Source organism: Nicotiana tabacum, chromosome 2 (assembly GCF_000715075.1).
Source record: "Nicotiana tabacum cultivar K326 chromosome 2, ASM71507v2, whole genome shotgun sequence".
Taxonomy (NCBI): Eukaryota; Viridiplantae; Streptophyta; class Magnoliopsida; order Solanales; family Solanaceae; genus Nicotiana; species Nicotiana tabacum.
In genome coordinates this window covers 47,474,097-47,543,819 of record NC_134081.1, presented here as the reverse complement: position 1 = coordinate 47,543,819, position 69,723 = coordinate 47,474,097, and the positions used below count along the sequence as shown (strand labels likewise).

Here is a 69,723-nt window from a genome sequence, read left to right as displayed (position 1 = left end):
TTGCAACCTGCCTGCATCAGCTGTTTGTAGATAAACTTCAATAGAGTACTAAATAGATAATCTTGTTTAGGAAGATTATCTATAGCGGAGTAATAAATGGACATCCACAATATAATTATTTTTATAACACTCCCCCTTAAATGTTCATTAAAAGGTATTGTGCCTCGTTAAAACCTTACTAGGAAAAACCTAGTGAGAAAAATCCTAGTGAAGGAAAATGAGTATACATATTTAGTAATACGCATTTCTAGCTGCATCATTAAAAACCTTATAAGGAAAATCCTGTGGGGAAAAACTTTAGTAAGGAAAAAAGAGTGGATCGCGTATTTTACTCCCCCTGATGAAAACCTTGTTTCAAATATTTGAGTCTCCGCATTCCAATCTTGTATACCATCTTCTCAAAAGTTGAAGTTGGCAAAAATTTAGTGAATAAATCTGTCGGATTGTCACTTGAACAAATATGTTGCACATCAATGTCACCATTTTTTCGAAGATCATGTGTGTAGAATAATTTGGTAAAATGTGCTTCGTTCTATCTCCTTTTATAAACCCTCCCTTCAATCGGGCTATGCATGCAGCATTGTCTTCGTATAAAATTGTGGGTCTTTTCTCACATTCCAAACAATATTTTTCTCGAATAAAATGAATTATTGATCTCAACCATACGCATTCCCTACTTGCTTCATGAATAGCTATTATTTCAGCATGATTTGAAGAAGTAGCAATAATAGATTGCTTTGTGGAGCGCCATGATATGATAGTGCCTCCACATGTAAACACGTACCCGGTTTGAGATCTAACTTTATGGGGATTAAATAAATAACATGCATCTGCATAACCAACAAGATCTGCACTATCTTTGTTAGCATAAAACAAACTCATATCAAGAGTTCCCTTTAAATATCGCAATATATGCTTAATCCCGTTCCAATATCTCTGTGTAGGAGAAGAACTATATCTTGCTAGTAAATTAACAGAAAATGTTATGTCAGGCCTTGTAGCATTAGCAAGATACATTAGTGCACCAATTGAACTAAGATAGGGTACTTCGGGACCAAGGAGTTCCTCATCCTCTTTTGGAGGTCGGAACAAATCTTTATTCACTTCAAGTGATTGGACAACCATCGGTGTACTCAATGAGTGCGCTTTGTCCATGTAAAAGCGTTTTAAGACCCTTTCTGTATAGGCAGATTGATGGATAAAGATCACGTCTGCTAAATGTTCAATTTGCAGACCAAGACAAAGTTTTGTCTTTCCAAGATCTTTCATTTCAAATTCTTTCTTAAGATATTCAATTGCCTTTTGGAGCTCTTCTAGAGTTCCAACAAGATTTATGTCATCAACATAAACAGCAAGTATAACAAATTCTGAAGCCATTTTCTTTATAAAAATACATGGACAAATAACATCATTTATGTAACCCTCTTTCAGCAAATATTCACTGAGACAATTATACCACATGCGCCCAGATTGCTTTAAACCGTACAAAGATCTTTGTAATCTGATTGAATACATTCCCCGAGATTTTGAATATGCTTCAGGTATTTTAAATCCTTTAGGGATTTTCATGTAAATTTCATTATCAAGTGACCTGTATAGATAAGCTGTAACCACATCCATTAGATGTATTTCAGGCCTTTCACGTAAGGCTAAACTAATGAGATATCGAAATATTATGGCATCTATAACGGATGAATATGTTTCATCATAATCGACTCCACGTCGTTGTGAGAATCCTTGTGCAACAAGGCGAGCCTTGTATCTTTCAACTTCATTTTTATCGCACAAAAACCCATTTATGACCAACTGGCTTTATACCAGCAGGTGTTTGGACTACTGGTCCAAAGACCTCTCTTTTAGCAAGTGATTTCAATTCCGATTGAATTGACTCTTGCCCTTTTGGCCAATCAGATCTTTGTCGATATTCTTCGACAGATCGGGGTTCAAGATTCTCACTATCTTGTATAATGTTAAGTGCAACATCATATGCAAAAATATTATCCACCACTATTTCAGATCGATTTAAATTAATCCTATTACCAGTAGAACTTATTAAAAGTTCCCTACTCACTTGAGTCTCGGGTACATTAATTTCTTCATGAATCTCAGAACTAATCAGATCTTGGGTCTCTTCTGGAGATCCCTTCATAATATCATTTTGATCATTTGTCGGTTTTCTTTTTCTAGAATTTCGATCCTTAGAACCCAAAGGCCTACCACGCTTCAGGCGTGCTTTAGGTTCACCAGCTCTCATGCTAATAGATGGTCCTGCTGGGACATCAATTCGGATAGGTACATTCTCTGCAGGGATATGTGACTTAGTTATCCTTTTCAAATCAGTAAATACGTCTGGCATTTGATTTGCTATATTCTGTAAATGGATGATCTTGTGGACCTCCTGATTACATATAGGGGTACGTGGATCAAAGTGAGATAATGATGAAACTTTCCACACAATTTCTCTTTTGATTTCCTTTTTCTCTCCCCCTAATTATGGGAAATTTGTTTCATCAAATCGACAATATGCAAATCGAGCAGTAAATAAATCTTCTGTCAATGGTTCAAGATAGCGAATAATAGAGGGTAATTCAAACCCAACATATATTCCTAACCTTCTCTGCGGGCCTATCTTACTGCGCTGTGGTGGTGTTACTGGCACATATACAACACATCCAAAAATTCGTAGATGGGCAATATTTGGTTCATGACCAAAAACTAATTGTGACGGAGAATATTTATTATAATATGTCGGTTTGAGACGGATAAGTGATGTTGCGTGCAAGATAGCATGGCCCCAAACAGTAGTGGGCAATTTTGTTTTCATAAGTAGTGGTCTTGCTATCAACTGCAGGTATTTAATAAATTACTCTACAAGGCCATTTTGAGTATGAACATAAGCTACAGGATGTTCAACTTTTATCCCAACTGATAGACAGTAATCATCAAAAGCTTGAGATGATAATTCTCCAGCATTATCAAGGCGAATAGCTTTTATAGGATAATCTGGGAATTGTGCCCTTAATCGAATTATTTGGGCTAATAACTTTGCAAATCCCAGGTTGCGAGATGATAGTAGGCACACATAAGACCATCTTGAAGATGCATCTATTAGGACCATAAAATATCTGAACAACCCACTTGGTGGGTAAATAGGTCCACATATATCCCCATGTATATGCTCTAAAAAGGCAGGGGACTCAATGCCAACCTTCATTGGTGATGGTCTAGTGATTATTTTGCCTTGATAATAAGCATCACAAGAAAATTCATCATTTGTAAGAATCTTCAGGTTCTTTAATGGATGTCCACTCGAATTTTTAGTAATTCCTCTCATCATTATTAATCCAGGATGGCCCAAACGGCCATGCCAAAGTACAAAAGTATTTGAATCAGTAAACTTCCGGTTTACGATAGAGTGTGCTTCAACTGTACTAATCTTTGAATAGTATAAGCCAGAAGATAAAGTTGATAACTTTTCTACAATGCACTTCTGGCCAGAAATATTATTTGTAATACAAAGATATTTTATATTCATTTCATCTATCGTCTCAACATGATACCCATTTCAGCGGATATCCATAAAACTCAACAAGTTTCTTCGGGATTTAGAGGAGAATAATGCATTGTCTATAATAAGTTTTGTTCTCTTAGACAGAAATACAATAGCTCTTCCAGAGCTTTCAATCAAACTTATATTACCAGAAATTGTAGAAACATTTGCTTTTTCCTTATGCAAATAAGAAAAGTATTTCTGATCTTTGAATATGGAATGAGTTATTCCACTATCAATTATACAAATATCTTCATGATTGGTCTTTGATCCAAACATAATTTTAGGATTATCCATATTCTTCAAAATGACATAAACAAAATAAATATGATAGTAAACATTATTATCAAAGCATAACTTTTATTTATGTACAACTATTACATAACCATACTATCTACTACAAACAATAAAAATTAAAATATTTACATATCTACAGATTCATCACCAATCACATGACTTGTTTCTCCTTCCGGGAGTGCAAAGTAATTAGCTACATCCAAATGCATGAAGTCTAAATTATCTTCAGAAATAAAATGTGCTTCAGCATTTTTCTCAGTCTTCTTCAAGGAGGCTTGATACAGCTCAACCAGGTGCTTTGGCGTACGACATATACGTGACTAGTGCCCTTTTCCTCCACATCTATAGCATGTATTTTCTGCGTTTGCTGCTTGCACCGCTTCATGCTTTTGTTCCTTCCTTTTCCACTGCTGGTGGTGAGGATAGTTCTTTGGTGCATTATTATTACCATGATTAGTGTTTCTTCCCCGACCACGGCCATGACCACGACTGGGGCCACGTCCTCTTCCACGCTTAGCTTGGTGGAAGTTCGTCTCATTCACTTTAGGGAATAGACAAGAATCAGTAGGTAGGCTTTCATGATTTTTCATTAATAGCCCATTATGTTGCTCGGCTATAAAAAGATGTGAGATAAATTCAGAATACTTTTTGAATCCTATCTCTCGATATTGTTGCTGCAGGAGCATGTTCGAGGCGTGAAAAATGGTGAAAGTTTTTTCCAACATATTATGATCAGTAATATTATCACCACATAATTTTAATTGGAAAATAATTCTGAACATAGCAGAATTATACTCACTGATAGATTTAGAATCTTGTAGCCTTAAATGAGTCCAATCATATCGTGCATGTGGAAGAAGGGCCATCTTCAGGTGGTCATATCTATCTTTCAAATTATCCCACAGTATGACTGGATATTTAACAGTAAGATATTCCATTTTCAGGCCCTCATCAAAGTGATGGCGTAGGAATATCATTGTTTTGGCACGGTCTTGGTTTGATACCTGATTTTTGTCCTTGATGGTGTCTGCCAAACCTATCGCATCAAGATGAATTTCGGCATCAAGCACCCAAGACATGTAGTTTTTGCCCGATATATACAGGGCTACAAATTCAAATTTAGAAAGATTTGACATTATTTTTTAAAAAAAAGTTTGTACCTGTGATACTTTCAAAGTATTTGCTCGAGATGGCAGAGTCTTGTGCTGATAACGTATTATAAAATAAAAACTGTAAAGTAAATAAACCTAAGACAAGTATAGAGAGAGATTGATATATTATTCAAACTTCAAACTTATGTACATAATGAACTGAAAACTCATCTATTTATAGAATAAAGGAAGCAGCTGCGAGGCTTTTCAGGAAGCAGCTGCAAGCCTTTTCTTTAGCTGCTTGTACAGCTGTCTGCATGAGCTGCTTGCAACTTGTCTGTTTAATAAGAAGCTGCTGCAAATCATTTCATTGAGCTGCTTGCAACCTGCCTGCATCAGCTGCTTGTAGATAAACTTCAACAGAGTACTAAATGGATAATCTTCTTCAGGAAGATTATCTATAGCGGAGTAATAAATGGACATCCACAATATAATTATTTTCATAACATTCGCTAATTTGTAGTCTCTGAGCTTAAATTATATAGTATATTGTATATAAATATTATTAGATCTCTCAAAGGACGTATACATGTAAATATTGGATTTATAATCTTAATAATAAAATAAAACATTAATTGAGATGATATAAAATTCCTTACACTTAAATTCTAATATGTTATGTTGAATTCTCTTTTTTTGTTTGGGGATTTTTTATTTTCTTTTTGGCAATGCTTGGGGTATTTGAGGACTGAGGTAAGGGTGTAATGTATGAGTAAATTTGTTACCTTCTCTACTCCCTCGTAAAAATAATTGATTACTAGCATATCATAAATTTTACTACTTATATTACTCTTTTAAATCCTAATTGGAAAACAGATCCCTGTCTCACCTACTCTCTCTCCATGGCTTTTATAGTAACATAAAAAAAAAATGAAGGTAAGTGAACACTTTTTTCTTTTTGTTTTATTTCCCTTATTTGGAAGGTAAAAACTTAATGATGAATGTTTCATATGGTCTCAGAGGTCAACAATGTAGAAAATGGTCCCATTGGCGTGTTTGTACTTTGTAAGAAGTTATTTTCTGATTTCTGCCTTTGACTATAATTTGAGGAAAGGCTTTGCTATAGGCGATTGGATCTTTCATCATTTTGGTATATGGGCCAGGCCCAACAGTAAAAACTCGAGTACCAGGAGAGAGCCACATAGCCCCAACAGGATCAAATATCCAATCTACTAGGCCCAACGTGTTTGAAGAATAATTCACCAGAAATTAGCATGGCGCGACCCCTAAAGAGGATGGTCTTGGCAAAAAAATGTCCTCTTTTTTTACTTGAACACCACAGTTCTTTAAATTTTAAAGCTTGAAATTCTTGTTTCATTGTTAAACCATTTGAATGTTGATAATTTGTGCTTAAACTTTTAGTTCATACATAAATAGGGGTGTCAAATGGGCGGGTTGGGCTAAATTTGGGCGGAACAAAACAGGCTGAGTCAATAAATGGATGGGTCAATAACTCATCCAAAAATCACTTGGGTAATTGGGTTGAGATGAGCTGGGTCAAAATTGGCTAAAATTTGGGTCATAGCCCAACCCGTCAACTTTTATCAAGCTTTAATTAATGTGTGTTATTTTTTATCAATTATTTAATTATCAAATAAGACTTTTTTTTATAGTTATATATAACATATCAAACAAAAAAGAATTATTTTAAAGATATTTTAACAAAGTTACTCATGGAACAATTTGTGCTAAAAATCAGCCCAACTGGTCAGAGATGGGCTAGGTCAAGATAAGCTGAGTTCAACAAATAGGCGGATCAATGAGCGGTCTAATCTTGGGCGAGTTGGGCGGGTTAAATGAATTTGAGCTCAAATTGCCATCTCTAGACTCGGATTTTGGTGATCTACTGTAAAAGTCTCAAAACTCCATTGTTGGACCTTAGAAAGTATTGAAGAAGACAAAGTGTGTCCTTTTGATTTGGTGTTATTCGACTAAATTGGTGATTTGGGATTGTTTATGTTGGTATTTGGAAGTTTTGTTTCAAATTTGAGATCATTTGGAGCAGATTTGGAGTGATTTGATCGAAATTAAAGTTGCAAATTCGAAGAACGCTTTGTTAAAACAACCCAAAAAAAGTATGTCAATCATATAGACTTCGATGAACAACTTAACATATAGGTAGAGAAAATATAGTATCAACTCTACCGACCCGGTAGAGAAATACCTGAAGAGCAAAAGTATGATAATCCGGATGACTTCAATGAACATCATAAATGACAAGTAGAGTAATAATAGCATCAACTCTACCGGATTGGTAGAAAAATTTTGAAGAGCAAAAGTATGACAATCCTGTAGACTTCGATGAACAACTTAGTTCAGTAGAGAAACAACTGAAGAGCTTATGTGGTCCAGATTCATTTTTTAAATACCACAAATTTTGGGGATATTCCGCTAAGACCACCCCCAAAATTCCTTTTTATGTCAATCACCCAAATTCACGAGCCACCCTTTCATGTTAGAGAAAACTACAGAGATAAGCCACAAAAAATACTACTTAATACTTACCAACGATTAACCCATTAAGTTATGTTACAAAAAATTGCCAAAAATGTTACTAATGGTATACAATATAAAAAAGAAAAATTAAGCAAAAAAAAAATGTGTATAATTGAAGTTCGTTGAAAACACTCGATGAGGCAACATATAAAATTTGAGAAAGATTGGAGGTGATTTAGACTTGTTTAAAGTCAAAATTTATGGCCAATGATATATAGCATTGAAAAAACCTAAACAAAAAAGGTATTTTCCTAATAGATATGGTTGGAATTCGTTGAAAATATATAAATGAGGTAATATACAAAATTTGAGGAAGATTAGAGGTGGTTTGAACTGATTTGGAGTCAAAATATTTAGTTAAAATCGAGTTTAAAGTTTTAAGTGTTACATGTATTTCAAGACATATGTGTGTATATATATATATATATATATATATGAAAACACATTTGATATATATGGGAGAGACAAATAATACACGGTGGATACACAATGGATACAAATATTCATCTTCTATTTTTAATTTGGCTCAAATTTTTATTGAGATTCAAAGTATTAAATTATTGTGAGAAAAACCGCTGCATGTTAGTTGCATGGCAAGTATGCCAGTACCATTGTTTTATCAACCATTATCGAATAATTCATCAAACATGGCAAGTAATATTAACATAAAAAAATAATGGGATAATACATAATTATCCCCCTGAGGTTGTCCTGTTTTATCATTTGCGCCCTTATACTTTGTGGTGGTCCTATGACCTCCTTGTGCTTGTTAGAAATGTAACATATACAACCTTTTACGCTTACGTGGCATTTGTTGTGTTTTGCACTGCATAACATCGCGTGAAATGTTTCAGAATACCTTTTTCATATTTTTTTCTATTTTCTCTTTCTTTTCTTTCTCGTTCTTACTTTTTCTTTTCTTTTTTCTCTTTCTTGTTTTCTTCTTCCTTATCTCTACTTCATCAACCATATTTACTATTTCTACCAAAGGCGGATCTAAGATTTTAGTTTTATGGGTTCAACGTTTAAACATATAGGTTCATATCTACTATTTATTGTAATTTTAGTGAGTTTTTATACATAAAATTATGCTCTGCATCGAAAGTACTGGGTTCAGTTGAACCTGATAATTGTATGGTGCATCCGCCCCTGATTCCCACCACATCTCATCTTCAGCATCATGACAATTCTTGTCTCTGATCTATCTCCCTCCCTTTCACACTCTCATTTTGCCTTCGGTCTTCTCTCTCAAGATTTGAAATACCTTTAAATTCTAAATCTGTTGAAGAGCCATCTCGCTATTTTTGTTGTTTTGTATATTTGGTTTGGTTATTATCTATGCTCTTTTGATTTTTTCGAGTTTTGGGTGTAGTACAAAAATCAAAAGTTATTGTATTTTTATTCACTCCGACAGTCCGATTGTAATTCGAAAATAGCGATTTCCTGGTTTTCCACCAACACTATTGTTTGACCCAAAAATTTAGAACTAGGCTCAACCAATTAGGTTTAAGTAAAATAGTGTCAATCTTAGCTAATAATAATATCCAAAAGACAAGATTATCGATTTTATGGTAGATGATATGTATATTTGGTCGAGTGACAATAAATATGAGCAATAATAACAGTATTCAATTGCCACGCCCCGAACCTGGGCCTGGATGTAACACGGCACTCAGTGCCTGACTACATGTGACCGAGCGAATAACAGTATTCAATTGCCATGCCCCGAACCTGGGCCTGGACGTAACACGGCACTCGGTGCCTGACTACATGTGACCGAGCGAACCAACTGGCTGGCTGAATCAACATGTGATATAATAACATACTGAATGTGGTAGATAAACTAACACATGCTGATATACTGAAAGTCTGAATGATATAAATCAAAGTGTGGAAACACTAATATAAGTCTGAAACATATCTGTAGTCAACATTGCTTAACATGAAAAGCATGTGACTCTTTCTAGCTATTACTTTAGTCTATGAAGCCTCTAATGAAATATTGAAAATACTGACTGTCTGAAAATACTGAAAACTGTAAGGTAATGATAATGTCCCGAAAGAACTGGGGCTCACCAAATACCTGGTACAAGAATCCTAGCGCTTTGAATAGTCAACCTGTAAATCATTACCTGCATCGTGAGATGCAAGCCCCAGAAAAAAGGGACGTCAGTACATTTGAATTGCACTGGTATGTAAAGCAACTGAAAGAAAGAACTGCAAATGCTGAAACTAAATCTGATAACTGAAATGATAACCGATAACTGCACAAAGGAAGTAAGGATATGAATACTCCCTCTTCTGAATAATGAACCACCTGTTTATCTAAATAAATAAACTGCGGCCTCATGCCCAATATGTATGTGCACAAACTGCGGCCTCGGGCCCAAGTATACGTATACATAACTGCGGCCTCAGGCCCAAAAATGCATAAAGCATAAACTGCGGCCTCAGGCCCAAAGATGCATAAAGCATTAACTGCGGCCTCAGACCCAAATACAAGTGTTCAACATTCAGGGATTTAAAATTAGGAACTGAAAATCATACTGAAATACATGATACTGAAATACTGAATCATATTGAGTTACATGATACTGAAATGATGAATAGAACTAGACTGAGACATGTATTCACGAACTGATTATGAAAACTGAAACTTTAACTGTTTATGACATGCTGAGTAATCTAGAATGAGACTCATGGGCATCAAACCAAGTCAATATTAATTACGCACTGAGCTCACAACGTTAAGAATGAAAGTCATGAATGAGTTACGAAGCTAGAGAATAGAAGTTCTGAAACTATTCGAGGAACTAGGCTTAACTATATATTTCTGAGGCAATTAATAATGTTGTAAAAGAAACATAGTGTAGGGAAAATCATTAACATTACCAAACATAGAGAGTTAGCTTCACATACCTTGACTCTGGCCTTTTTAAGCGTATCACAATGTCCATCGCCTCTTTCAATGATAATCTATGAAAATATATATCAAGAGTAGAGGTGGGAAACGAATTCCAAATCGGACCAAATTAATTCGGTATTTTGATTTTGGTTAATTTGGTATTTTGGTACTACTTCGGTATAAATATTGTAGTTATTCAGTATTTCGGTACGGTCCTCAGTATTGAGGTTTCGATATTTTGGTATACCGAAATATCAAAATATTAGGCTTAATAGTTTATCCCAATTTCCAAATAGTCCAGGGCAGCCCAACACAAAGATGATACTGCTGAGCCCAAACCCTTAGTCCCAAGTCCAACCCCATTTCGACTAACAATAGAAAATTAGGAATTAGTATACCTAGGGCTGGATAAGATTTTCAATTTCTCACCTTTCTCTCAATTCTCAAAAGCTCTGCCGCTGACCAGCTGTGACTTGTGAGTTCGAGTTCGAGCCTTCGACCACCGATTGTGCAACAGAGACCTCGGCGACGATGACTTCTCAGCTCTCTTATCGGCGACTGACCTTCATTGTTCAATCTTCAACAGGTTTACAGCTTCTCGCCTTCTTCATTCTTCAACTTCTTTATTTTTTCTTGAAATTTTAATAGTGATTTTACCGCCTTTGTAAGTTGTAAGCAGCAGTTGAGGTGTTGAATTTTTGATAGTGATTTCTTTAGTAAGCAGTAATATCAGGCTACTTTTTGTCTTTCTCTCTAATGGACCAGACATCTTGAATATTTTCAATTAAGTTTGTTGTTTGGCAGGTGTTTCATGTTTGGTTGATCTGCTGTAGTTTACTATTTTATGTGTTTGGTAATGTGGTATTAAGTTTGTTCAAGCTTTTCTAATGTAGTAACAACATTGTTCAAGCTTCTTAAGAGCTGCTTTTCTAATGTAGTAACATCACTGTTTCAGTGTACCGAACCAACAATTTGGTTGGACCATTAGTTGCTCTTAATGGTTTAACAGAATCAACACACTGAAACTGCTTTTCTTGAGAGGATACAGAAAATCAGAAATTGAAAAAATGAGGGTCTCAAAGCAGCTCTTGAGCGTACAATGAGGTCTCAAAGAAAAAGTGGTCTATGAAATGAGGTCTCAAAGCAAAAGAGCTGTACAAATAGCCAAATACTACAAAACTTCACAGTGTTGTTAATTTGTTATTGTACAACTTCCCAGTTTCTTATCTTTTTCGAAGACTTCCCTTCATGTTCGAAGACTAGTAACTACATTGATGTAGTTAATTAATTATAGTTACATATTTGTCACGCCCTGAACCTACGGGCGAGACCGGCACCCGGTGCCTCACTTAATCTAGCGTACCAACTTGCGACTGAGGGACTCTGAACATACAATGTCATACTTTGGCCATGGTGCCACATTGCAAGATAATTTGCGAAACAAAATATAAAACTGAACGGAAACTAGCTCTGACTAAACATCAATATAAAGCTGGGCCGACAAGGCCTTCATAACTACTACAGTTGACAAACCAACAAAATATACATACAAGGCCTACAAGCCCAACATACTGCACTAACTGACAGGATACGTCTACAAGCCTCTACTGATGGATAAACTGTGATCGGAACAGGGCCCCGACCTACCCATAATATATATATATATATATATATATATATATATATATATATATATATATATATATATATATACACAAAAAAAAATATGTACTCAAAACCCTAGACTCGGCAACTCCGAAGGACGTGGAGCTTATCGATCAAGCTGATCACGGATAGTACCTACGGAGAAGGTCTACCAGGCTGTCTATCCGAATCTGTATGCATGAAATGCAGCGTCCCCATAAATGGGACGTCAATACAAAATAATGTACCGAGTATGTAAGGCAATAGAATAACTGAAAGCTGAAACTAAACTGGTAATATAATAACTGAAAGTAACTAGGAGTCAAAGATGATCTGGAGATATACTTACCTGCTGATACTGACTCAACTCTCTCAATATAGTAACTAAAATAGTTGTCCGGCCCTATAAGGCTCGGAACGCGTAACTGCTCTGCCGTAGTAGGCTCGCTCATAGGCGCTCGACCATATTAAGATCTGTATCTCGGCCATTTTGGGCTCGCTCATAGGCGCTCAGCCACAGTAGGCTCGGTATATAACTTACCATCTGATCAGAGGTTGCCTAATAGGGTCCTGCCCATCGATTATAGCTCGATGGTGGTGAAAGTATTGTAATACTGTATATATATACACCCTCTGCTCTCTTTACTGGAAGAAAATAATACTTAACTGAATATAAAGTCTCGATAAGGGAGAATACTGTAACTTACGAGACTAGGATAATGTACATAAGTTCAGGAATACGAACTTCTCTTTATGTCTCGTTATCAAACTCATGTAGTTACGGGATCATGTCAAAATGAAAGAAAGGTTTAGACTTAACATACCATATCACAATCTTTCCAATCACCAAGTTGAACTCGCCTCTTCGCACCTTAATATACAACAATGATAATAATACTATTATTAAGTTACGAAAGGTACAACTATTGCACAATGAACGACAAGCTTATTTTGTATTAAAATGGGCAACATCTCCCCTATAATGCTTACTCCCTCCAAATTCAAGATAACACCAACAATACAAGAATACAACAATAACAACATATATACACCACAAAATACTACAAAACAGCCCAAAACACCCCAATCTCTTCATACACAAAACGACCACCGTAGTAGTGTCAAACATCTCAAAAATGTTACGACGAACGACCAGCCCACCACCCTGAATTTATGTGGTGTTATTCCACACAATTTCTCCTCCAAAACTCCATAAACAGCAACAAAACACGCAGTCCTACAGCAACACGAAACAATCCATAAAACAGTCCGCTACAAGTGAATAACTCGAACTCACGGCTTTCGATCACCGTCCCGTGAGTTCTTATAATTATAGAACGACTTTCCATACATCTCCAGCAGAAAAAATGGATGAAAGAGAGCATTAAACTTACCTTATTTGTTGAATAACTCAGCTCCTATCTTGGTTCTTCAAACTCTAGGTTTTACCTCTAAATAGGACTTGAAAAGAAGAGAAAATCAATTTGGGTTTGTGTGCAATTTTTGGGAGGATTTTTGCAGGGTTTTATGTCTGGTTATTATGCCCTATTATCAGTGTAATATATGAAGGAAATAGGCCTTTAAAAGTTCTCTTTGAACGACCCGAACTGGCCCATTTTTGGACATATAAAATCCTCTCATTTAAGCAAGTAGGTGGCACACCTACTTGCCACATAGCTGCTTGTGCAGTTTTGCAAAAATGTATATATCTCTCTACTTCGATGTCATATTGACAAATGGTTTAATGTATTAGAAAATAGACTCATAGATATTCAATTTCATGGGTGGAACACCCCGTAACTCTAAGTAAATTGGGAGAAAATAGCAGTTACATTTGACCCAAAGTTCAGTAAAACTTATGAATGTAACTTGTGATGACTTTCATCGACTTTTGTTCCTCAACTCGCCTGACTTCAAAACATAACACACGACTATCATACGACTAACATAACTCATAATATAACCTTCTTATTATATTAAGAACCCTAGTCTCACTCCAAAGGTACGGGTTATAACATTCCTAATTTGTCGACTTTCGACGAAACATTATTTTCTTCAATTCCTTAGCTTATGAACCAACCAACACTCTTTGTACTTGTTGTTCATGGTCTTCAATATTTGTAACCTCTGAGGTAACATGATAACTTACTTTATATACTTCCAAAGATGATCTTATTTTTTGGTATTACATTAGTTTGCTTACGACGCACTTTTACGTACGAAAATATGGGGTGTAACATCATTCCCCCTTAGGAACATTCGTCCTCCAATGTCTACTCTTGGAGACTTGAACACTTGGCCTCACATCGCTGCCAATTATAAATACTGAAAATCAAAAATAATAACTTACCTAATGACCTACTAGCCTGAATAGAGCTGTGCTGAAGTATCCCATCTCAAGCCATATCTTCAGTTTGAAATAGGTGGGGATATTTAGACTTTATTTCATCCTCCGCTTCCCACGTCATCTCTTTCATGTTCTTGCTTCTCCATAAAATTTTCACGGAGGCAACCTCCTTATACGATGGCAACCGGAACTTTCTCGTACGATAAGTCCTTCGTGATCTGTACATCATCAATGGGCACCACTCGGGTAGGATCCCCAATGCACTTCCGTAACATAGATACTTGAAAAATCGGATGGACAAACTCCAATTCTGAGGGCAAATCTAACTCATAAGCTACTCGGCCCGCTCTTCGAATAATCCTATAAGGTCCAATATACTGTGGGCTAAGCTTGCCTTTCTTGCCAAACCTTATCATGCCCTTCATAGGCGACACCTTTAAGAATACCCAGTCATCAACTCCGAACTCTAAGTCTCGTCGCCGCACATCAGAATATGACTTCTAACAAATCTGAGCTGTCAACAGTCACTCCTGGATAAGCTTTACTTTCTCTACGGCCTGCTGAACCAGGTCTGGCCCATGTAACCTATATTCTCTAACATCAAACCACCCTATAGGAGATCTGCGCTTACGTCCATACAAAACCTCGTACGGAGCCATCTGGATACTGGAGTGATAACTGTTATTATATGCAAACTTGATAAGGGGTAGATGTTCATCCCAACTTCTTTTAAAATCCAACACACATGCTCGTAACATATCCTCGAGCATCTGAATTGTGCGCTCGGCTTGTCCATCATTCTGTGGATGAAAAGCTGTGCTGAGATTCATGTGAGTCCCTAGACCTCTCTGAAATGACCTCCAGAAATGTGTTGTAAACTGGGCCCTACTGTCAGATATAATAGATACTGGTACTCCGTGTAGCCGTACTATCTCCTTAGTATAACTTCGCATAATCTTCGGTTGTATATGTAGATCTGACCGGTAGGAAATGGGCTGATTTCGTGAGCCTATCGACTATCACCCATATAGAATTGAATTTATGATGAGAACGAGGCAAACCCGTAACGAAGTCCATGTTTATCTCCTCCAATTTCCACGTCAGGATCTCTATAGTCTGCATTAGCCCTCCGAGCTTTTGGTGCTCTACCTTCACCTGCTGGCAACTAGGACAGTGGGCGACAAACTCAGCAATGTTCTTCTTCATATCGTTCCACCAATACACATCCTTAATGTCATGATACATCTTTGTCGACCCAGGATGAATGGAGTACCACGAATAATGTGCCTCTGACATAATCCTGTCTCGTAGCCCTGCTACATCTGCAAGACACAAATGACCCCTATATCTGATAACTCCATCTCCCTTGAGCTCTAACAACGACTTCTTCTGCTGCGGAACTCGCTCTCTTAACTCGACCAACTCTGGGTCCTCGTACTGCCTTTCCTTGACTTCAGCTCTGAGAGAAAAATTTTGCAGTGTTTTGGAGTACTACTCCACCACCATCAGAATCTACTAACCGAACCCCCAAACAAGCCAATTAATGAATCTCTCTAGCTAATTCTCTTTTCTCAGCCTCTACATGTGCTAAGCTACCCATAGATCGGCGACTTAAGGCATCTGCTACAACATTAGCTTTCCCTGGATGGTAGAGAATGTTAACATCATAATATTTCAATAACTCAAGCCATCGCCTCTGTCGCAAATTCAACTCTTTCTGCTTGAAGATATATTGTAGGCTTTTATGATCAGTAAATACATCAACATGAACACCATATAAATAATGCCGCCATATCTTAAGTGCATGGACAACCGCAGCTAACTCGAGGTCGTGGGTCGGATAATTCCTCTCGTGCTTCCTCAACTGCCTTGAAGCATACGCAATTACCTTCCCATGTTGCATCAGGACATATCCTAACCCGACACCTGATGCATCACAATACACGGCATAACCCTCTAGACCCTCTGGAAGTGTTAGAACTGGAGCTGAGGTCAACCTGTTCTTAAGCTCTTGGAAACTCCGCTCGCAAGCCTCTGTCCATTGAAACTTAGTTTCTTTCTATGTCAACTTCGTCAATGGTGCCGAAAGGGAAGAAAAACCCTCTACGAACCTCCGATAGTATCCTGCTAAGCCTAGAAAGCTACGAACCTCTGTCGGAGTGGTAGGTCTAGGCCAAGATTTAACGACCTCAATCTTCTTAATGTCTACTTTTATACCTTCATCGGATACAATATGCCCCAAGAATGCTACAGACTTCAACCAGAACTCATATTTAGAAAACTTAGCATACAACTTACGATCACGGAGGGTTTAGAGTACCGCTCGCTGGTGGTCCGCATGCTCCTCCTCTGAACGTGAATAAACCAGAATATCATCAATAAATACTATTACGAACAGATCTAAAAATGGACGGAATAGGCTATTCATCAAGTCCATAAATACGGCGGGTGCATTTGTCAACCCGAAGGACATGACAAGGAACTCGAAGTGGCCATATCGGGTCCTAAAGGCTGTCTTCGGAATATCTTTCTCCCGAACTCTGACCTGGTGGTACCCCGACCTCAAATCTATCTTTGAAAAGCATCTAGCCCCTGCAACTGATCAAACAAGTCATCGATCCTTGGAAGTGGATACTTATTCTTAATAGTTACCTTGTTCAGCTGCCTATAATCGATACACATCCTCAGCGAGCCATCTTTCTTCCGCACAAATAGTACTGGTGCACCCCAAGGTGAGGTATTGGGCCTAATGAAACCTTTCTCTAGCAAATATTTTAACTGCTCCTTCAACTCCTTCAATTCGGCAGGTGCCATTCTATACGGAGGGATGGATATTGGCTGAGTTCCCAGAAGCAAATCAATGCTAAAATCAATCTCTCGCTCTGGAGGAATACCTGGAAGCTCATCTGGAAACATATCTGCGTACTCTCTGACTACCGGAATAGACTGAAGTGTAGGTATCTCAGCATCTGCATCTCTAACTCTCACAATATGATAAATGCACCCTTTTACGATCATTTTCCTCGCCTTCAGATAGGAAATAAACGTACCTCTGGGTATCGCTGTATTACCTACCCATTCAAGGACTAGCTCACCTGAAAAATGAAATCTGGCTGCCTTTGCTCGGCAATCAACTATGGCATAGCAAGCTGCCAACTAGTCCATGCCCATGATAGCATCAAATTCCATCATCTCTAGCTAACTAGGTCGACTGAGGTCTGACGACTACAAACTGTCACCATACAACCTCGGTAAACTCGTCTAGCAATAATCGATTCTCCGGACGGTGTAGATACTGCAAAAGGATCACTTAGTATTTCAACACTATACCAAACTTCCCCGCGACAAATGGGGTAATATACGATAAGTAGATCCTGAATCTATCAAGGCATAAGCATCGTGAGAGCAAATGGTCAATATACCTGTCACAACGTCTGGTGAAGACTCCTGGTCCTGTCGACCCGCTAAAGCATAGATACGGTTTTGATTACCACCTGAACTAGAACCTCTACCTCTGCCTTGATCTCTACTAGCCGAAGACTGAGACTTGCAACCTAAAGGATGCACGGACATAGGTGATCCTGCTGTTGAACTTGTTGGTTGTGCCATACCCCCAAAATATTTATTTTGGCAATCTCGCATCATATGCCCCGGACGCCCACATATATAACAAGCATCAGAACCTGCTCGTCATTGGCCCAAGTGTCCTCTACCACAGATGTCACACTGTGGCGAAAATGACCATGTCTACCCTGCACCTCGCTGTTGCTGCAAACCCGATGCCCGTAAGCTCTCACTTGGTCCTGACTGAGTATAGTGGTCATACCTATAACCCTGTAACTGAGGTAGTGGAGGCCTAGGTGGCCGTTCGAAGTACTGGGGCTTATAACTACCCCGAGACTGCTCTTGAGACCTGGCAAATCTCATCCTCTTACGCTGCCCTTGCTCAGTCCTCTCTGTACCCTACTGCTGACGCCTACCCCTTTCTATATTCTAGGTGAATGCTTGAATCCGGGAGATATCCATACTATCCTGCAATGTAGCAGTGGCATATGCCTCGATCAACTCTGGGGCCAACCCTGCTCTAAACCTGTGGATCCTGTCCCGCATAGTAGCAACTATAGATGGAGCATATCTAGCCAATGAGTCAAAATAGAGACTATACTCTCGAACACTCAAATTGCCGTGCTTGAGTGCTAGAAACTGATCGACTCGATCCTGTTGGATCTCCCACGGTAAGTACTGCTTAAGGAAGGCATCTGAAAAATTCTCCCAAATAGCTGGAGGTGCATCACGTCCCCTTGACCTCTCCCATCCCTCGTACCAAAGGAAGGCTATATCTCGGAGTTGAAAAGCTGCAAGCTCAACTGCTTCTTTCTCCGTGGCATGCATAACCCAAAAGCTCCTGTGAAGCTGATCTATGAAATCCTATGGGTCCTCCCTCTGATCTGTCCTCGTGAACTCTATGGGACTCAAAGCAATAAACTCTCGGACCCTTGAACTCCCAGACCCCTCAGATGATCCTGCACTAGCTGATGCCCTAGCCTGTTGCTGGGTAGCTACTAACTGTGTCAACAAATGCACCACACTCCTCAAGTCCTGATAGATGGAAGTGGAGGGGGAACTGGAGGTGCGGTATCCCTAGGAATCTCCTCAGGTGGTGGAGGAGCCGGTAATGGCTGAGTAGGGGTCTCACCCTGGGCCTCAGACTGGGACCCATCTACCGGGGGTACCCTATTGGTCCCCTCACCTGGTGCTATATCTCTCATCTGGCTAGCCGTAGTCTTCCTAGTCACCGTCATCTATGTATGCAAACAACATGTAAGTTTAACTCAAATTTCCTATAACTTAGTTCTATAGCACGATTTAGATTTGAAAGAAGGAAAACTAACTCCTAAATTCCCTGTAGTTCCCTGCTTATATAATGCGGTGCACAACACATCTATAAACAAGACCCTACTAGACACGTCATGTAGACTCCCTAGGACAGAACTGCTCTGATACCAACTTTGTCACGCCCCGAACCTGGGGGCGAGACTGGCACCCGGTGCCTCACTTAACCTAGCGTACCAACTTGCGACTGAGGGACTCTGAACATACAATGTCATACTTTGTACATGGTGCCACACTACAAGCGAAACAAAATATAAAACTGAACGGAAACTAGCTCTGACTAAACATCAATATAAAGCTGGGCTGACAAGGCCGCCATAACTACTACAGATGACAAACCAACAAAATATACATACAAGGCCTACAAGCCCAACATACTGCACTAACTGACAGGATACGTCTACAAGCCTCTTCTGATGGATGTACTGTGGTCGGAACAGGGCCTGACCTACCCATATATATATATATATATATATATATATATATATATATACACACACACAATATGTACTCAAAACCCTAGACCCAGCAACTCCGAAGGACGTGGAGCTTATCGATCAAGCTGATCACTGACAGCACATACAGAGGAGGTCTACCAGGCTATCTATCCGAACCTGCATGCATGAAATGCAGCGTCCCTAGGAATGGGACGTCAGTACGAAATAATGTACCAAGTATGTATGGCAATAGAATAACTGAAAGCTGAAACTAAACTGATAATATAATAACTGAAAGTAACTGGGAGTCAAAGATGATCTGGAGATATACTTACCTGCTGATACTAACTCAACTCTCTTAATATAGTAAGTAAAATAATTATCCGACCCTATAAGGCTCGGAACGCGTAATTGCTCTGTCGTAGTAGGCTCGCTTATAGGCACTCAGCCATACTAGGCTTTGTATCTCGACCATTTTGGGCTCGCTCATAGGCGCTCGGCCATAGTAGGCTCGGTATATAACTTACCATCTGATCAGAGGATGCCCAATAGGGGCCTGTCCATCGATTATAATTCGATGGTAATGAAAATACTTTTAATACTGTATATATGTAAATTCTCTGCTCACTTGACTGGAAGAAGAAAATACATAAATAAATATATATATGGTATTACAGTACATATATACACCCTCTGCTCTATTGACTGGAAGAAAACAATACTTAACTGAATATAAAGTCCCAATAAGGGAGAATACTGTAACTTACGAGACTAGGATAATGTATATAAGTTCAGGAATACGAACTTCTCTTTATGTCTCGTTATCAAACTCATGTAGTTACGGGATCATGCCAAAATGAAGGAAAGGTTTAGACTTAACATACCTTATCACAATCTTTCCAATCACCAAGTTGAACTCGCCTCTTCGCACCTTAATCTACAACAACGATAATAATACTATCATTAAGTTACGAAAGGTACAACTATTCGCATAATGCACGACTAGCTTATTTTGTATTAAAACGGGCAACATCTTCCCTATAATCCTTACTCCCTACAAATTCAAGATAACACCAACAACACAAGAACACAACAATAACAACATATATACATTATTTTCCAACCTTATATACACCACAAAATACTACAAAACAGCCCAAAATACCCCAATCTCTTCATACACAAAACGACCACCGTAGTAGTGTCAAACATTCCGAAAATGTTACGACGAACTACCAGCCCACCACCCTGAATTTATGTGGTGTTTATCCACACCCTTTATCCTCCAAAACTCTATAAAATTGTAGCAAAACACGCAGTCCTACAGCAATACAAAATAGTCCACAAAATAGTCCGCTACAAGTGAATAACACGAACTCACGGCTTCCGATCACCGTCCCATGAGTTCTTACAATTATAGAACGACTTTCCATGTAGCTCCAGCAGAAAAAATGGATGAAAGAGAGCAGTAAACTTACCTTATTTGTTGAATAACTCAGCTCCTATCTTGGTTCTTGAAACTCTAGGTTTTACCTCCAACTAGAACTTGAAAAGGAGAGAAAATCAATTACGGTTTGTGTGCAATTTTTGGGAGGCGTTTTGCAGGGGTTTATGTGTGGTTATTATGACCTATTATCAGTGTAATATATGAAGGAAATAGTCCTTTATAAGGTCTCTTTTGACGACCCGAACTGGCCTATTTTCGGATATATAAAGTCCTCTCATTTAAGCAAGTAGGTGACATACCTACTTGTCACGTAGCAGTCTATGCAGTCTCGTAAAAACATATATATATCTCTACTCCGATGTCATATTGACAAACAGTTTAATGCATTAGAAACTAGATCATAGATATTCACTTTTATGGGTGGAACACCCTGTAACTCTAAGTATATTGGGATAAAATCGCAGTTACATTTGACCCAAATTTCAGTAAAACTTATGAACGTAACTTGTGATGACTTTCATCGACTTTTGTTCCTCAACTCGCCTGACTTCAAAACATAACACACGACTATCATACGACTAACATAACCTTCTTATCATGTTAAGAACCCTAGTCTCACCCCAAAGATACGGGTTATAACATTCCTAACTTGTCGACTTTCGACGAAACATTATTTTCTTTAATTCCTTAGCTTCTGAACCTTCCAAACCTCTTTGTACTTGTTGTTCATTATCTTCAATATTTGTAACCTCCGAGGTAATATAATAACTTACTTTATATACTTTCAAAGATGATCTCATTTTTTTGTCTTACATTAGTTTGCTTATGACGCACTTTTAGGGGTACGAAAATATGGGGTGTAACAATATTCCTCTTTTATTATAGCATCATATCCCAACACAGTGCTGTTACTAAATTTTAGAAGCTTGAACAGCTTGATCGAAGTAAGATTTAGCTCAAGGAAAGATGTTTCACGTTAGGCATATTCTTGATTCTTGGGAGATTTGAAAGACTTTGGTATGATACCTAATTGGTACCGAACAAAATAAAAAAATACCGAACCGTACCGAACTACTTTGGTACGATATTTGTTACACACAATTGATATACCGAATACCGAAGTACTGAACCGTAGTTATTAAATACCGAACCGAAGTACCGAACGCCCACCCGTAATCAAGAGGAACCAATATTAGCGCTAATGCTCATGTTTCCGTCCTCGAGGCATTGTATCAAACACCTTATGGCATAAAGCCTCATAGCTCTCATTAATGGTGTTTTTGTCACCCAATTCTCATTCTACTACGTCTAGGTGATTCTACAATCCCAAATAGATGTAACTAATACCATTTCTCAACACACAAATGATTATAACAATCTTAAGTCAACAACCCAAAACCCTAGCATAGTTCATTTGATTCCCTTTATCAACACCATCTACTATTCTCCCCAAAAATCATTAGCTCATAGTTATAAATGATTAGGGAGTAGAAGCATTACCTTTTTGAAGTTCAATCCTCTTGAATTCGAGTTCTAGGATTTCTTTTCTCAACAACGGTGTCAACAACAACAACAATAACAATCCAGTATAATCCCACTAGTGGGGTCTGGGGAGGGTAGTCTATACGCAGACCTTATCCCTACCCTGGGGTAGAGAGACTGTTTCCGATAGGCCCTCGGCTCCCTCCCTCCAATAACTCCCGATCGAATATCTAATGATTTGAAGGATTTACCCATGTTAATAAGGTGTTGGAGAGTTGAAATTAACTTAGAATTATCATTAGAACTTACCTTGGATAATGGAGGGACATTGGGGGAGTTAAGTTCTTGAGAGCGTCCCTTTCTAGAGCAAATTTACGTGTTTGGGGTTGTAGGGAACGAGTAGGGTTTAAATAAGTGTACGCGTCCCAAAAATTGAGGAGGAAATAAAAGTAGCTCGAATAAACATCGTCGGCACAGGGGAATCATCAGGGGCGCCAAAATAACTGTGCAAAGCGCCATCAGAGGTGCCAAAACTATGGTGCCTTACACTGTCAGGGGCGTTAAGGTGAATGCCCTGGACAGTGCCTTGCACTGTCTATGGCCGTGAGTTTTCATGGCCTTTCACTATCTAAGGCTATGAATTTTCATGTCCTTGCACTATCTAATGCTGTAAGACAGACCTCCTATAAACATAGTCGATTCTATCAAATTTTATGTACCTCACTCCCGGTCTTGATTCCAACACAACTATTTCTACCCATAATCATAATCATCCCGATAGGACTTCACATGTCTAAAAGGTCACATTAATACTCATTTAATGCATCCACAACTAATCCGGATTTACGGAGTATTATATTATCCCCCCCGGGATCATTCGTCCTCGAATGATTGTCCTTATTATAACTATAACTAACTCTGGACCTTAACGGGACGGATGTACACCTGTGAAAGTGAACCGTCATGAACACATGCACACTAAATTGAATGAATACATGATTACTGAACTGCTGAGATACTGAACTGAATAGGTACCGAACTAGATGGCTACTGATCTGATCGAATACTGAGCTGACTGAATACTGAAGGATATGGAGATTATAGTATAAGGTCTGAATGAGAAGGTTAGTTATCGTCAACATTTCTCCAAAACACCTGCCAGCTACCAAAGCATAACACAAGCCTTATAGGGCATCATAATACTCATAACATGAAACATATACGTGAATACTGGTCTGTGATAGATACGTGAATGTTGAACTAACATGGATATATGAATATTGAACTGGCACGAATATTTGAGTACTGAACTAACATGAATATTTGAGTACTGGACTGACATGAGTATCTGAGTACTGAACTGACATAAATGTTATAACATGAGATCTGAATACTGGAAACATAAATGTCGTGACATGAGATCTGAATACTGGAAACTTGAATGTTATAACATGACACGTGAAATACTAGGTGTACATCCACCAATTCTAGCTTCTCATAAGCTACTTGCCCGATCCTTCATAGGATCCTATATGGCCCGATGTATCTGGGACTTATCTTTCCTTTCTTCCCAAATCTTATAACACCTTTCGTGGGCAAAACTTTCAGAAACACCCAATCATCAACTTGAAACTCTAGGTCTCTACGTTGCATATCCGAATAGGACTTTTGGCGACTATGAGCCGTCTTCAAATGCTCTTGAATCAACTTGACTTTCTCCATAGCTTGATAGACCAAATCTGGTCCCAACAACTCTGCTTCACCAACTTTGAACTAACCAATTGGCGATCTACACCTACACCCATACAAATCATGCTTTCAAAATGAGCGAGATAATCCAATTATAAGGTCCATATTTACCATCTCCACTAAAGGATATGTGTATTCTATGGTAAAACACGAGGCTTTTTGCTGCTCGACTTTCACTTGCTGACAATTTAGACACTTGGCCACAAAGTCCGCGACGTTCCTTTTTATGTCGTTCCATAAATAAATCTCCTTGAGCATGATACATCTTTGTGGAACCTGGGTGGATAGAATACCTGGAATTATGGGCTCTAACATGATCCTCCCTCTCTAAGTCCATCTATGTTTGGAATACACAATTCCTCAAAGTACCATCATCTCCCCTTTTGTTTGAAAGCCATCGTCTTATGCTTGTGAATCCCCTCTTTTAGCTACAACAAGTAGGGATCATCAAACTGTTTCTCCTTCACTTCTGCTACTAAGGAGGAACAAGTCCAGTTCTGGACAACAACTCCACTATCTTTGGTGTCCGAAAGTCGAACTCCTACCTTGGCTAAGCAGTGAAAGTCTTTTACCAGAGTTCTCTTGTCTGCCTCAATTATGAGCTATACTTCCCATACTTGATTATCTTTTTAAGGTAATTCCTTAAAACACTTATTGTATTGATGTGAGCTAGGTCTTTGACCAGTACACCAAATATTAGAGTCTCATGGACATTCTACTAACTTCGTGTTTCTTACACACGCTAGGCACATTCCTGGTGGTAATTATATCATTTTTCGTATCCATGCTAACTTTTCGGGTTTCAAATCTCCAACTGGACTTACTGATAATTTTCACAACTCCCCCTTAGGCCAAAGGTTAAGGTCTTATACTTGCGGATCATTCTCTTTTGTTGTGATCCGAACAACATTCCTTATCTTCTGTAATTCTTTGCACTTTACGTCAATAATGACTCATTTTCCAACATATTTCTAAGCAATCTTTCTTACTAGGAAAAATTAAATTACTTACATTAACGGAAAGCTAATATATTCACAACTATCATACACTATCTTAATGATTTAACTCTGCTCACATTGTCAATCCTGGGGAGACCCTTTTTCGATAATTCTTAAAGGCTATTCTTCTGTAGTTTGATCTCTTACTGCTAGCTGATTTTTTCCCCACTGTCACTGTACTTCGGGTTTAACTTAAACTCTTTGGGTTCTAACACGTGTTCGGTGTTTCAAATTGTTACCCATTCACTAGTGTTAACCTGACTAAGTAAATCAAATGGTACCTCTACTAGCTCTGCTGAAATTGCTAATTTGTTGTATCTACTTAAAACTTACTTACTATCCTTTTACTAACCACCTGCTAGCATCGTGTTTTCTTGTTCTGCTTTGAATAACTAAAGTGAAGCATAAGGTTATTCCTAACTTCCCTCATCATCCGACCCTATTCTACAGTCACACACTATTTTTCTTTTGTACTATGTACATGGATCACACTTAGGGAAATTTCATATGTATTAAACGAAATTGGAATATCTAACTCCAAACTTTCTATACACTTCAAAATCATATCAGACTATAAACTTCCGGGTAAAAACTTAGTCACATAATCTAAGGGGGACTGTCATATCCTTCACAATAATAGTTATTGCTTATTGTAACTTACTAACGTGGTACTTTCTAGTTCTAATATAAATAGATCTGAACAACTTAAAATCATTCCCTGAAATTCAATATCGGCTGCTCTTGAATCTCATTTTGTACATCATATTTTCTTAGTCATATGCATGAATCGTATGAAAGACACATCTTTGGTAATAACAAATGTTTTTGACTCCTATTTATTTTGCCCTTAGGCTCTTTTGTGTCCAAAACTATAATGATCAATCTATGCCTACTACGATTAAATTCTTATCCTGTTACTCTGTGGGGTTTGACATCTGAACTATCATCATCCAACTTATGGCTCCATTCCCAAGAATTAAAATGAAATTGTTCTATGAGGTAAAACACATACGGATACACTACCATACACAAACATGTCCTTCAGAGTATATCATCATCTGATAAATCACTTCCTGCATCGTCTAGCGACTCTTAGGTCTTAATCCGGACCTAAAACATGGGAAGATTTTGCTATAATCACCGTTACTTATATTTTTTTAATCACCCATAGGCATCACTATATACTCAAAAGTCACCAAAATTTTGATACACTGAAAATTAGAGATCTAGTAACTGAATAACTGATAACTAGCATATTGAATAACCATAAACCTGCTAACTGAAAGACTGTACAACTAGTAACTGAGGTAAACTGATAACCATAAAATATAATAACTGTTTTCATACTTTCTAATAAGGTTATGCTCTAATATGTACTACTATCGATTGTATCCCACTTTCAATATCCTCTCAAGTCTCATTTGTTACCAACCTGTACTCCATAATTATACCTCAATAGGCGAATGTCCTCTAGGACCTTGGGTTTTTCCTGCCCGTCGCTTGGGCATTCGATATGTCTGGAATTAGATAAGAAGAGAAGGTTATCTATTACTCTAAGCCTCTGGCACGATCTAGAGTAGAAAGAAATGAGACAATCCTGAATGTCTTGGTAGTTAACCATTTATATGTGTGGCCGGCACACACACATAAAGGAAACTCCACTGGACAAAGCTTCATAGACTCCCTAGGACACTTGGACATGGTGCTATGATACCAAGCTTTGTCACGCCCCGAACCTGGGCTGGACGTAACACGACACTCGGTGCCTGACTACATATGACCGAGCGAACCAACTGGCTGGCTGAATCAACATGTGATATAATAACATACTGAATGTGGAAGATAAACTAACACATGCTGATATACTAAAAGTCTGAATGATATAAATCAAAGTGTGGAAATACTAATACAAGTCTGAAACATATCTATAGTCAACATTGCTTAACATGAAAAGCATGTGACTCTTTCTAACTGTTACTCTAGTCTATGAAGCCTCTAATGAAGTACTGAAAATACTGACTGTTTGAAAATACTGAAAACTGTAAGGTAATGATAATGCCTCAAAAAAATCGGGGCTCACTAAATAGCTGGTACGAGAATCCTAGCGCTCTGAATCGTCAACCTGTAAATCATTACCTACATCGTGAGATGCAGGCCCCGGGCAAAAGGGATGTCAGTACTTTTGAATTGCACTGGTATGTAAAGCAACTGAAAGAAAGAACTGTAAATACTGAAACTAAAACTGAACTGATAACTGATAACTGAAATGATTACCGATAACTGAACAATGGAAGTAAGGATATGAATACTCCCTCTTCTGAATGATGAACCACCTGTTTATCTAAATAAATAAACTGCGGCCTTAGGCCCAATATATATGTGTGCACAAACTGCGGCCTCGGACCCAAGTATATGTATACATAACTGCGGCCCACCCAAAGATGCATAAAGCATAAACTGCGGCCTCAGGCCCAAAGATGCATAAAGCATTAATTGCGGCCTCAGGCCCAAAGATGCATAAAGCATTAACTGCGGCCTCAGGCCCAAATACAGGTGTTCAACATTCAGGGATTTAAAATTAGGAACTGAGAATCATACAGCAATACATAATACTAAAATACTGAATCATATTGAGTTACATGATACTGAAATGATGAATAGAACTAGACTGAGACATGTATTCACGAACTGATTATGAAAACTAAAACTTCAACTGTTTATGACATGCTGAGTAATATAGACCGAGACTCATGGGCATCAAACCCAAGTCTATATTAATTACGCACTGAGCTCACAGTGTTAAGAATGAAAGTCATGAACAAGTTACGAAGCTAGAGAATAGAAGTTCTGAAACTATTCAAGGAACTAGGCTTAACTATATATTTCTGAGGCAATTAATAACGTTGTAAAAGAAACGTAGTGTAGAAAGAATTATTAACATTCCCAAACATAGAGAGTTAGCCCCACATACCTTGACTCTGGCCTTTTTAAGCATATCACAATGTTCATCACCTCTTTCAATGATAATATATGGAAATATATATCAAGAGGAACCAATATTAGCGGTAATGCTCATGTTTCCGTCACTGAGGCATTGTATTAAACACCTTATGGCATAAAGCCTCATAGCCCTCATTAATGGTATTTTCTTCACCCAATTCTCATTCTACTATATCTAGGTGATTCTACAATACCAAATAGATGTAACTAACACTAGGGGTGTTCAAAACCGAACCGAAACCGAAAACCGAACCGAAACCGAAGCTTAATGGCTTATTGGTATCGGTTTAACGGACGGGGAACAGATTGAAATTTTTGTATTAACGGCTTATCGGTTTGGGGGTGGATTATTTAATTTTCTTAACGGATAATCCGTTAACCCGTTAAATTTAACCCGTTAAGAATATATATATATATATATATTAAATAATCAAAAACCATTCTTCCACTTCCAGTACTCTATCTCTATTCTCTATTACTAATTTACTATTAGACATTTAGTTATAATTTACTATTCCATTTAGTTACTATTAGATAATTTTGATTATCATGTATTATACCCAGTGTTCTCTTCTATTTCTTATGATAGTTATAAGTTGTTAATAGGCTCATCCCCAGAGATGATTCTACTGGGAAATACATTGGAATACACATCTCTCTATTTCTTCTATTTAGCTCTCTTCTTAGGAATTTTATTTTGAGTCATAGCGGTCAACAAACAATCCGATAAACCGCCCGATAAGAGCTAAACCGATATCAATCCGCCTGATATCTTATCGGGTGGCTAGCGGATTAATACATTTAAAAGTCGATAACCGATAAGCCAAATCGTTAAGAGTATATAACCGCCCAATCCGCCCGATAAGCAGCCCTAACTAACACCATTTTTCATCACGCAAATGATTATAACAATCTTAAGTCAACAACCCAAAACCCTAGCAACTCATTTGATTCCCTTTATCAAAACCATCTACTATTCTCCCAAAAACTTATTAGTTCATATTTACAAATGATTAAGGAGTAGAAGCATTACCTTTTTGAAGTTCAATCCTCTTGAATTCGAGTTCTAGGGTTTCTTTTCTCAACAATGATGTTTCGATCGAATATCTATTGATTTGAAGGATTTACCCATGTTAATAAGGTGTTGGAGAATTGAAATTAACTTAGAATCATCATTAGAACTTACCTTGGATGATGGAGGGACATTGGGGGAGTTAGGTTCTTGAGAGCTTCCCTTTCTAGAGAAAATGTACGTGTTTGAGGTTGTAAGGAACGAGGTAGGGTTTAAATAAGTTTACGCGTCCCAAAAATCGAGGAGGAAATAAAATTAGCTCGGATAAACATCATCGGCGCGGGGCATCATCAGGGGCGCCAAAACTACAGTGCCTTGCACTCTCAGGGGCACTAAGGTTAATGCCCTGGACAATGCCTTGCACTGTCAGGGGCGCTGAGGTTAATGTCTTGGACAGTGCCTTGCACTGTCTATGGCCGTGAGTTTTCATGACCTTGCACTATCTAAGGCTGTGAATTTTTATGGCCTTGCACTGTTTAAGGATGTAAGACGGACCTCCCATAAACTTATGCACCTCACTCCGGTCTTGATTCCAACACAACTGTTTTCACCTATAATCATAATCATCCCGATGGGACTTCACGTGTCTAAAATATCACATTAATACTCATTTAATGCATCCATAACTAATCTGGATTTACGGAGTGTTACATCAATGATCCAAAAGGGTAGAAGATATCATTAACTAATAATAAATAACAATGAATAGAATTTAAGTAAATAAAAATGTGTGAGTCGTCACCCGAAAAAAGGTGGGATCTGTGAATATTCTTTCTGACAATGATGAATGATTGATGAGCCTCGGAACACTTGGGTTGTTCTTGGATCAAGTGAAAAAGTTAGACAAGAATCTTAGTAAAAAGATTATTTTTGTATGCTTGTAATATGACTAGATTCTCTCTATAAAGTCAATATATTTTTTTACAAATGAATATCTCATGTCCCCAATCATTATGTCTCCTCTTTCTATTTATAGGGAATATATTCCTAAAAACCCTAATAGTACAGGTAGAGAGAATATTCTCTTTTGTGTCCTATCCTAAAACTGACCGTTATAACTCTGTCTAAGATGCTCGACCTCGACCTTGATCTGCGACGACTTCTCGACCTTGATCCTTGCTTACTCTTCGACCGCACCCTTCATCGCTTCAGGAACCACTTTGACCTTGGATGAGTTTTTATTAAGTTGTACTGATAACACATGGCAGTTTGTGAATGTCTCCTTAATGTTAACATGGTTTGATCATATTAGAGATAATTTTTGACCCAAACAACTATCACTGGAGAAAGCTCTTTTTATTTTTTTTTATTGTTGGTGTTGGTCATGTAATATGAGGGATGGTAGTCCAATCTATTTTTACTTTGGATAAAGTTTGGATTGTACTTTTTCTCAACTGAAATTAATAATTTTTTAGGTGGCCGGTGGATAAATTTTGCTATTAAGAAGAGAACTTTATTTGTTGGCATGAAATTTTTTCAATGGAGGTCTGAGTAGTGGGGTAAAAAGAATGGGAAGGAGAGGATTCTATTGTTAATGGTATAAATGGTTTGGCAATTTACTAGGAATAAGAGTGTTAATGGTGGCAAGTTCAATGATGAAGAAGAAGAAGAAAAAAAAAAAGAAATAAAAAAAGAGAAATGAAACGAAAGAAAGGAAAATAAAAACCAAATAATGGTCAAACAACAACAACAACAACCCAGTAAAATTTCAAGAGGTCTGGGAAGGGTAGTCTGTACGCAGACCTTACCCCTACCCCTTGAAGTAGAGAGGTTGTTTCCTATAGACCCTCGGCTTAAGAAAACGACAAAGACAAAAGAGACAATATATCAGTACCATCAACAGAAACCATAGAAATAATAAAGCATTATAAGAAACCAAAAAATAGTTGAAACGCAATATAATAACCAGTAAAGAAAAACGGGAGAATAGTGAGAACATAACATAAACCACTAGAAATCTAAGACAACCCTATCAGTCTATCCTCACACCTGGAACGAAGTAGAAAAAATGCTCAACTACCTCCTAACCTACAACTCTAATGCTCGATCTCCACACCTTTCTATCAAGGGCCATGTCCTCGGAAATCTGAAGCCTCGCCATGTCCTGCCTGATCACCTCTCCCCAATACTTCTTAGGCCGCCCTCTACCTCTTCTCGTTCCCGCCAAAGCCAACCGCTCACACCTTCTTACCGGGGCATCGGGGCTCCTCTTCCGCACATACCCAAACCATCTAAGTCTCGATGCCCGCATCTTGTCATCTATAGAAGCCACGCCCACCTTCTCCTAAATATCTTTATTCCTAATCTTATCCATCTTAGTGTGCCCACACATCCACCTCAACATCCTTATCTCTGCTACTTTCATCTTCTGTATATGTGAGTTCTTAGCCGGCCAACACTCTACTCCATACAATATGGCCGGTCTAATCACTGCTCTATAAAACTTACCTTTGAGTATCAATGGCACTTTCTTATCACACAGGACTCAAGATGCTAACCTCGAGGAACGAAGTAAAATAATGGTCAAAATAGTATTAAAAAAGAAAATTACTTGGCAAAATTTGATTGGAGCGTGCATTACGCTTTCCTTTTAAGAGTGGTGCTGGTCACAAAAGATGGTATATGTTACACTTCGAACTAGTATAAGAGGATAATAGGATCCCTGCAAAAGCATAAGGGTACAACTAGTAAAGTGGAAAAATCTTATGGGATAATTATGTATTAACCAAAAATTATTACCAAAATTTATATAACGTTGAGCTACATAATAGTTGTCTGACGAGCCTCCCAATCACTATCATCATCATAAGTCTCATGATCAACTCATCGTTACCAAAGGGGTATAGCGATGAGATTAAAATAAATATTGCTAAAGAAACCTTTGCATGCCATGTCAGATCATCATGTCAAATCTCATCAACATCAACTCATCATTCCCAAATAGAATATAACTGCGAGATATATCAACTGAATCTAAGAAGAAAGCCCCGAATATTGGTATAGGTAACTAGAACAGAAAGGTTGAGCAGAGACGCAAGTTTGCAGTGGTGAAACATCATTATTGATTATCATCATTAGTTTATGGTTGATCGTTCTCCACAGGCCACAGCCAACAAAAGATGATCGCATTGCCACCAACAAGAAGATTACAAGTGCTCTAAGCACCAAACACATACACACAAAAACAGAGGGAAGTGAATGAAGGGCAGATATACCTTAGTCTATGTGGTATCACGGGACACGAATTCTTTTACTAAATATGTATGTATATATAGATAATAACCAAAATGAAAATATTGTGTATAAATATAAAAAATGACATTACTTGTCATTATAATGATTTATTCATATTTAAATGTTAATATTGGTTACGAAAAATCTTAGGCCTCATAGATAAGTATTGACATAAAGCATCGGGATTTCACTCTTGGCATTGTTGTGCGACCTTGTGAGACCAGGAGGAGCAGCAATGCGGGATCCAATTTTATTTTTTAGTTTGAAATCGAGCTCTTTAAACTTGTTATGTCCTTTTGGATAAAGTTCATCTGTTCCTCGTTACACTCATTCCATTCTACTAAAGACGACATGTATTTGTCTAGTACATCCATAAATTGCAAGTACATCACTTCCAGACTTGGCAACGCATTCAAAAAGGGAAAAAACAAAGTAAAATTGCTTTTCTGCCACCCTTTTGGTGAGTAAATGTGCATCAGAAATCTGGAAAGCAAAAGGCTTGTGGCGAAACAAATACAGCTGGGAACTCAAGCAGCACTTTCTATTTCCTCCACAGTCTAACTTCTCTATAATTTTCCCCTCACAAATGTCATGAACTCGTACATCTCATCCTTCCATCATCTAATTCAATTCAGAATCTTACTTCTCTAATAACATGTCGAACTCTATCATTCAACTTTCGCTACTACCACACTAGGGATGCTGCTCTCAGCAACAGTCTCCCTTACGAACCTGCAAAAGAAAGCAAATTTTATACCATGTCTCCATCCAACAATTGTGGATACAGAAAGACAACAGATATTAAGAGGAAGAAGAGAATACTTTTCCAACTTATCTCGAGATGATTGCAAGACGTAGACAGCAAGGATGAAGGATAGCATGACCCCTGCTTGCGTCATAGCAATAGATTAATCAAATATAATAACCAAGAAAATGTGGATGTTCTATGAACTATAATTCAACATAGAAACAGTATTTATTATGTACTGACACACTTCTATATCTCATTAAAGATTAACTACTACTATCTACAATTTTGGCTCCCAAACAAGAATAATGTCTGATGACACTACTAAGTCAGGAAACATACTAGCAACGGAACCAGCATCCATAGTGTGCTACATTTAGATGGAATTATGATGAAGCTTGCGAAAGTCAGTAGAGCACTTCAGCTAAGCATGTGTTTACCTGACCCGAAGAGAACGTAAAATCCCGAAGCCACATCTATCTCTGACTGCTCTTCCCTTAAATTAATGAAAACATATTATAAGAAAAAATAATAATAAGAATAAAATAAAAATTAAAACTGTAAGTCCTGTTTAGTGCAAATTTAAAAAGTCAATAAGATGACTTATGAGCTAGAAAAATCGCCAAAGGCATCATTAAATATATAATACAGGTAAGGACGCAATCAATTTATCAGCCTAAAAGAAGTTTATGGTTAAGCCAAAACATTTCCCTATTACAGTAGCTTATATCATCCTCATCTTTCAACGAAGAAGATAAGAGAGAAGCTTTTAGCAGCAAAAGCAGGAAAAACCCAGTATAGTGCTCAGCGATACATGTAGGAGCATTTGCAGTCTGTGTGGTTTATGCTCTTGTCGAAACAAAAATTTAAAGAACCAGCTCACCAAAAGAAAGGTAGTTGCTCTTATAAGATCAAAACCTCCAATGAAGCTGGACAATCTGTGGTTCCACCAAGCAGAACAGCTTTAACAGTAAGTTCCTTGAAGAAGATCACGGCAGACCAGTCTGTTATTTCCCATTATGCTCCCAAGATATGATACTCTCAAGTCAGTTTACTCTCAGTTTCAACACCTCTGCACTGCAACCATGCCGTTAACCACCCACACAACATCCATTAACCACCTTTTCCGTCCTCCTTTACTTCCTCCATTGTCCTGGTTGACACACTGACTTATCCAAGCTAGGACAATAATGGACTAATAAGCAATATTCAGAATGTTTCACATGGCATATGAAAAATCACATGCTTAGGATTCCCAAAAATGACAAGCTGAAAAACCAACCAACCAGCGACTCTGAAGGAAGAGTAAGTGCCTAAATTGAATCTATTTTTCATGTTGCAGGTGATTCAGAATGATCACAAAGTTGAATCTTCCAGTTCATTCATTATCAAGTGTCTGTTGACACTTATTGCGGAGAACAGGCCACATATATTATCAAAACTTTGCTAGAAAGATTAATTTAGAGGTTTAGAGGAAGTTACCATGTATATCTAGCAAGCATGTGCTTGGGCCAGTGTTGTGGATCCCAAAATTGTTTACCAATATCAGGATGAAGTTCAACATCTGTCCATAAATACATCAGAACTTTTCAGATCAGTAAAAGTATTCGTTGGAAAGCTGACAAAAGAATCTCTAGAGTTCACCATGTTTTCTGGAACATCATGATAAACCATTTATCCAATAATAGTGAATAGGAGAAATGAACAGTGAGATTCTTAAGCTTTTCTTGATGAAGGCCACTCGAGGAGTCTTCAGTACTCTTATGTATGGACAAAAGAACTCGTAATTTGTTCTTGGACCTATGTTGACTGAAGATTCTATGAAAAATGGTTAATGACTAGGTTGAAAAAAAAATTGTGAAAAGACAGCATTAAAGATAATGTGAAGGTAAAAAATTTTGCTCAGTGATGGAGCCACCAAATAGTGTGACAAACAACGTATGTCACTATGTTGGGTGTATGATTAGAACAGTAGCATTTTAATCGTCAACAAAAGATGAGTAATTTAAGTTGTACACACAATGTACCTAAGTGTTAAATGACCAACCTTTTTTTCATTTTGTGAAAAAAAAAAATTAATTAGCATATGTGGTGTTACTACTATAAACAAGAAGAGTATCATGTAAGTGTGAAGAAACCAGTGGATCAAAACAGAGTGGTATAAACTAGTAAAGCTATTAGATAAAAAAAATTCCGACAAGCTTAACTGAGTAGTCTGTCTTTTTCTTCCTTTATTATTACAATTCTTTTCCTATTGTTTAGTATGCATCGTTACACTTGGGGCCGGTGCTGGCATGGGAAGAGATTGTATCTACTAAAATTCCTGCCGATTGTAGTGCACCACCACCACCGCACCTTCCTATTGACATGCTAGAAAAGAATTTGAAAGGAAAGAACACATACAGTGATGAGGCATATTAATGACTTTAGCAGTAACGCCAAGCAAATCACCTCCAGAATACCTCTGTGATAAATGAAAAGTTCATTCATTGCATGAAACACTAAACAAAACGTGGAAATATATATTAAAGGGGAAAAGGGGTAAAAATAAAAGGAAAAATTAACAAAAAGAACATGCACCAAGATAATTGCGCGAAAAAATATATATCAGCTAAAGTAAGACCTACTTCTCTACTTAAATACAGGCCTTACCAAATGCATATCAATCATTGGAACCTCAGAACTTTTCCGATTGATCACAAAGAGCCACGGCACGTGATATTTTTCTCTTCCAACTTGGAATGATCTATAGATTGCTGACAATATTAGTAAGTATTCACGTATTTCCAGAAGTAGTTAGCAATCAGAATAACAGTCAGGATAGGCAATTGGATAGACGCTGAAACTAAACAGATGTAACATTACCAAGTTACAAAATAAATAGTCAGCGACAGCACTAGAAGAAACGTTAGCCAATACGAATTTGCAACTGATGTCGCAATCACTGAGAGAAGAAATTTAGTTTGGTTGACTATTTCAAAAGTGATAGTGAAAATACCAAATAACTAAAACGTGCTTCTGTTCGAGCTATAAAAAGCGTCATTCCTTTTTATGGTATATTGCTGACATTTGGGCGGGGGGGGGGGGGGGGGGGGGGTTAAAAGTGGGATAAGCTAGAAAAAGGAATTAACTTCCCAGCAATAAGGAAACCATGTAAAGATAGGAAAGATGTCAGATTTGTTCATTGTCAAGAGTGAATATGTGAAGAGATGGAGCCCAAATTTCATCTCACACTAAAGCCAGCACAAACTTTCGTTCTGGCAAACCAACAAAAAGGATGTCAAGGAAGTCCTTAGTGGGAAAGCTATGATGCTCAGCTTAATAAAGGATTCTTGGCTCGTATATCAATGACAAGAGCTTCAACTTGCATTCCAAATTCTAAGAGGTGCTCATATATGGGGTATAATGATCACCATTGATTCCCTCATTATGGCAGAAATACAGGGCATCATCTCATTGTTGCAATAGTATTTGTTCATACTAAGTTAAGGTTCTCAATGCCTTGATTGCCTCATTTAAATTACCATCAAAACCTTTGGCAGAAAAACTAATCATCACATCACCTAGATATCAGCAAATATTACTTCCGTCATACCAGGCGAAGTATCCAACAAACTTCTTTCCATCTTGTATAAGTTGAAACATATATTTGAAGATCTAGTTTATCATCCATGTCTCCATGATATGATAAATACCCTAAGCAATATAGTTGTTGAGTTGTCTTAGCACATATGTAGTATGCAGCTGGAGACCCTAGTATGCAGCAAATATGTAGTTTTCCCCACTAGTGGGATTTTACCGGGTGGTTGTTGTTGTTGTTTGCAGCTGGAGACCGTACAAGAAGTAACATTAACTCTTGGAATTCATATTCTTTCCTTTCAGATATTTTTCCTGCTATATAAAGGGAGCCTTTCTTGCAAAGCTTCTTCATTTTTGGGATGTCCATTTCTTCATTTCAAGAAAGTGAGATGTACAAATAAATAATTTGCAAAGTAAGTTAGTTGAGAACACTGCCCATGTGCCAGAAGTTTTAACCTTTTCATGTTATCTACATCAAGTAACCCTTCTTGAATGTCCAAATTTTAAGTAGTTAGCTTCGCATTAGCGGCAGCTAGACATGGAGCTAAATTTACATTGAAGTTAGTCAAGTTGAGCACCAATTGTAACGACCCGGTCGGTCGTTTTGAGAGTTATAGCCCCGATCCCCTATTAGTTGTTTCCCCCGTATCTTATTCTTCTATTTTTGCGTTGCCGGGAGGGTTCGTATTGGTTTTGAAGTGAATTGAGACACTTAGTCTCTTATTGGGAAGCTTAAGTTGGAAAAATCGACCGGACGTCGACTTGACTGTAACGACCTCGGATTTGAATTTTTATGACTCTGTTAGCTACGTTAGGTGATTTTGGACTTAGGGGCGTGTCCGGATAGTGTTTTGGAGGTTCGTAGTAGATTTAGGCTTGAATTGGCAAAAGTTGGAATTTTGGCGATTTTGGTCGGCAGTGGAAATTTTGATATCGGACCTGGAATGGAATTCCGGAAGTGGGAGTAGGTTCATAGTGTCATTTTTGACTTGTGGGTAAACTTTGAGGTCATTCGGACGAGATTCGATATGTTTCGACGTCGTTTGTAGATTTGGGAAATTTCAAAGTTACTTAGACTTGAATCCGTACATAATTCGTGTTTGTGACGTTGTTCGATGTGATTTGAAGGCTAGACTAAGTTCGTATGGTGTTTTAGGATGGGTTGGTATGTTTGGTTGAGGTCCCGGGAGCCTTGGGTGAGTTTCGGGTGCTTAACGGGTTGATTTGGACTTAGGTGAAACTGCTGATATTGTTGTATCTGGTGTCACCGCACCTGTGCACTTTGGGTCGCAGGTGCGGAGCCGCAGAAGCAGCTATGGAACCGCAGAAGCGGAAATGGGAAGGAGGTCTGGGATCGCAGGTGCGAGGGGTGTTTCGCATCTGCGAGTGAAGGAACCGCAGAAGCGGACAAAAGGTCCGCAGGTGCGCACACGCAGGTGCGACCTCTTGATTGCAGATGCGGACAAGGTACTTTAAGTGAAAAGCCGCACCTGCGATGGGAATTCCGCAGGTGCGGAACCGCAGATGCGATCCTTGGCCCGCAGGTGCGATAATCGCTGGGCAAAAAAAGGCAGATTCGAGGGTTGAAATTTCATAACACAAAATTTGATTGAGAGCTCGGAGGAAGGCGATTTTTCGAGAGTTTTTCAGAGGAAATCAGTGGGTAACGATTCCTAATCCTATTTTGATCATATGTCATTAATCCATAGTTGTTTTCTTCATTAAATTAAGGAATTTGAGTGAGGAAATTGGGGAATTGGGGGAAAAGTTCCCAACCAAAAATCTGAGTTTTGAGTGGGAATTAGGCGTCGGTTTTGGATGATTTTTGTACGAGTGAACTCGTGAGTGAATGAGTGTTCTTATCTGGTAACTTTTACCCGATTCCGAGACGTGGGCCCGGGGAGGCTTTTGAGCAATTTTTTTCCAATTTCCTTGCTTTAGCTTTGATTTCGTTCGTTAGATTAGCTCTTGTAGTTGTATTTATGTTATGTAATTGGTTTTGATTAGATCCGGGCCACTCAGAATTGGATACTCGTGGCAAGAGCGTGATTTCGGATTGATTAGAGCTTGGTTCGAGGTAAGTGGCTTGCCTGACCTTGCGTGGGGAACTCCCCTTAAGATTTGGTACTGTTTGATATGTGAGCGCCGTGTACATGAGGTGACGAGTACGTACACGGGCTATTTGTTGTAAAAACTCCGTTTTTCACTAAGTCATAACTTGTTTTCTCCTTATTTGAAACACACTAGCATATGGAACTATCCTGTTTAGACTAGAATAACATGCCTACTTGTTTAACTGCCTATTTGAACTATGTGCAGCATGTTTAGTGAAATTTCCTGCTTTCCTTGACTTGAACTTAGTCTAAACTGTAGGATTTCTAGCTGTAACTGTTATTTCGGTTGGTTGCGCTGCATATTTACTTTGGGACTACGGAACGGTATTTCGGGAGATCCCCTGTACTGCATATTTACTTTGGGACTACAACGGTATTCCGGGAGATCCCCCAGCACATTTACGTTTGGGACTACGAGACGGTATCTCGGGAGATCCCCTGTTGTTATCACTGTGTTCTGAGCTGTTGTCTTTCATTGATTCTATTCCTGTTAGATTTCCGTATTTATTTATTGCGATATTTCATTCAGTCTTATTTCATTATATTTATACCAGTAAGGCCCTGATCTGATCTCGTCACTACTCGACCGATGTTAGGCTTGGCACTTACTGGGTACCGTTGTGGCTTACTCACGCCCTTTCCTGCACATGTTTTTCGTGTGCAGATCCAGATTCATCTTACCAGCCTCATCACTAGTTGCAGTCGCTGCTGCTTATTGGAGATTTCAAGATACATCTGCTCGCGCCCGCAGATCCTCGGAGTCCCCCTCTATCCACCACCCCCCCTCCCCCATGTTCATTTTTGCCTTCTTTCTATAGAAATGATGTACAGAACGGTTAAGACTTCTTAGTAGTTTGTGACTTGCGGGTTTCCGGGTTTTGGGAATGTTTTCGTACATTTTTCAGAGGTGATAATTGTATATGCCGAGTGGCATTCAGTTGCTTATTAAATATTTGTTACTGTTAGTAGTTAATGTTCATGCTTTTGTTTCATTTCCGCAAAGTACGGCTTACCTAGTCGTAGAGACTAGGTGCCGTCACGACGATTCACGGAGGGAGAAATTGGGTCGTGACAAGTTGGTATCAGAGCTCTAGGTTCATAGGAGTCGTGAGTCAAAAGCCGGTTTATTAGAGTCTCGCGGATCGGTACGGAAACGTCTGTACTTATCTTCGGGAGGCTATGGAACTGTTAGGAACAAACATACTTCTTTGATTTCTTTGTCGTGCGAGTTATTGGCATCAAATTCTAAAAATTCTCTATTTTATTCTTTCTCACAGATGGTGAGGACCCGTACCGGAGGATCTGACGACCAGGCACCCGCGCCCCCTGCTAGAGCCGCCAGAGGCTGGAGCCGGGGTAGAGTACAGCCACGCGGTGCAGCCAGAGCACCCGCACGAGCTGCGACGGAGGAGCCCCCAGCAGTTCCAGCTGGAGGGGAGGCACCGGAGGTTCCTATTGCTGCACCAGCCCTCCAAGAGACTCTAGCCCAGTTTATGAGCATGTTCAGCACCTTAGCTTAGGCTGGATTGATTCCGTTCGCTCCCGCCATATCTCAGGCCGGGGAGGGGCACAGACTCCCGCAGCCCACACTCCTGAGCAGAGGGTCCAGGTTGATCAGGCCCCAGAGTTCATTCCTATGCCGCCGGTAGCCCGGTTCAGCATGAGACTAGGACGGCCGCTTCTGATGCGGAGCATCTCAGACTTGAGAGGTACCAGAAGTACCATCCACCTACCTTCAGCGGATTGGCTACAGATGATGCTCAGGGTTTTCTGGAGGAGTGTCATCGTATTCTCCGTACTATGGGCGTAGCGGAGAAGAGTGAGGTTTCTTTTACCACTTTCCAGCTTAGAGGAGCAGCCTATCAGTGGTGGTGTGCTTATGAGTTGAGTAGTCCGGATGAGGCAGCTTCACTTACATGGACTCAGTTCTCGGACATGTTTTTGAGAGAGTATGTCCCTCAGAGCTTCAGGGACTCATGGCGCGTGGAGTTTGAGCAGTTGCGCCAGGGTGCTATGACTGTGTCAGAGTATGCAGTCCGCTTCAGTGATTTGGCCCGACATGCACCGACCTTGGTTGCCACAGTTCGAGAGAGGGTTCGACGATTTATTGAGGGACTCCACCCCAGTATCAAGATTAGTATAGTGGGAGTTGGAGATGGATATTCCTTACTAGCAGGTTGTGAGTATTGCTAGGAGATTGGAGGGCATGCTTGCCCGGGACCGAGAGGAGAGAGAGGCCAAGAGATCTCGAGAGACTGGTTCTTATTCTGGAGCTCGTGCCCCAGCAGCTCGCAATGGTAGGGGTTATGTGGGTCGCCCCGTTCATTCAGCTCTTCCAGCTGCCAGTGGTGTTCCATCCCCTTCAAGGCCCCAGGAGCCTTATTATGCACCGCTAGTATCTAGTGTGCCTCCTGCTCGGGGTGCTTTTAGCGGCCAGTCCAGCAGACCTGGCCCGAGTCAGTCGCAGCAGCCACGCCCTCCGAGGGGTTGCTTTGAGTGTGGAGACACCCGCCATATGGTGAGAGATTGCCCCGGACTTAGGAGGGTTGCACCTCCACAGACTTCTCAGCCACCACGTGCGCCACCGGATTCTCAGGCTATGATTCCAGTACCAGCTACCGCCCCACCTGCTCAGCCAGCTCGAGGTGGAGGTCGGGGAGGTCGAGGTCGCCCTAAAGGGGGAGGCCAGGCCAGGTATTATGCTCTTCCGGCTCGTACAGAGGCAGTTGCTTCCGACTCTGTCATTACAGGTATTGTTCCAATCTGTCATAGAGATGCGTCGGTATTATTTGACCCAGGATCTACATATTCCTATGTGTCCTCTTATTTTGCCCCGTATTTGGGCGTATCTCGGGATTCTTTGAGTTCCCCTATTTATGTGTCTACTCCTGTGGGAGATTCTCTTGTTGTGGACCGCGTGTATCGGTCGTGTTTGATTGCTCTTAGTGGTTTTGAGACCAGAGCCGACTTATTATTACTCAGCATGGTAGATTTTGATATTATCTTGGGCATGGACTGGTTGTCGCCCCATTATGCTATTCTTGATTGTCACGCTAAGATCGTGACGCTGGCTATGCCAGGCTTACCGCGATTAGAGTGGAGAGGTACCTTAGAGTATACTCCCCGCAGAGTTATTTCATTTCTTAAGGCTCAACGAATGGTTAAGAAGGGGTGCGACACGTATTTAGCTTATGTGAGAGATGTCGGTATTGATACCCCTACAGTTGAGTCAGTTCTAGTAGTGAGGGATTTTTTAGATGTGTTTCCAGCTGATCTTCTGGGCATGCCGCCCGATAGAGATATTGATTTCGGCATTGATTTGTTGTCGGGCACTCAGCCCATCTCTATTCCTCCATACCGTATGGCTCCTCTTGCGATTGAAGGAGTTGAAGGAGCAATTGCAAGAATTGCTTGATAAGGGCTTCATTCGACCCAGTGTGTCACCTTGGGGTGCTCCTGTCTTGTTTGTGAAGAAAAAGGATGGTTCTATGCGGATGTGTATTGATTACCGCCAGTTGAACAAAGTCACAGTGAAGAACAGGTATCCATTGCCTCGTATTGATGACTTATTTGATCAGTTACAGAGTGCCAGAGTGTTCTCCAAGATTGACTTACGTTCAGGCTATCATCAGTTAAAGATTCGGGAGCCAGATATCCCGAAGACTGCCTTCAAGACTCGGTATGGTCATTACGAGTTCCTTGTGATGTCTTTTGGGCTGACCAATGCCCCAGCAGCAATTATGCACTTGATGCAGAGTGTATTCCGACCCTATCTTGACTCATTCGTCATTGTGTTTATTGACGGCATTCTGGTGTACTCCCAGACTCGGGAGGATCATGAGCAGCACCTGAGGACTGTGCTTCATACTTTGAGAGAAAAGAAGTTGTATGCAAAATTTTCTAAGTGTGAGTTCTGGCTTGATTCAGTGGCATTCTTGGGCCACGTAGTATCTAGTGATGGGATCAAGGTAGATCCGAAGAAGGTGGAGGCAGTGCAGAGTTGGCCTAGACCATCATCAGCTACGGAGATCCGCAGTTTCCTTGGTTTGGCAGGATATTACCGTCGCTTTATAGAGGGATTTTCATCTATTGCAGCACCCATGACCAGGCTGACCCAGAAGGGTGCTCCGTTCAGGTGGACGGAAGAGTGTGAGGAGAGCTTTCAGAAGCTCAAGACAGCTTTGACTACAGCCCCAATATTGGTATTGCCTTCAGGTTCGGGGTCTTATATAGTTTATTATGATGCGTCGCGGATTGGTCTCGGTGCGATGTTGATGCAGGATGGTAGGGTGATTGCCTACGCGTCCAGACAGCTGAAGGTGCATGAAAAGAACTATCCTGTCCACGACCTTGAGCTAGCAGCTATTGTTCATGCCTTGAAGATTTGGAGGCACTATTTGTACGGCGTTCCTTGTGAGATCTACACTGATCACCGGAGTTTGCAGCATCTGTTCAAGCAGAAGGATATTAATTTGTGTCAGAGGAGGTGGTTAGAGCTGCTTAAGGATTATGACATTACCATTTTGTACCATCCCGGGAAGGCCAATGTGGTGGCCGATGCTTTGAGTCGTCGGGCAGAGAGTTTGGGGAGTTTAGCATATCTACCAGCAGCAGAGAGGCCTATGACATTGGATGTTCAGGCCTTAGTCAGCCAGTTTGTGAGATTGGATATTTCTGAGCCAAGTCGAGTATTGGCTTGTGTGGTCTCTCGGTCTTCTCTTTATGATCGTATCAGGGAGCGTCAGTATGATGACCCCCATCTGCTTGTCCTTAAGGACATGGTCCAGCACAGTGATGCTAAGGAGGTCACTATTGGGGATGATGGTGCATTGAGGATGCAGGGCATGTTATGTGTGCCCAATGTGGACGGTTTGCGTAAGTTGATTCTCCAGGAGGCTCACAGCTCACGGTACTCCATTCATCCGGGTGCCGCGAAGATGTATCAGGACCTGAGGCAGCATTATTGGTGGAGGAGGTTGAAGAAGGACATAGTAGAGTATGTGGCTAGATGTCTAAATTGCCGGCAGGTGAAGTATGAGCATCAGCGACCGGGTGGGTTGCTTCAGAAGATAGAGATTTCGGAGTGGAAATGGGAGTGGATCGCTATGGACTTCGTTGTTGGACTCCCACGGACTCATCGGAAGTTTGATGCAGTTTAGGTGATTGTGGACAGGTTGACCAAGTCAGCTCATTTCATTCCTGTGATGACTACCTATTCTTCCGAACAACTGGCTCGAATTTACATTCGTGAGATTGTCAAACTTCATGGCGTACCGGTATCTATCATCTCTGACCGGGGCACGCAGTTTACATCACGGTTTTGGAGAGCCGTACAGCAGGAGTTGGGTACTCGGGTGAAGTTGAGCACAGCTTTTCACCCTCAGACGGACGGGCAGTCCGAGCGCACTATTCAGATTCTTGAGGATATGCTCCGTGCGTGTGTGATGGATTTTGGAGGTTCTTGGGATCAGTTCTTGCCACTTGCAAAGTTTGCCTACAACAACAGTTATCAGTCCAGCATTCAGATGGCACCGTATGAGGCTCTATATGGTAGGCGGTGTCGGTCCCCAGTGGGTTGGTTCGAGCCGGGCGAGGCCCGATTGTTGGGTACAGACTTGGTCCAGGATGCCCTGGATAAGGTGAAGGTGATTCAGGATAGACTTCGCACAGCCCAGTCCAGACAGAAGAGTTATGCGGACCGGAAGGTTCGCGATTTAGCATTTATGGTTGGAGAGCGGGTCTTGCTTCGGGTATTGCCTATGAAGGGCGTCATGAGGTTCGGAAAGAAGGGCAAGCTGGGCCCGAGGTACATCGGGCCTTTTGAAATATTGCGGCGTGTTGGGGAGGTTGCTTATGAGATTGCTCTACCTCCCAGCCTAGCAGGGGTTCATCCGGTATTCCACGTTTCGATGCTCCAGAAGTATCACGGTGATCTGACTCATATAATGGATTTCAGCTCAGTCCAGTTGGACGAGGATCTATCTTATGTTGAGGAGCCAGTGGCTATCTAGGACAGGCAGGTCAGAAAACGAAGGTCAAAGAACATTGCTTCAGTAAAGGTCCAGTGGAGGGGTCAGCCGGTCGAGGAGGCGACTTGGGAGACCGAGCGGGATATGCGCAGCCGTTATCCTCATCTTTTCACAGCTTCAGGTATGTCTTTATGCTCGTTCGAGGACGAACGATTGTTTTTTGAGGGGAAGGATGTAACGACCCAGCCGGTCGTTTTGAGAGTTATAGCCCCGATCCCCTATTAATTGTTTCCCCCGTATCTTAATCTGCTATTTTTGCGTTGCCGGGAGGATTCGTATTGGTTTTGAAGTAAATTGAGACACTTAGTTTCTTATTGGGAAGCTTAAGTTGGAAAAGTCGACCGGACGTCGACTTGTATGTAACGACCTCGGATTTGAATTTTTATGACTCCGTTAGGTGATTTTGGACTTAGGGGCGTGTCCGGATAGTGTTTTGGAGGTCCATAGTAGATTTAGGCTTGAATTGGCGAAAGTTGAAATTTTGGCTATTTTGGTCGGCAGTGAAAATTTTGATATCGGACCCGGAATGGAATTCCAGAATTGGGAGTAGGTTCGTAGTGTCATTTTTGACTTGTGGGTAAAATTTAAGGTCATTCGGACGAGATTTGATATGTTTCGACGTCGTTTGTAGATTTGGGAAATTTCAAAGTTCCTTAGGCTTGAATCCGTGCATAATTCGTGTTTGTGATGTTGTTCGATGTGATTTGAAGGCTCGACTAAGTTTGTATGGTGTTTTAGGATTGGTTGGTATGTTTGGTTGAGGTCCCAGGGGCCTCGGGTGAGTTTCGGGTGCTTAACGAGTTGATTTGGACTTAGGTGAAACTGCTGATGTTGCTGTATCTGGTGTCACCGCACCTGCGCACTTTGGGCCGCAGGTGCGGAGTCGCAGAAGCGGCTATGGAACCGCAGAAGCGAAAATGGGAAGGAGGTTTGGGATCGCAGGTGCGAGGGGTGTTCCGCATCTGCGATGTCCGCAGGTGCGAGTGAAGGAACCGCAGGAGCGGTCTGGGACCGCAGAAGCGGACAAAAGGTCCGCAGGTGCGCACACGCAGGTGCGACCTCTTGATCGCAGATGCGGACGAGGTACTTTAAGTGAAAAGCCGCACCTGCGATGGGAATTCCGCAGGTGCGGAACCGCAGATGCGATCCTTGGCCCGCAGGTGCGATAATCGCTGGGCAGAAAAGGGCAGATTCGAGGGTTGAAATTTCATAACACAAAATTTGATTGAGAGCTCGGGGGAAGGCGATTTTTCGAGAGTTTTTAAGAGGAAATCAGTGGGTAACGATTCCTAATCCTATTTTGATCATATGTCATTAATCCATAGTTGTTTTCTTCATTAAATTAAGGAATTTGAGTGAGGAAATTGGGGAATTGGGGGAAAAGTTCCCCAACCAAAAATCTGAGTTTTGAGTGGGAATTAGGTGTCGGTTTTGAATGATTTTTGTACGAGTGAACTCATGAGTGAATGGGTGTTCTTATCTAGTAACTTTTACCCGATTCTGAGACGTGGGCCCGGGGAGGCTTTTGAGCAATTTTTTTCCAATTTCCTAGCTTTAGCTTTGATTTCGTTCGTTAGATTAGCTCTTGTAGTTGTATTTATGTTATGTAATTGGTTTTGATTAGATCCGGGCCACTCGGAGTTGGATACTCGTGGCAAGAGCGTGATTTCGGATTGATTAGAGCTTGGTTCGAGGTAAGTGGCTTGCCTAACCTTGCGTGGGGGAACTCCCCTTAAGATTTGGTACTGTTTGATATGTGAGCGCCGTGTACGTGAAGTGACGAGTACGTACACGGGCTATTTGTTGTAAAAACTCCGTTTTTCACTAAGTCATAACTTGTTTTCTCTTTATTTGAAACACACTAGCATATGGAACTATCATGTTTAGACTAGAATAGCATGCCTACTTGTTTAACTGCCTATTTGAACTCTGTGCAGCATGTTTAGTGAAATTTCCTGCTTTCCTTGACTTGAACTTAGTCTAAACTGTAGGATTTCTTGCTGTAACTGTTATTTCGGTTGGTTGCGCTGTATATTTACTTTGGGACTACGGAATGGTATTCCGGGAGATCCCTTGTACTGCATATTTACTTTGGGACTACGGAACGGTATTCCGGCAGATCCCCCTGCTCAGCATATTTATTTTGGGACTACAGAATGGTATTCCGGGAGATCCCCCTGCACATTTACGTTTGGGACTACGAGACGGTATCTCGGGAGATCCCCTGTTGTTATCACTGTGTTCTGAGCTGTTGTCTTTCATTGATTCTATTCCTGTTAGATTTCCGTATTTATTTTTACTGCGATATTTCATTCAGTCTTATTTCATTATATTTATACGAGTAGGGCCCTGACCCGATCTCTTCACTACTCGACCGATGTTAGACTTGGCACTTACTGGGTACCGTTGTGGTGTACTCACGCCCTTTACTGCACATGTTTTTCGTGTGCAGATCCAGGTTCATCTTACCAGCCTCATCACTAGTTGCAGTCGCTGCTGCTTATTGGAGACTTCAAGGTACATCTGCTGGCGTCCGCAGATCCTCGGAGTCCCCCTCTATCCTCTATCCCCCTATGTTCATTTTTCCTTCTTTCTATAGAAATGATGTATAGAACGGTTAAGACTTCTTAGTAGCTTGTGACTTGCGGGTTTTCGGGTTTTGGGAATGTTTTCGTACATTTTTCAGAGGTGATAATTATATTTGTCGAGTGGCATTCAGTTGCTTATTAGATATTTGTTACTGTTAGTAGTTAATGTTTATACTTTTGTTTCATTTCCGCAAAGTGTTGACTTACCTAGTCGTAGAGACTAGGTGCCGTCACGACGGTTCACGGAGGGAGAAATTGGGTCGTGACACCAATGGACAAGGTTGCTTGGGTTAGGCTACATGATAGCTAAAATTTGTAGCTATATTCCTAGCCAATACAAGAGTATCACATCAGTAAATATAACAATCAAGAAAGGGTACACAGATTATTCGGTCCTAAGGCAGTGTGCAAAGAATACTATTTGAAGTAGGATAACATCAGCTAGATTTGAAATATTATTGGGGAAAGGTAATTGAGACCTTTACACCCTAACTCTGTATAATCTCTTACCAAAGATTATGTCACCATCTTGAAATCATCATCCATTTGCATTATGGCATGTCGTATCTTGCACAGGGACATGGTATTCCCCTACTTGGACTGGAATAGACATGGTAAGAAAATGACCGACAGTCAAGTTTTTTTTAATAACCGGGGTGTTTGGGCCAGCTCGCTCACACCTCGACTAATTCCACAAGATACTTGTCCACCTCGCACCAGCAACAGGTACCAGATACCAGGTTAAGTTGCGCGGACTCTTCGATTTTGGTGCCGTCCCCGTCCCGAGATAGGGACGGGATACGTCCCGGATTCGGTCAACTGACTTCGGACACTTTGACCGGAGTCCATCGACAAATTTGGAAGAAAAATTGAGATTTTGATTTCTCAAAATCAAAAATAAAACAGATTTAGGAGAATGAAAGAATAATGTCCATCTTGGAGAATGAAAGATTGAATTCTACAATATTTATGTAAGTTTTTCACAGAATATCTCTCAAAATTTACAATATTTTTATAGCTTTATTTTTTATTAGCCGAATCCCCGCACCCGTATCCATATCCGGATCCGCACCCCGGAATCTTAAAATTTAGATTTTGCTGAATCTGATACTCGGATCCGTCCCCGTATCGGATACCCGCACCCGAGTCCAAGCAACTTAGATACCAGACAACTTTATCCACTAAGGCTTGGATAGATGAGAAGTCACCTAGTATTTTTTTGACTCTGCTAGGATTTAAACTTGAGACCTCATGGTTCTCACCGACTTCATTGACCACTAGGCCACATACTTGGGTGTTGACCGACGGTCAAGCTTTTAGACCAGAATGGCGACCCTAGTTAACTGGAAGTGTCACCAAAGTGAGCAAGTATGCCAGGTTTCGATTCAATATTGGTCAATATTGGCAACTGAGAGAGTTGTCTTGGCTAAAGACACCTTCCTAGATAAATCTAGAACACGCAAGCCTTAACAATGTACAAAACAAAACCAATCACCTCAAAGTAAACTAGCAATTTAACCCAAAAAGACATGCTCCTAGTCAGTGTTTTTAGAAACCAAAAACACAAGAAGTGGCAAGGTTCATGGGGCTTGAAGCAAAAAGCGAGAGGTGAACCACACAATTTACGGATCATTTAAACTACTAAACATTTATGAATTTAGCACTATAATGATCAAATTGTAATTAAAATAATCATCCGCGTTCAATTATATCACTGATATAAATATAATGCCTCAATGTTGAGACTCAAAGTAGCGATTGCTTCTCGTTTGGACACTTTGCACGTCATTATTCGAAGCGCACGACTTCACCTATGAAGCGACCTATGTTACTCGAACTCTCCAAAAGTGATCCCGTGTCGGATCCTCCAAAAATACACTAAATTTGGAGGATTCGACACGCACCCAACAATATTTTTGAAGAGTCCGAGTAACATAGGAAGCGACAACATAAGTTGCTCGGACTCGGGTGCGGGTATCCGATACGGGAACGGATCCGGGTATCGAATTCGATAAAATCTAAATTTTAAGATTCGGGGGTGCCGATCCGGATATGGATACGGGTGCGGGGATTCGGCTAATAAAAAATAGAACTATAAAAATATTGTAAATTTTGAGAGATATTTTGTGAAAAACTTACATGAATATTGTAGAATTCAATCTTTCATTTTCCAATATGGACATTATTCTTTCATTCTCCTAAATCTGTTTTATTTTTTATTACGAGAAATCAAAATCTCAATTTTTCTCCCAAATTTGTCGATGGACTCCGGTCAAAGTGTATGAAGTCAGTTGACCGAATTCGGGACGTATCCCGCTCCCGTCCCCGTCTCGTATCAGGACGGGGACGGCACCAAAATCGAAGAGTCCGCGCAACTTAGGCGACAACCCCTCGCTTCACATCACTTCATCGCTTTAAGTTACGAAGCGATGGCTTTTAACAACACTGCTCCTAACCTAGCTATACTAGTAAGGGTAAATTCAATGTGTGTTCATAGAGCCCACACCAACCATTTCAGACGGTAACATGAATGTGGAAGTTTCACATCACCATAATAAACTTCTAGGGCATGATAAGCAGACCGAATTGACACAAAAAAAAAAGAAAAGAAAAGGGAAGATTTGTGTTTCATGAAGCTCACATCTTGTACGGATCAGCTCCATTGTAACCAGTTGGTTTTGGAATCGGTATCAACACCTACACCAACAAATACAACCCCGAAAATATCCCATAAGCACTAACTAAGGAAATCAGCAATAAAATCCCAAAATATTAACAACCGCATGAAGCATAAAGTAAACAAATTTGAGGGTAAAAATGAAAATTACCTCACGATTAACCCCAAAAATGGGACAGTGTTTTCCAATCATATCATGCCAAACAGTCCTTGCCTGCAATTAATAAACAGATATAAAAACAAATTAAACTCTACATGATATGTATGTAAAGAGAAGATATAAAATGAGAGAATTAAGGGTTGTAATTTACAGAGTGGTATTGACCCATCTTGCTCATTGGAACGATGTCACCGGGGCGGTAGGCCACGCAAGTGGAAACCATTGAAATCAGTAGAAATACAACAATAAGGGAGTCTACTCCATGGTCAATCCCCATTTTTGTTGTAAAATAACTACGGCCAGATAAGGACTGCAATATGAGTTTACTCGAGGAATTGCTAAGATTCAGATGAACGATGCATACCCGCAGCTGTTCTAAAAGTTTGTGTGTTATAACGCTTCGAATTTTTTGTTGCCAAGTACGCCTTCATTTGGTAAAATATGTCGCATTTGATTTATAAGTGGTGGTTATGTCAATTGCGATTTATAATTTAGAAGTCCATTTAAATTGGCATCATATTTATCAATTGTCGAGGCCAAAAATATTTTTTTTAATCAAAAAAGTACTTTTTAAAAAAATTTAAGATATTTTGCCAAGACAAACAAGTGATTTTGAGCACCAACAGAAACAGATTTTCAAGCTACAAATTTTAGCTTCTTCCAAAAAGTAGAAGCAAAAAGTTATTTTTTTAAGATAAAAATATCCTTATCAAAAATTTATATCTTTTAAATTATTCGTCAGAAATTTAACTTTTCTATTTTTTTAGTTTCTACCATTCATTTCTTCATTTTTCTGATTTTCATTGCTTTTTATTGTTCTCTTTTTTTATATAGTCTTTCTACTATAAAGTAGATCTTTTATTTTATATAGGATTTATGAAGTAGATTTATAATTTATACTGAACGATGTATATTGATATGTTTGAATCATCTATATACCCAATATTATTTCTTTGGATAATAATAATTTATATTGATTAAAATCTTTAATGTATATCTTTACTTTATGTTTTATAAATTCAATTCTCTTTCAAATAGTACTAATTATAAATTGAACATTTATTGTCCTTGTTCGTAATTTAATTCTCAAAATTATTTTTTGGAAAGATTGGCCAAATATAATTTGCTTATAAAATATAGCAAAAACAAGTTGTAAAATAAATTGGCCAAACACAAATTACTATTGTCCAGAAAATACTTTTTTCAAGAAGTACTTTTGAACAAAAGTACTTTTCAAAATAAGTAGTTTTGGCAGCTTGGCCAGACAGGCTCTTAGTCTCATTTACATTGCGACTTAGGTGCCGAATTCAAAAAAATATGCTAAAGATTAAATAGCAAGATATGATATGCAGTATGGCCCAACAAAAAAATTCATACAAATTTGTAACGACCAGGCCGATCGTTTTGTGTATTTTAACCCGGTTCCCTTATTTGATGTTCCCCGTATGTGCATTTGATGTCTGGTGATTTTCGGGGATGGTTGGAATTAGTTTCGGGAAGGTTATGCAATGAATTGAGTCTCATTTTGGAAGCTCAAGTTATAAGAGTTGACTAAGGTTGACTTTTGTGTAAACGATCCCGGATTCGTATTTTGATGGTTTCAATATATTTGTATGATGATTTTGGACTTAGGCGTATCGGATTTGGATTTGGAGGTTCCGAGGTGGATTTGGCTCTAATTATCAAAAGTTGAAAATTTGAAGGTTTGGAAAGTTCATAAGTTTGATCGGGAGTTGACTTTGATAATATCAGACACAGATTTTGATTTTGAAAGTTGGAATAGGTTCGTTTTTTTCATTTAGGACTTGTGTGAAAAGTTTGGGTTCATTCCGGGTTGGTTAGGATTGAATCAGACGCTTGGTTTGAAGTTGGAAGTTTATGTACTTAAGAGATTGATCTTGATCGACGATTTTTAGTTTTGATATTAATTCCAGTGTTTTGAGTCTTTGAATAGGTTTGGGGGAAGTATTAGAACTTATTGGTATGATTGTACGGGGTCCTGGGGGAGGGGGGAGGGAGACTCGGATGTTTTAAATGAGTTCCAGACCATTCTGAGTTTGGTTGGCAGTTAGATTCTGGTGTTTTCGCACATGCGAGGTTTGGAGCGCAGGTGCGAATCTGTAGATGTGGACAGGTGAGCGCAAAAGCGGAGTTTTTGGCACAGAAGCAGTCACGCACATGTGAGGTTGTTCCGCAGGTGCAGACTTTTTAGCGCAGAAGCAGTCACGCGCGAGGCTGTTCTATAGGTGCGATTTTGTAGAAGCGAAATTTTGCAGATGCCTTAAGTAAGAAGACGGAGAGTATGGGGAGTTTATCATTCATTCCAGTTGGGGAGAGGCTGTTAGCTAGGGATGTTCAGGCATTGGCCAATATGTTGGTGAGATTGGATATTTCAGAGCCAAGTAGAGTTCTTGGTTGTGTTGTATCTCGGTCGTCCTTATTTGAGTGCATTAAGATGCGTCAGTATGATGATCCCCACTTTCTTGTCCTTAAGGACACAGTGCAGCACAGTGATGCTAAGGAGGTGGTTATTGGTGATGATGGGGTATTGAGCCTTCAGGGTCGGATCTGTGTTCCTAATGTGAATGGCTTGAGAGAGTTGATTCTTGAGCAGGCTCATAGTTTACGGTATTTCATTCACCTAAGTGCTACAAAGATATATCGTGATTTGAAGCAGTATATTAGTGGAGAAGGATGAAGAAGGACATTGTTGGGCATGTTGCACAATGTTTGAATTGTTAGCAGGTTAAGTATGAGCATTAGAGACCGGGAGGTTTGCTTCAGAAGATTGATATACCGGAGTAGAAATGGGAGCGTATCATTATGGACTTCGTGGTAGGGTTGTCACGGACTTTGAGGAAGTTTGATGCCATTTGGGTCATTGTTTATCGGTTGACCAAATCGACGCATTTCACTCCGATCGCGACTTCCTACACTTCAGAGCAGTTGGCTAAGATCTACATCTGGGAGATTGTTCGCTTGCATGGTGTACTTGTTTCTATCATCTCGGATCGTGGCACTCGATTTATATCGCATTTCTAGAGGGCTGTTTAGGTCGACTTGGGTGTGCAGGTTAAGTTGAGTACACTATTTCATCCTCAGACAGATGGGTAGTCCAAGCGGACCATTCGGATCTTGAAGGATATATTGAGGGCCTGTATTATTGATTTTGGAGGCCGATGGGATCAATTTTACTGTTAGCGGAGTTTGCATATAATAACAGCTACCAGTCTAGTATCGAGATGGCTCCATATGAGGCCCTATAAGGGAGGCGATGTCGTTCTCCGGTATCACGACCCAAAATCCATCTAGTCGTGATGACACCTAACCCCAACATGCTTGGTAAGCCAAACATAGAATAATGTAACTCAAGTGAAAGATCATTATTAACAAGGAATAAAATAGCTGAATTCCATACAACATTCCAGGGATTGGTAGTACAAGTCATGAACCGCTAAGATTTAGATTTACAAAGCTGGTACAAAGAATGAATACAATATTTGTTTGAATATACATAAAAAGAAGTTCAATCCTGAGCTACCAAGAACAAGTGGTCGCAATATCCGAAATGCAAGTACATCTTCAATATTAGCCTCCATCATTCACAACAGCTCGGCAGGTGCAGAAGCGTAGTATGAGTACAACCAACCCCATGTACTCAATAAATATCCTGACTAACCTTGGTGAAGTAGTGACGATGTCTCAGGACAAGGATACTCACTATATATATCATGTACAACTCATAAATATATACGTGTACCCAACAACGGTATCAAAGTCAAAATATGAAATATAGGTACAATCAAATAGTGCACATAGAGCGGATGTGCGCAAGTCTCTTAACAGTTCAACACATAAAAAAGTTATGCATTTGATATAAGATAACACATCAACAATTGCATATAGAGAAGATACGCACGAGTACTGTTCCAGTTAAACAACTCAGCATATGGAGAAGATATGCGTCCAACATCATTAAATCTTCAAGCTTGCATATAGAGAAGATATGTGTAAAATGTCAAATAATCCTTCCACAGTTCCATATAAAGAAAATATGCATGAATACCAAACAATCCTTCAACAATGCCATATATAGAGGATATGCATGATTAGACAAGTCATAATGCACAGATTGACATATAGAGAAGATATGTACTTTGAATCATTTCTTATATCATGTGGCATATAGAGAAAGATATGCGTAGAAGGCATGTATACATTCCTGGACTAGCATATAGAGAAGATACGCAGTCATGTATACACCCAAGGAGTTTGCATATAGAGAAGATACACAAAATTCAACCACTGGCCAGTTTCCATAATCCGCGTATATGTCATCAAGGAGAAACTCCTTATCCGTGAGAGGACGATCCTAGGGGGATGGATCTTTATCCACATGTTGCACGGACAAATCACGTGTCTAATCACCGCAGGACAACTCACATGTCATAATCATACCCACCGCACGGACAACTCACGTGCCTTGATCCCCGCAACTGCACGGATAACTCACGTGCTGAGAATCCAGTCCATCACACATAAATCATGTACAAGAATACATATATGCAATCAACGAATATCAAATCATGGACTGGTAAATAACATGTTAAGGTGTATGCATGTGTGAAGTATACAATTATAGCTTAGATTAGGCGGATACACTATAAAATAACATATATCGTGTTCAAATAGGGAATCAACACCTACACATGGTCTCTAACATGATTCACGGAGTTCACATAGTCATACAAATGTCGCACCCCGTTTACTCGCGAAAATAGGTTTCAACGTGTAACAACTCTTTTAAATGGGTCTTAAAAGAGAAGAGCCGCCATCTAATGATTTTTAAGGTGCATTAGAGCACCTATTTGTAAATAACTCTATTTTGACTAGTCCAATTTACCAAAGATCGGGTAAGGGCTCAAATTACCTCAAAGAGAAGGTGTTAGGCACTCTTTGAGGTCAACAAGTGTGGTCCCCGGTTGAATTTTAAACTATGTGGGGATTATCGGATTATCGATAATTATTCTAGGTGAGCATGCAAATTAAGGGAGAGTAAAGAGTAGTTGGTCACTCAAGGTATAATGGGATGAAGCAACTAATTGAAAGAAATCACACATAAGTTAAGGAAATAATTTGAAAGAATATTATTTGTCCATTGATAAACTAATTGGTACAATTCTTTGGAGAGTACAAGATATAGCTTAGTCAAGTTTAGGTTTTTTAACAAACAGATATACAAGGAACAATTAAACATAATGGGGGATCCTAAATTTTTTAGCCTAAATGATAACCCCGTACAACATAAATAATACTTCGCAACCCTTTTGAGTACAAGGGTTGCTCATATTATCCAACGAGCACAGACTATCATCTCATGCTACCCGATTACTATCTTTAAGTTGTTTACCTAAAGCGCACTAGTTCAATTCTAAGTCGTGTCCTACACATGCTCGCCCGTCCCATGCCTATGGTCCAGGAAGCATTGGACCACTATATAGGTGGTTCTAAACTCAACCTAGGCTGCTCAAAATTAAAATACTAGGTGCCACATAGTTAAAATAAATTGGACTTCATATAAAGATGCAATTAACACAAAGGGCTCACGTTTACCTCTACAAATAGACTTGCATGAATGTCAAGAGAATAACGATTAACAGTGGTGGGCAGTGGCAGTATGGTTAGGCGAAATACCCTATGAACATGCTCTTCTAATTGTAAAACTAAGATGGGCAGTTACAGACTACTGCATTTTGATTAGTCAGTCTTAAGGCATGATTTCTATGTGAATACGCAAATGATCAGTTGCAATTAGTCAGGTACATGAATCATGCAAGGATGAATGAACATGATGCATCGTTTGAGTCCTATAGGCATGCTTTCTATACGATCAGGTTTAGACCGTTTCTAGACTAAACAATAATGGCAAATTCTTATTTGCAAACCCTATAGTCATGATCTCTAGGCGGATGAATGAAGAGAACACAAGTTGAAGAAAAAGTAGTTTCAGTCACTTAACATGGTGTCCTGTAGGCATACTGTCTATGCAGAAATAAAACACGCCGAACAAATAGCAAACAAGGTCAATTGAATCCTATAGGCATGTTTTCTAGACAAGTTATGAATTATGTTGGCAGTATTAACATTAACAGTTAATTGGAGTCCTAGATCATGATTTTTAAGTGAATATGTGAGGTTAAGGGCTTATAAGCATGCTGTCCATTGGCAAGTAGCGCATAGAAAAATAGCATGTTGAACAAGTAGCAAATAAAATCATGCTTTCTACCCATTCATACGAGAATAAGAATACCCCCAGCCCCTTTTCACTAATTTTCCCAGTGTTTTTTCTTACAAATTATTACAGACCCAAATAGAATAATTACAAGCCCAAATTATAAAAGCAAAGTAACACAGTGATGCATCTGGTCCTTCACCAGCCTCGATCTTCATGTAAACCAACATGCCCAAATTCCAGGTGCACAAGGGTGGATAGAACACGCTTGGATTCAACGTTCAGATCCAACAACAAACATAGCCCAACAGACCAGGCCCAAACATAGAAGCAAATGTCTTGCTTACACATTAACAACCAACAGGAATGCAGGGACATAAGTGCAAACCAATCATTCAGATGTCTTCGAGTTTAGGTAGAACACATACACATGATTTCCTAGTATTGCAAGTACCAATACCAAAAATTTCTAAATAATCATACAGTAACTTCCCAAGTTAGCAAACAGGTTTAAAGTGATAGTATCTCAAGGATGGACTTCCTAGGATAAGTAGGACTTAATTGTAAAGAGTCTGACAAACAAGAGTCTTTTACAAGAAAGGAACTAAGCATGAAGGTTCAGGGCAGGTATGGTCATGAACTAATTCTAAGAAAACTAGCATGTAGCAGTTTATACACAGATGGCTTAACATGGAAATCATGGTCACAACTAGTCTATGTAGTCAAATAGAATTTCCCATTATGAAAATTTAGAGCAAACAAACTGGTAGTCATGTTTCAAAATAGTTAGCAACTATTCACCTAGCTTCAAACATGAGAGACTTAGCATATTCGAGGTCCTAGGCAAATATCAATATAAGCAAAAAGGTCTCAAAATCCAAAACAAGGCATGGATATGAACTCATAACAGATAGAAAAAATTCAAGCATGACAGATCATGCAAGACCAGTGTTTTAAAAGGCGTTTTCGGGGTGAGCCCTAGGGCGAGGCACACAAAAAATGCCGTGAGGCGATGGTGTGGGGAGGAGACGTACGCCCAGCAATTCGGGGCATACGCCCGGGTGTTTGAGGCTCGTTTTTGTAGTGAGGCGTGAGCCCTAAAAGACTTTTTCAAATTAGAATAAAATTTGTTGAATAAGTCCTTCATATAATACCCAAATTATCAAAAATCAGCTTGTAATTACTCAAAAGTTTTAAAAAGGAACTAAAATATATTAAATTTAAAAGCCAAGACATTTTTTATTAATTGAAGCCCTAATTTATAGCCTTTCCTAATTTTTTATCTTGTCCGCTAGTCTGCTAATATCTCCCAAAAGCAACGAATATTCAATTTTTTTTACAAATACAAAGAGAACTCCATTCTCCTTCATAGCAGCAAGTTCAAAGTTCAATTTACAGGTTAGTCATCTTTTTTGTTCCTCCATGTAGAAATCTTTATTCTTTTCGACTCAAGTTACTTATACTTGTAAGTAGCGTATAATAGATTGTTTTGACGAGTTTTTTTGTTGGGATCCTTTTTGTTCCTCTATGTAGAAATCTTTATTCTTTTCGACTCAAGTTACTTGTGCTTGTAAGTAGCGTATAATAGATTGTTTTGACTTGTGCTTCTAAGTAGCGTATGATAGATTATTTTGACTAGTTTTTTATGGAGATGGAGCATATTTATATATATAATTTTCACATATTTATAGTTTTCTTCAATTTTTATGCAATTTTACTTGTTTATAAATATTTACTATAATTATATTATTTTATAAAATATTAAAGATTAAATAACTATGGGGCTTACACCCCGTGCCTCGAGGCTTACGCCTCGCTGAGGCATATGTAAAATACCTCACCTTATGCCCATACCTTTTAAAATACTGGGCAAGACCTAAGAGGTCAGGAATAATTCGAATCAAATACACATATGAGGACAAACTTGTCACGACCCCAATCTTCCACCTTAGAATGTCGTGATGGCATCTAGTCTATAAGACTAGGTAAGCCTAACAAATAAGAAAATATGATAGAAATAAAGACTGGAAACATGATATAAACTGATAAGTCTCATAATAATCTCAAATCCTAAGAGGTAGTTTCCCCCCCAAAGTTAGGCAAGATACTTACCTCAACTAGGCAAAATCAACTCGTGAAAATAGCTTTCCCCCTAAAATTCGCCTCCACACAGCTCAAATCTAACAAAAAATGACTTAATATCATCTAACAATACAAGAGAAACCAGTTACAATAGATAAAGATATGATCTTTACACATTTTTTAAAAAGTCAGCAAAAGTCAACCTCCGGCCCCCAGTCAAAACCCAGGTCCAAGGGTAGATTCCGTCTACACATAACCCCACGAGTCCATATATGTATTTTATTTTCAAATCCGAGTCCAAGTCGACTCTCAAAACTCAAATCTTCATTTTTCAAAACTTTGACAAGAATCCCCAATCTTCCTCTTTGATTCTCGTAAATTTGATGTTAAATATAAGATATAATCATGAAATATAGTTTGAAATTGATTAGAATCACTTACCCAATGTTTGTAGATGAAAATCCCCCCTCAAAATTGCCTCCTACCGAGTCTAGGGTTATAAAATATGAAAAATAAGACTTAATCCCGACTTTCCAGCACTTATGTTCAGTTGCAGATGTCGCAATTGCGAAGAAAATCTCGCAAATGCGGCTACTGACATCCTAAGGGAACTTCGCAAATGCGATATTGGGTTCGCAATTTCGAACCCTGTTCCCATCGCAAATGCGACAAATTAGTCGCAATTGCGATCCTACCCAAATCTGCCTATGTTCGCAATTGCGAGTGAGGCATCACAATTACGATACGTGACCCTCACCTGCTCACTTCGCAATTGCGAGGCTGGTGCTTGCAATTGCGACATTAGAGACACCAGCACATCAACAACCTGTTTTCAATCCAAACTTTTTCGAAACACGTCCGAAACTCATCCGAGCCGTCGGGGCTCCAAACCAAACATTCACACAAGTCTAAAAATATCATACGAATTCGCTCGCGTGATCAAAACACAAAAATAAATCTAGAACTACGAATCGGACATCAAAACGCATGAATTTCAAAGAAAAGTTCAAGAACCTCTAGAATTACAACTAAGCGTCCGAATCCTACCAAATCAACTCCAAATGACACCAAATTTTGCTGACAACTTCTAAATAGCATAACGAACCTATTCCAAGTCCCAAAACTAAATTTCGAACCCGATAGCCAAAAGTCAACTTACGGTCAAACTTGGAAAATCTTCTAAACCTCAAATTGCCAACTTTCGGCAAAATAACACAAATCAACCTACGGACCTCCGAATTCGATTCCGGGCATACGCCCAAGTCCAAAATCACTATATGAACCTATCGGAGCTATCAAAATACTATTTCAGGGTCATTTTCATAAAAGTCAAACTTTGGTTAATATTTCTAACTTAAACTTCTAAGCCAAGAACCAAAGGGTCCAAATCAACTCGAAACCTTCCCCGTACAAAACTAACCAACCCCGCAAGTCATAAAACTATAAATACATATGTTTGAAGGACCAAAGGGAAAACGGTGAGCAAATACACAAAACGATCGGTCGGGTCGTTACAAAACTACTACCCTAAAATCCTTGACTTAAACAGATTTGGTACTAGAGAACATGGAACTGCAGAATAGCATTAGGACGAATAAGATTGTAGTAACGCATACAATGATAGCACATTATTAGAGTTCAGATCGTAGGGGAACTAAATCATGCTTGTTCGTAAAAGTTCAAATAATATTGGTATACAGAACACACACATGGAAAGGGAATAGAATTGCAAGAGTCAAGAGCACTAGCCAGTTGCAAATTAAACGAGCAAATACATGAGAAAAGATAAGCTTCAGCAACGGCTTAATTAGCACCAGTCGAGAGAAAGCAGTGAGAACCCCCCAAATTCGGTGCTTCAGAGTTCACAAGAGCTTCGAATGAGCTCCGAGCAGTGCTTGCACCGAAGGAAGTCAATGAATAATTTCAGAGAAAACTAGAGCGCAACAGAATAGGTGAGTGAAAAAGAGCAGCGATTCAGGTCTCTTTAGGGGATTGGGGAGGGGTTTGTTTTGTGTTTGATTCACTTAGTGCAGGAAAGAAAAAATACCAATTACAACACAGTATAAGCAAAGAATCACATGCAAAACCCATTCCAAATCGGAATATGGTAAAAATCGGATGAACCCTAGTTTGACAGAAAGTCAAAAGTAGCCAAAGATCTAACTGAATCTAACCCATATGACCTTGTTGTGAATGTATACAGACGGATTATCGTTTGAATCTTGAATATTGAAGTCAATTCTGCTTGATTCATAGAAGTGGTACTTGCCAAAATTGGGCAAGTACTAAGTAACACCACAGTTATACAAGTAATGACGGGGTAACACACTTAAAATGATTATAAAATGATAAAAAAACTATTGTTTTGAAATTAGTACTTTCAAAATGTTAGACTATAATTGTAAAAATAAAAAAAATGATATTTTGACCTAAATAGCATAATAAAGATAATTATTGAAAACTATTGACTATTGTTGCAAATGATATACAAATGATATAAAAATACAAATATAATTATATAAAAATGAAGTAAAATACTATAACATATGCATGTTGACTTAAATAATTAATTTGGACAATTAATTACTCAAAAATAATTTTAAGGAGAAATTAATGAATATCAATTAAAATTCCAAAATCAATTTAAAAGCTTAAAAACATGAAATGACGTTATTTGCATGAAACTTTCATAATAATAATTTGACGAAGTATGGAAAATTGTTATTAAAACATGTCATGTGGATAGTAATGCAAGGAAATATTCTGTAAATAATATTTAGAAATATATAGGAACACATTATAAAATATACGGGCTAAGTGGCAAACATGAGGGAAAAATTGAGTATCAACAGTTGCCCATCTTTACCAGGGAATGATGATTGAATTGTTGGGGTAAAGAAATCGAGATGATAATCAATTTTATCCGAATAAGTGAGAATGTGGGTGTGAGGTGTTTTAAAATATGGGGGTCGAACGCTGATTCTTGAGTTGCCTATATATCCATGGTTTTACTGGAATCAGGCCACATGTACCTCTAGATCCAACAACGGACGAGACCGATGGAGTCGTTATGAAAATATTGCGTGCTTCAAAGAATGGTTTCCTTCGGATAGGACAGTGTTATGAATAGTTGATATTACGGGCGAAGAGTATTCATGGCAATAATGCGAAATTGATCGTTACGGATACATGGGGCAATGTGATTGATGGCGGTTATGGAAAAAGAAGAAATCAATTGCCGTTTGGTGGTTACTTGGAGATGCTCAAGGAATGTGAACGTCTGAACAGAAATCGGAGCGAGGATTGCTCCTGTTTGGAGGACGATTACCTTCCGAGTTACCTACAAAGCTTAGGAATACAACGCGTGCGAAAACATATATATAATCATTGCGGAAAATTAAATATGATACAAATTCCCTTTGGACCATGAAAATTATCTTCTGACGATGAGGATGATGTCTTAGACCATGACGTTCTGGGCCATGAAGCGTATGATAAAGGGATTTACAGGCCATGAAATGGTGCCCTCGGGCTATGGAGATGGTGCCTGTGGGCTATGATGCCTTTGAATAATGATATGCAGTTTTGAGATCTTTAGGCCATGGAATGGTGTCCTCAGTCCATGAAAATGGTGCCTTCGGACTATGACCCTGTTGGATAATTTTGTGATATTTCAGCCCATGAAATGCAAAGATGTGGCGATATTGATTGTTCGATAGAGGAAATGGGTAATGCTCAGGTAACGAACCGACCGGTCGTTTTGAGTGTTGTAGCCCCATTCCCCCATTTACTGCTATTTCTATGCTCAATTGTTGTTATGTGATTGCCGGGTTAGTTGATTCGGTTCCAGGGATGTTTCGGAATGTATTGGGACACGTAGTCCCAAGGTTAGTAGCTTAAGTTGAAAGAGTTAACAGGATGTTGATTTATATGTAAACAACTTCGGAATGAAGTTTTGATGGTTCCGATAGATCTGTATGGTGATTTTGGACTTAGGAGCGTGTCCGGATATTGATTTGGAGATCCGTAGGTGATTTTGGCTTGAAATGGCGAAAGTTGAAAAATTAGAAGTTTGGAGAGTTGAGAAATTTGACCGAGAGTTGAATTTGTGGTTACCAGACTCGGATTTTGGTTCCGGAAGTTGGAATAGGTCCGTTGTATCATTTATGACTTGTGTGCAAAATTTAAGGTCAATCAGAGTTGATTTGTTAGGTTTCGGTATCAAATGTAGAAGTTAGAAGTTCATAAGTTCATTAGGGCTTGAATCGATGCGCGATTTGTGGTTTTAGTGTTGTTTGATGTGATTTGTCGCTTCGAGCACGTTCGTATGATATTTTAGGACTTGTTGGTATGTTTGGTTAAGGTCCCGGGGGCTTCGGGTGTGATTCAAACCATGTTCGGCGCATTTTGGAACTTGAAGACTGCTGATTTTTACTGGTGTTGGTTTTCTTGTACGCATTCGCGAGAGATGTCCCACGTTCGCGAGAGATGTCCCGTGTTCGCGAAGAGTAATATGGGCAAGTGAGGATTTGTTCTTCGCATTCGCGAAGAGAGCAACACATTCATGAAGATCTGGGTAAAATATGCACCGCGATCACGATGTGGAGCTCGCGTTTGCGTAGAAGGTAAAGGCAGACTTGGGCACCAGGCTCTAAGCCTTCGCGTTCGCGGTCAGGGGGACGCGTTTGGGTAGGCAAAGATCTGCGAAGCATCACGTTTGCGAGGGAGGCTTCGCATTCGCGTAAGAGGATTTCTGCGCAGCTGAATTTTGTGCTTCACAAATGCGAGGCACTTTCCGTGTTCGCGAAGGAGGACGTCTGGGCAGAATATAAAATATCAAAAATGAGGGTTAGAGTGAAATTTCATAATTGGACTTTGGGAGCTCGGATTGAGGCAATTGTTGGAGGGACTTTCAAGGAATTGATTTGGGTAAGTGATTCTAACTCGGATTTGGTTAATATACATGAATATATCATTGTTTTCATCATTTAATTAGTGTTTTGAGTGGAAAATTGGGCAAATATTTGTAGAAACTTCATGGACTTTAATTTGAGGATTTGAAGGTCGAGTTGTGATCGGATTTGAGTAATTTTGGTATGGTTAGACTCGTGGTTGAATGGGTGTTCGGATTTTGTTAATTTTGTCGGATTCCGAGACGTGCGCCCGGGGTTGACCTTTTGAGTTGACTTTTTGACTTTTGATTAAGAACTTTGTATTTTCATATGGAATTGATTCCTATATCTTGTTTTGATTGTATCGAGTTGTTTGTGGCTAGATTCGAGGCGTTCGGAGGCGGATTCGCTATGCAAGGGCTTATTGGAGTAGATATTTGCATGGTTTGAGGTAAGTAACACTTCTAAACTTGGGTCTGTAGGTATGAATCCCTGAATTATGTGTTATGTGGTTGGTGTTGAGGTGACGCACATGCTAGGTGACGGGCGTGTAGGCATGCACCGTAGGAATTGTGACTCGGTCGATTTCGTGGAACTGTGTAGTCAAATAATCTTGTCATTATCCATATATTCTCCATGAGTTAGAGAAATTGAGTTGTGATTCATGTTAGAAATCATGCTTAGGCTATATGCTGGTACTGTTGGGACCCACATAGATCGTGTTGCTGTTGAATTACTTGCTTAATTTGTAATTATGTACCCAGTCACATCTATCATTTACATATTATATCTCAATCTCTGTTGCCATATATTGATACATTATATCATCATTGTTTGGGTTGATTGTCATGATATTCTTGAGCCCGAGAGACTGGAGAGATTGATGACTGAGTGAGGCCGAGGCCTGATTGTGAGGATATTTATAGGATCGGGCTGCGCGCCGCAACATGCATTATTGATTCATGCCATGATTGGCTTATTATAGCGCTTGGGCAGGATCCGTCCCTCCGGAGTCTGACTTACCAGCAATGAGCGCAAGTACCTACTGAGTGCGAGTGCGAGTGCCGAGCAATTGAGAAGAATGAGTAATTGGGAGGAATGAGTGACTGTGAGGATTGAGTGAATGGGAGGACTGAGTGAATTGATACTCAGAGAGTATGCAAATGATTTTATTACTAGGTTGCATAAGAGTTGGCATGCATAATTGACATGTAGATATAGAGATGTATAATTCCTCATTCCAGTCACACTTGGCATATTATATCTATTTTGAGCTTAACTGTTGAACTTGAAAGCATGTCTACATTTCCGTATTGTTAAATTCTGTATTTGGACTATACATATTGAGCTCGTCACTGCTTTCAGCCCAAGGTTAGTCTTGTTACTTATTGAGTACATTAGGTCGATTGTACTCATACTACACTCTGCATTTCGTGTGCAGATCCTGGTACTTCCGGGTACGGTGGTTGTTGATTTTGGAGCTTTATTAGTTCAGAGATTCTCGAGGTAGCTGCTTTGGCGTCCGCAGACCTTGACTCTCCTCCTTTATCTTTTAGTTTTATTTATACTGTTCTACCTTCCTAGACAGTGTATTTAGCAGTCAGACTATGTTGTTATTTAGATGCTCATGTACTCAGTGATACCGTATTTTGGGGGAATATTTTATCGAGTCGCGGTATTTTAGTATCAGTATTTATGAGATTTTACTCTTAAGCTTATTTTATTATGTTTTCAAACTTAAAGAATGCGTGGTTTATTTTGGTTGTCGGCTTGCCTAGTATCGCGATAGGCGCCATCATGACATGTTAGATTTGGGTCGTGACAGCTCAGTCATATGCGGGTGACGAAGGCAGTGTATAGCCTTATGCAAGAATGAAGGAGGGCAACGCTTAGCCCTATGCAGAGAAAGGCAGTGCTTAGCCTTACGCAATGATGGAGGCAGTGCTTAACCTCATGCAATGTAATGAGGGTAGTGCTTAGCCCTATGCAGAGAAAGGCAGTGCTTAGCCTTATGCAATGATGAAGGCAGTGCTTAGAATCATGCAGTGTAATGAGGGCAGTGCTTAGCCCTATGTAGAGAAAGGCAACTCTTAGTCTTATGCAATGATGGAGGCAGTGCTTAGCCTCATGCAATGTAATGAGGGCGATGCTTAGCCCTATGTAGAGAAAAGCAGTGTTTAGCCTTATGCAATGATGAAGGCAGTGCTTAACCTCATGAAAAATAACGAGGGCAGTGCTTTGCGCTATGTAGAGAAAGGCAAAGCTTAGCCTTATGCAATGATGAAGGCATTACTTAGCCTCATGCAATATAATGAGGGCAGTGCTGAGCCCTATGCAATGATGGAGGCAGTGCTTAGCCTCATGCAATGTAATGAGGCCCGTGCTTAGCCCTATGTAGAGAAAGGCAATGCTTAGCCTTATGTAATGATGGAGGCAGTTCTTAGCCTCATGCAATATAATGAGGGTAGTGCTTAGCTGTATGCAGAGAAAGTCAGTGCTTAACTTTATGCAATGATGGAGGCAGTGCTTAGCCTCAAATAAATACGAGAAAATGAGAGCGATTCTTAGCTCGACATATTAAGATTTGTAGCATATGTCTATGTGGAGATAACAGTCTTGGTGTACATCCTTTGCGGATACTTCTGATAATGTTGTGTCTGTTATGCCTGCATCCAAAGAAATATTGTAAGTCGGGGGAAGGTTGGTTCATGCTTTTGATCCCTCATTTCGACCTTGCTTCTGGCTTGACGCTTTTGTGCTTGAGCTGGCCTGGATAGCATATGGCTATTGCAAAATGGAGTTTTGAAAATATGCATTTTGCAATTAATTAGTTGTAAAAAATGCAGTTGTTTAAAATACGTGATAATGCATAAAACAAATAGTTTTGTCGAATCATAGACTGTGACATATTTTGAGACATTGCAACGTCCTTGTCCTGAATGGAATCTGAGGACTCCCTCAAAATTCTGCTCCAGTGCTAACGAATACTTCCGGTAATACCCTTTCGGTGACCCTTGATGTGATAGCATTAAATCTGACGAAGCTCAAAATCTTGCCCCAGTTCTCGACCATGGAGTGGGAATGGAAATTTTATTATAATGTGACCGAACCCACATGGATGCCTATGTATCCCCTCTTAAACGGGAATTAGTTCAAGCGTAGTTCATGTTACATCAAGAAGAAAGTGCAAATACGATGTCAAACATAATATCTCTTGATGGCGTCCGAATTGATAGGTTTTGGCCATATCTCTCCATCCATTTCTGCTAGTATGAGTGCTCCTCCTTTCAGCACTCGGTGAACCATGTAGGGACCTTGCCAGTTAGGTGAGAATATTCCTTTTGCTTCATCCTGATGTGGAAAAATCCTCTTTGGAACCAGTTGCCCCGGAATGAATTGTCTCGGTCTAACCTTCATGTTGGAATCCACTGTCATTTTGTTCTGGTAAAGTTGGTTGTGACATATACATTCATCCTTTTGCCATCAATGAGAGACAATTGATCATATAGGCTTTGCACCCATTCCATGTCACTAAGTTCAACTTGTATGATCCATAGGGAAGGAATTTCCACCTATGGGGGTATAACCGCTTCAGTATCATAGACCAATAAATAGGGAGTTGCCCTAGTTGACGTTCGTACCGTGGTGCGGTATCCGAGTAAATCAAATGGTAGCTTCTCATGCCACTGTTTGTAGTTGTCTACTATCTTCCTTAGTATTTCTTAATGTTTTTGTTGGCAGCTTCTATGACTCCGTTCATCTGTGGCCTATACGATGTAGAATTCCGGTGTTTGATTTTGAATGTTCACACATGGCTTTCATCAGGTCACCATTGAGATTGGCGACATTATCAGTAATGATTGATTCGGCAACCTTGAATTGGCAGACAATACGGTCCCGAACAAAATCTGCTATGACCTTCTTTGTCACGACTTTGTAAGATGCGGCTTCGACCTATTTAGTGAAGTAATCAATGGCCACCAAGATAAATCTATGTCTGTTGGAGGTAGCATGCTCGATTGGGTCGATGAAATCCATGCCCCAAGCAGTGAAAGGCCAAGGCGAACTCATCACATTGAGTTCATTAGGTGGTACTCCTATCATGTCAGCATGTACCTGATATTGGTGACACTTCTGTACGTACTTGATGCAGTCCGTTACCATGGTCATCCAAAAATATCCTGCACTTAGTATCTTTTTGGCTAGAACGAACCCATTCATGTGAGGTCCGTAGGTCCTGCCATGTATCTCTTCGAGCAGTATGGAAGCGTCCTTGGTATCAACACATCTTAGCAGTCCTAGATCGGGAGTTCTTCTATACAGAATTCCTCTGCTATGAAAGAAATGGTTAGTTAACCTCCATAATGTGCATTTTTGAGTATGTGTAGTACATTTCGGGTACTCTCCTTTTTCTAGATACTCCCTGATATCATGAAACCATGGATTCCCATCAAATTCTTCTTCAACATGAGCATAGTAGGCAAACTACTTGTAGATCTCTATTAGGATGGGGTTGATATAATTCTTATCTGGATGTTGTATCATGGAAAATAGGGTGGCCAATGCGTCTGCGAACTCGTTCTGAATTCGGGAAACATGCTTGAATTCTATCTTTGTGAACCTCTTGATTAATTCCTGCACACTGTGTAGGTACGTCAGTATTTTGGTATTCTTCGTGGCCCATTGTCCAAGTACATGATGTATCAACAACTCTGAGTCTTCGATTACCAATAATTCCTGGATGTTCATGTCGATGGCCAACCTAAGTCCCAAAATGCAAGCCTCATATTCAGCCATATTGTTGGTGCATGGGAACTTGATCTTGGCAGATACCGGATAATGTTGGCTGGTTTCTAACACTAAGACAGCTCCAATGCCCACTCCCTTGAAGTTTGCGGCTCCGTCGAAGATTAGGCAAGACATTTACCTCATTTGGGCTAGTCCCTAGCTGCAAAATCGCATTTCTTTGAGAAATCACTGCTAACCGGCTCAATTCTAACCAAACATCGACTAAGGAAGTCCACCAATGCCATAGGAAATGATCCCAATTTGAAAAGTTTTGATCTTTGATAAATACCCAAAAAGTCAACAAAAGTCAACTCGGGCCCGCGTGCCCGAAGTTTTGGACAAAATATACCCCTGACCAAAATCATTCATCGCGTTCGCGACCAACACTTTGCGAATGCAAAGCACAAAACACACTAACCCTCCAGTCCTTCTTTGAAAACGTGGCTAGACCATCACGTTCGCGATGCACATCTAACTTTCCCCTCCGCGAATGCGGTAAACCATCGCAAACACATATAACTAAGTTCCTCTAGCCTATATACCCTTCGCGAATACGAGTTACTGATGCAAACGCAGAGCAAAAAAATCCCGCCTATCGAAGAAAACTACGCAAATGGCTTAATCCTTCGTGATCGCGAAGAGCATCAGAGACATCAGATAACATCAATGCTAACATCATTTAAAATGGACCGGACCCCCCCCCCCCCCGAAACTCACTCGAGCCCCTCGAAACCTCCGTCCAGTCATACCAATAAGTCCAAATATATTATTCAAATTTATACAAAAGCTCGAAAATCATAAATAATATTAAAATTAAGAATTGAAGATCAAGATCATCCTCTTAACTTTCAAACCTTCAAACTTTGACGAACACGTCCGAATCACAACCAAACATTACACATTCCAATCAACCTCAAAACTACAATAGGAGTCCGATAAAACCGAAGTCAACTCTCGATCAAACCTATGAAATTCTCCAATTCTTCAAATTGCGAACTTTCAAAAAATAGAGCCAAAACCTTTTAGGAACGTCCGAATTCAAATCCGAATATACGCCCAAGTCCAAAATCACCATACTAACCTATTGAAATCATCAAATCACCAATTCGAGATTGTTTACTCAAAAGTTAAA

At 39.5% G+C, this 69,723-nt stretch overlaps 1 protein-coding gene across 1 annotated transcript; it reads right to left on the bottom strand.

Moving 5' to 3' along the window:
* Positions 1-33,113: 33,113 nt before the first annotated feature.
* On the bottom strand, positions 33,114-51,021 carry LOC107817787 (uncharacterized). Its single transcript, XM_075232928.1, has 9 exons — positions 50,749-51,021; positions 50,589-50,651; positions 50,402-50,457; positions 36,103-36,196; positions 35,854-35,914; positions 34,933-35,014; positions 33,891-33,946; positions 33,525-33,588; positions 33,114-33,434 (listed from the first exon to the last, which is right to left on the bottom strand). The coding sequence occupies exons 1-9, from the start codon at positions 50,872-50,874 to the stop codon at positions 33,371-33,373; spliced, it is 666 nt and encodes a 221-aa protein (XP_075089029.1). The 5' UTR covers positions 50,875-51,021; the 3' UTR covers positions 33,114-33,370.
* Between the last annotated feature and the right edge of the window lie 18,702 nt (positions 51,022-69,723).

What these genes read in the sequence shown, in the direction of transcription:
- LOC107817787 (XM_075232928.1), bottom strand. Translation starts at nt 50,874, where the DNA reads ATGGGGATTGACCATGGAGTAGACTCCCTTATTGTTGTATTTCTACTG. An exon ending in TTTTTGGGGTTAATCGTGAG is followed by an intron (nt 50,458 to 50,588) that starts GTAATTTTCATT and finishes TTGTTGGTGTAG; the next exon opens with GTGTTGATACCGATTCCAAA. An exon ending in CATTAATATGCCTCATCACT is followed by an intron (nt 35,015 to 35,853) that starts GTATGTGTTCTT and finishes ATTTATGGACAG; the next exon opens with ATGTTGAACTTCATCCTGAT.